Genomic DNA, 72089 nt, shown 5'->3' with positions numbered 1-72089 from the left:
TCTGGAGCTTTGGTATAATCCCCATGGTCCTTACGGAGTCCCCAGCATCCTCTAGGACGTAAGAGAAAATAAGATTTTAAACCTACGGGTAAATCTTTTTCTCCTAGTCCGTAGAGGATGCTGGGCGCCTGTACCAGTGCGGACATATTTCTGCAAGACTTCTATATAGTTATTGCTTACATAAGGGTTATGTTACAGTTTTGATCAGTCTCGGACTGATGCTGTTTTGTTTCATACTGTTAACAGGTTAGTATATTCCAGGTTATACGGTGTGGATGGTGTGGGCTGGTTTGTATCTTGCCCTTAGATTAACAAAATCCTTTCCTCGTACTGTCCGTCTCCTCTGGGCACAGTTTCTCTAACTGAGGTCTGGAGGAGGGGCATAGAGGGAGGAGCCAGTGCACACCCATTCTAAAGTTCTTTATAGTGCCCATGTCTCCTGCAGAGCCCGTCTATACCCCATGGTCCTTACGGAGTACCCAGCATCCTCTACGGACTAGGAGAAAAAGATTTACCGGTAGGTTTAAAATCTTATTTTATTGTACACCGTCTGCACATTCCAGACCAGTCTGGTGCATGTTCTCAGGAGCAGTCCATCCAACCGATTGCACTGCAAATTATCCATACAACACAGTTCTGATGTTCCACTACTAGCATGTTTCCATGTAGTCTTTGATCGTAAACTAAACCGCTTTACATGCTGAAAAATAAAACATAGAAAAGAAATATGCCTGCGCTCAGTTTTAACCATATTGTACATTGTTCCAGTTTTGTGGCAGTATTAATGCCATATATTTGTGTACAAAACAGAGAGACTTTTGCTGTTGCCATTAACAATAATATACTGCAAATCTGTGTGCATTTAGCAAATAAAATAGGATTTTGTCATATTTTGATCAAAACATTTACGCTTGCAGCCCAACGTCAAAGGACCCCAGTTTTCTGCAAATTAGGGTCCCTTGACATTGGGCTGCATGCTTAAATGTTTTGCTCAAAATATGACAAAATCCTATTTTATTTGCTATAGACACACAAATATTATTGTTCATGCCGAAAACAAACGTTTCTCTCACTCTATTTTGTATACTAGAGAATTGCCTGTCCTGTATGAAATACTAAGAAATAGTGATATTACCAACAAGTGCTTCCCCACTTTATTACACATATTCAAGTCCTAATTTACACTTAATTGGTTGGATTGTTTTGACTATCTGACATCTTCCCAGGATCATGCAGCTCCAACAGGCCGTGACTCCAATGGTCATCAATCGCTACTTGTTTGGCAGTAGTCTTCCAACTGGATTTGCAAGAATTACGGCTCCCCAAGACGCCATACCTGAGCAAGAAGAATACCATGATAAAGATATTTACATTTCTCACGTTGTGGTTACTGAACATGGAAATGGGTAGCTACTTTCTATGAGACATTGTATGAGTCTGTGGTCAGGTCACAGGCTTCCAAGTAAAATCAAGCTATCATCAATATATATATATATATATATATAAATGCGAAGGCCTTCACTCACTGACTGACTGACTCACCACTAATTCTCTTACTTCCAGATATGTTAGGAAGCTGAAATTTAACATAGACATGCTTCAGGTGGGAAATAGGAAAACTACATAATTATTACCTACATCATTTTAATAAACCTCTCCTAAGGGGATGAAAAGGGGGTTGACATAATGACGTCATTATCGATGCATGGCTTGCGTTGCGTGAACAATAATGCCCAAACAGACAATTGGATCAAAATTTGGATTGCACCGCCAGTGTGTAGAATTTAATAAACTACAAAAATGGTCCTGTCACTTTTTCCCATATCTGCTATGGGTGCTCCTCGGCAGGGATGTAGCTAGAACTTTGTGGGCCCCATAGCAACATTTTAAAGGGGCCCCCGTCCCAATGCTTCTAGAGAGACACTTCTCTGCAGCAGTTGTTAAGTTTATACCCTGTAATAGTGCCCTAGTTCATTTTCTGAACCATAGTAGAGCCTTATTTAATGTTATGCCCCATAGTAGTGTCCTAGTTTCTTTTATGAATCGCAGTAGTGCTTAAGTTTACCCTGTCACATTTCAGAGCTGCCAGTACACATTATGCCGCAGAGTACCCCCAATTCACATTATGATATATAGTGCTCCCCGTTCATATTGTCCCTCATTACAGTGCCCCGGTTCATATTATATAAGATTAAAATGCCCTCCAGTTCTTTTTATACCACACTACAATGAGCAGGTCCAGGGGCATACCTAGATATATTGTAGGCCCCAAGAAAAAAGTTTGATAGGACCCCTACGTACCACTCAATGGTGAAAAATGTATATAACACGTAACTTTGACAGAGAAGCTGGGCCCCTCTCAGCTCTGGGCCCCATAGCAGCTGCACTATCTGCTCCTCGGGTAACGCCAAGAACCATGGATTAATACATACTTACATTAAGATGTCTCAAATTTACATCTCTATAGATTTACCAGATTTTTAACACTCATTTATAGTTACAGCCATGAAAATCAGAAACTCCAGTGCGAAGAACGGGTAGAACAGCTAGTTTACTGTATAAAATCCACTAAAACATAGGGGCATATTTCTTGCTACTTGTCAAAGCTAAAACAAATAACCCCACTGCTCCTTGGCCAAAACACAAGACAAATATACAAAGACCAGGGACGTGCAGTCAGGGGAGGCAGCGCCTCCCCTGTCGTTAATGATTAAAATAATACATATTATATTAATCATTTTATTGTGTAAAAGGAAAAAAGTTTGAAATGTGTTTCAGAGGCCCCGCTCTCAGTGTCTCCCGATATCAATGTAAAAGTCCTGGAAGCAGGGAACAGGGCCCAGCATCGGGCAGTAAAAGCCCATTAAAAAAAGCCCTGTAAGCGGCACCTAATAGAAGTGTCTCTTTGACAGGAGCGTGCTTTCAGCTCATATGAAAGCACGTCACTGTGGCTGATTGGGAGGTGGGCAGGGCCAAGCTGTGCTTGGCAGGTGGGGCGGATTGGCCTGGCGGGATGCCAGAACGGTCTTCACTCTGCCAGTCCCGTTGTCTCATCTGGGGCTGCCCGTAACCAAACCACCCCCCTTCCCGGACTGACTGCCATGAGCATTAGCCACTCTGCCAAGTTTACACCGGTGGCGGCTTAAGAGATCCAGCGACAGGCCCAAATCCCGCTCCCGCCCTCCCCCCCCCCCCCCCGCCCTCCCCCCACCACTGGCTTTACAGGAAGAGCAGGGCTGCAGCGAAAATGTCATGTTCCCTTCCCAGGGCCAACCGACTCACACTGGGAGCTTGGACAGACAGCGCCAACGTGCTCAGGGGAATGTCGGTGGGCTGAAGCCCACAAACTATGGCTGTCACCAGTGATGAGGAGGGCACTGCTGCGGGCAGCCAGGCATGGAACATGAAGAGCCTTATCATGTACAGCTGGTGTGGCCCCACACCCAACCCCATTGCAGGCTGCGTCCACCCCCGTGTCCAAGCTCCCCTGGACTGCACAGAGAAGAGACTGGTGTGAGCTACCGGAAGAATGGGACCCATCACTTCCACTTAGGCGGTCTGTCCGTCCTGTGTAAGCCTGCTGTCAGCATGGAGGGAGCAACAGTGGCTGGGACACAGGAGCTGCCTAAGAGGAGGTGAGATCCTTTTTCAGCTTATTCTAACTTTGCCGAGTCTCTTCCACTCCCATACTGACCACTTCTACCCATCACTACTCCCATCCTGCCCCCCCTTCCCACCATTACTCCCATCCTGCCCTCCCTTCTATAAACTCTCTGTCTGGCCCCCTACTCTGCACTCCTGTTACTCCAATCCTGTCCCCCACTTTCCACTACTATTTTCATCCTCCTCCCCACTGCTACTACTCTTAGTCTGACCCCTGATCCCCACTACTACTCCCAGCCTGTCCCCTGCTCTCCAGCACTACTACTCCCAGTCTGCTTCTCCTCCCTCTCTCTCTCCAGTCTCCCCCTATTCCTCCTCTCTCTCTGCCCTCTCCCTCTATTCCTCTCACTCTCCTGTTTTCTCGCTATTCCTCCTCTTTCCCGTATACCCCATTTCTCCTCTCTCTCTTTCTCTCTGCCATCTCCCTCTATTCCTTTGCTCTCTTCCTTCTCCCCCTATTCTGTCTTTCTCTTTCTTCTCCCCCATTCTTCCTCTCTCCCTCTGTGTTGTCTCCCCTCTATTCCTCCTCTCTGCCATCTCCCCCTATTCCTCCTCTCTCTTGTCTACCCCTATTCCTCCCATATCCATATTTCTCCTCTCTCCCATCTCCCCATATTTCTACTCTCTCTCCTATCTCCCCATATTGCACCTCTTTATCTCCCATAAATTTGTAAAAATTTACAATATATTAGCTGCCTGCTCATCACAAGTTTGATGAGCAGGCAGGCTGCGGGCATTGGCGGCGGCATCAGACTGAGATGCAGATTAGCGGCTGGGGCCGGGCGGTTGATGGCGGCAATTTTGTAGGCCATTGGCAGGGGTGGTGCCCATTAGCGATGGCAGTAGCGGGCATTGGCCTGGCAGTGGTAGGATACATCGGCGGGACTCGACGGACATTATGGCTGCAGTGCCTCACTGCACGCCACTGACCAAGACATATTGGGATTCCCATTTTCTCTAACGTCCTAGTGGATGCTGGGGACTCCGAAAGGACCATGGGGAATAGCGGCTCCGCAGGAGACTGGGCACAAAAGTAAAAAGCTTTAGGACTACCTGGTGTGCACTGGCTCCTCCCCCTATGACCCTCCTCCAAGCCTCAGTTAGATTTTTGTGCCCGAACGAGACGGGTGCAGGCTAAGGGGCTCTCCTGAGCTGCTTAGTGTAAAAGTTTAAAGTAGGTTTTTTATTTTCAGTGAGACCTGCTGGCAACAGGCTCACTGCACCGAGGGACTAAGGGGAGAAGAAGCGAACTCACCTGCGTGCAGAGTGGATTGGGCTTCTTAGGCTACTGGACATTAGCTCCAGAGGGACGATCACAGGCCCAGCCATGGATGGGTCCCAGAGCCGCGCCGCCGGCCCCCTTACAGAGCCAGAAGACTGAAGAGGTCTGGAAAATCGGCGGCAGAAGACGTCCTGTCTTCAATAAGGTAGCGCACAGCACCGCAGCTGTGCGCCATTGCTCTCAGCACACTTCACACTCCGGTCACTGAGGGTGCAGGGCGCTGGGGGGGGCGCCCTGAGACGCAATAAAACACCTTTTTTGGCAAAAAAAATACATCACATATAGCTCCTGGGCTATATGGATGCATTTAACCCCTGCCAATTTTTCCATATAAAAGCGGGAGAAAGGCCGCCGAGAAGGGGGGCGGAGCCTATCTCCTCAGCACACTGGCGCCATTTTTTCCTCACAGCTCCGTTGGAGGAAGGCTCCCTGACTCTCCCCTGCAGTCCTGCACTACAGAAACAGGGTAAAACAAGAGAGGGGGGCACTAAATTGGCATATAAATATATACAGCAGCTATATTAGGGAAAAACACTTATATAAGGTTATCCCTGTATATATATAGCGCTCTGGTGTGTGCTGGCAAACTCTCCCTCTGTCTCCCCAAAGGGCTAGTGGGGTCCTGTCCTCTATCAGAGCATTCCCTGTGTGTGTGCTGTGTGTCGGTACGTTGTGTCGACATGTATGAGGAGGAAAATGGTGTGGAGGCGGAGCAATTGCCTGTGTTAGTGATGTCACCCCCTAGGGAGTCGACACCTGACTGGATGGTCTTATGGAAAGAATTACGTGATAATGTCAGCACTTTACAAAAGACTGTTGACGACATGAGACAGCCGGCAAATCAGTTAATACCTGTACAGGCGTCTCAAACACCGTCAGGGGCTCTAAAGCGCCCGTTACCTCAGGTTGATACAGACACGGACACTGACTCCAGTGTCGACGGTGAGGATGTGTGATGAAGCGTGGGTTTCCCCCAATAAAAAACTGCTAATTTCTAAAAAATTATTGGCATTATACCCTTTCCCGCCAGAGGTTAGGGCGCGTTGGGAAACACCCCCTAGGGTAGATAAGGCGCTCACACGCTTATCAAAACAAGTGGCGTTACCGTCTCCTGATACGGCCGCCCTCAAGGAACCAGCTGATAGGAAGCTGGAAAATATCCTAAAAAGTATATACACACATACTGGTATTATACTGCGACCAGCAATCGCCTCAGCCTGGATGTGCAGTGCTGGGGTGGCTTGGTCGGATTCCCTGACTGAAAATATTGATACCCTGGACAGGGACAATATATTATTGACTATAGAGCATTTAAAGGATGCATTTCTATATATGCGAGATGCACAGAGAGATATTTGCACTCTGGCATCAAGAGTAAGTGCGATGTCCATTTCTGCCAGAAGAGGATTATGGACGCGACAGTGGTCAGGGGATGCGGATTCCAAACGGCATATGGAAGTATTGCCGTATAAAGGGGAGGAGTTATTTGGGGTCGGTCTATCGGACCTGGTGGCCACGGCAACGGCTGGGAAATCCACCTTTTTACCCCAAGTCACCTCGCAGCAGAAAAAGATACCGTCTTTTCAGGCTCAGTCCTTTCGTCCCCATAAGGGCAAGTGGGCAAAAGGCCACTCATATCTGCCCCGGGGCAGAGGAAGGGGAAAAAGACTGCAGCAGACAGCCTCTTCCCACGAACAGAAGCCCTCCCCCGCTTCTGCCAAGTCCTCAGCATGACGCTGGGGCCTTACAAGCGGACTCAGGCACGGTGGGGGCCCGTCTCAAGAATTTCAGCGCGCAGTGGGCTCACTCGCAAGTGGACCCCTGGATCCTGCAGGTAGTATCTCAAGGGTACAAATTGGAATTCGAGACGTCTCCCCCTCGCCGGTTCCTGAAGTCTGCTTTACCAACGTCTCCCCCCGACAGGGAGGCGGTATTGGAAGCCATTCACAAGCTGTATTCCCAGCAAGTGATAATCAAGGTACCCCTCCTACAACAGGGAAAGGGGTATTATTCCACGCTGTTTATGGTACCGAAGCCGGACGGCTCGGTGAGACCCATTTTAAATCTGAAATCCTTGAACACTTACATAAAAAGGTTCAAGTTCAAGATGGAGTCACTCAGAGCAGTGATAGCGAACCTGGAAGAAGGGGACTATATGGTGTCTCTGGACATCAAGGATGCTTACCTCCATGTCCCAATTTGCCCTTCTCACCAAGGGTACCTCAGGTTTGTGGTACAGAACTGTCACTATCAGTTTCAGACGCTGCCGTTTGGATTGTCCACGGCACCCCGGGTCTTTACCAAGGTAATGGCCGAAATGATGATTCTTCTTCGAAGAAAAGGCGTCTTAATTATCCCTTACTTGGACGATCTCCTGATAAGGGCAAGGTCCAGAGAACAGTTAGAGGTCGGAGTAGCACTATCTCAAGTAGTACTACGACAGCACGGATGGATTCTAAATATTCCAAAATCGCAGCTGATTCCGACGACACGTCTGCTGTTCCTGGGAATGATTCTGGACGCAGTACAGAAAAAGGTGTTTCTCCCGGAAGAGAAAGCCAGGGAGTTATCCGACCTAGTCAGGAACCTCCTAAGACCAGGCCAAGTGTCAGTACATCAATGCACAAGGGTCCTGGGAAAGATGGTGGCTTCTTACGAAGCGATTCCATTCGGCAGATTCCACGCAAGAACGTTTCAGTGGGATCTGCTGGACAAATGGTCCGGATCGCATCTTCAAATGCATCAGCGGATAACCCTGTCTCCAAGGACAAGGGTGTCTCTCCTGTGGTGGTTACAGAGTGCTCATCTCCTAGAGGGCCGCAGATTCGGCATTCAGGATTGGGTCCTGGTGACCACGGATGCCAGCCTGAGAGGCTGGGGAGCAGTCACACAGGGAAGAAATTTCCAGGGCTTGTGGTCAAGCATGGAAACGTCACTTCACATAAATATCCTGGAACTAAGGGCCATTTACAATGCCCTAAGTCAGGCAAGACCTCTGCTTCAGGGTCAGCCGGTGTTGATCCAGTCGGACAACATCACGGCAGTCGCCCACGTAAACAGACAGGGCGGCACAAGAAGCAGGAGGGCAATGACGGAAGTGGCAAGGATTCTTCGCTGGGCGGAAAATCATGTGATAGCACTGTCAGCAGTGTTCATTCCGGGAGTGGACAACTGGGAAGCAGACTTCCTCAGCAGACACGATCTTCACCCGGGGGAGTGGGGACTTCACCCAGAAGTCTTCCACATGATTGTGAACCGTTGGGAAAAACCAAAGGTGGACATGATGGCGTCCCGCCTCAACAAAAAACTGGACAGATATTGCGCCAGGTCAAGGGACCCTCAGGCAATAGCTGTGGACGCTCTGGTAACACCGTGGGTGTACCAGTCAGTGTATGTGTTCCCTCCTCTTCCTCTCATACCAAAAGTACTGAGAATCATAAGAAGGAGAGGAGTAAAGACTATACTCGTGGCTCCGGATTGGCCAAGAAGGACTTGGTACCCGGAAATTCAAGAGATGCTCACGGAAGACCCGTGGCCTCTACCTCTAAGAAAGGACCTGCTCCAGCAGGGACCATGTCTGTTCCAAGACTTACCGCGGCTGCGTTTGACGGCATGGCGGTTGAACGCCGGATCCTGAAGGAAAAAGGCATTCCGGATGAAGTCATCCCTACCCTGATCAAAGCCAGGAAGGATGTAACCGTACAACATTATCACCGTATTTGGCGTAAATATGTTGCGTGGTGCGAGGCCAGGAAGGCCCCTACAGAGGAATTTCAACTGGGTCGATTCCTGCATTTCCTGCAAACAGGGCTGTCTATGGGCCTCAAATTAGGGTCCATTAAGGTTCAAATTTCGGCCCTGTCAATATTCTTCCAAAAAGAACTAGCTTCTGTTCCTGAAGTTCAGACGTTTGTCAAGGGAGTACTGCATATACAGCCTCCTTTTGTGCCTCCAGTGGCACCTTGGGATCTCAATGTAGTTTTGGGATTCCTAAAATCACATTGGTTTGAACCACTCACCACTGTGGACTTAAAATATCTCACATGGAAAGTGGTAATGCTGTTAGCCCTGGCTTCAGCCAGGCGTGTCTCAGAATTGGCGGCTTTATCCTATAAAAGCCCTTACCTAATTTTTCATACGGACAGGGCAGAATTGAGGACTCGTCCTCAATTTCTCCCTAAGGTGGTTTCAGCATTTCACTTAAACCAGCATATTGTGGTGCCTGCGGCTACTAGAGACTTGGAGGATTCCAAGTTGCTGGACGTAGTCAGGGCCCTGAAAATATATGTTTCCAGGACGGCTGGAGTCAGAAAATCTGACTCGCTGTTTATCCTGTATGCACCCAACAAGCTGGGTGCTTCTGCTTCTAAGCAGACGATTGCTCGTTGGATTTGTAGTACAATTCAGCTTGCACATTCTGTGGCAGGCCTGCCACAGCCAAAATCTGTAAAAGCCCATTCCACACGGAAAGTGGGCTCATCTTGGGCGGCTGCCCGAGGGGTCTCGGCTTTACAACTTTGCCGAGCAGCTACTTGGTCAGGGGCAAACACGTTTGCTAAATTCTACAAATTTGATACCCTGGCTGAGGAGGACCTGGAGTTCTCTCATTCGGTGCTGCAGAGTCATCCGCACTCTCCCGCCCGTTTGGGAGCTTTGGTATAATCCCCATGGTCCTTTCGGAGTCCCCAGCATCCACTAGGACGTTAGAGAAAATAAGAATTTACTTACCGATAATTCTATTTCTCATAGTCCGTAGTGGATGCTGGGCGCCCATCCCAAGTGCGGATTGTCTGCATTACTTGTACATAGTTATTGTTACAAAAATCGGGTTATTGTTGTTGTGAGCCATCTTTTCAGAGGCTCCTTCTGTTATCATGCTGTTAACTGGGTTCAGATCACAAGTTGTACGGTGTGATTGGTGTGGCTGGTATGAGTCTTACCCGGGATTCAAAATCCTTCCTTATTGTGTACGCTCGTCCGGGCACAGTATCCTAACTGAGGCTTGGAGGAGGGTCATAGGGGGAGGAGCCAGTGCACACCAGGTAGTCCTAAAGCTTTTTACTTTTGTGCCCAGTCTCCTGCGGAGCCGCTATTCCCCATGGTCCTTTCGGAGTCCCCAGCATCCACTACGGACTATGAGAAATAGAATTATCGGTAAGTAAATTCTTATTTTACATTCTTCTGACAAAAGTATTTGACCGCACCTGTTAGTTACTGAATTCAGGTGTTTCAATCAGACTCGTTGCCACAGATGTATAAAATCAAGCACCTAGCCATGCAGTCTCTATTTGCAAACATTTGTGATACAAAATGGGTCGTTCAGAAGAGCTCAGAGACTTCAAGAGTGGTACTGTGATAGGAGGCCACCTTTGCAATAAGACAGTTCATTAAATTTTATCCCTGCTGGATACTCCACGGTCAACTGTGATATTATTAGAAAGTGGAAGCAAGGAGAGGAGTCAACGACTGCTGAGGCGCATGGTGCGTAAAAGTCGCCAACACTCCTGATTCCATAGCTAAAGAGTTCCGAATTTCCACAGGTATTCATGTAAGTGCAAAAACTGTGCAGTGGGAGCTTAATGGAATGGGTTTCCATGGCCGAGCAGCTGCATGCAAGTTTCACATCACCAAGTCCAATATCAGATGGAGGGGTGTAAAGCACACCGATACTCGACTGTTGAGCAGTAGAAACGTGTTCTGTTGAGTGACAAATCACGCTTCTCTGTTCAGCAGTCAGATAGGTTTGGTGGATACCGGGAGAATGTTACTTGTCTGACTGCATTATGCCAACTGTGTGGTGGAGGAGGGATAATGGTATGGGGCTGTTTTTCAGTGTTTGTGCTAGGCCCCTTATCTCCAGTGAAGGTAATCTTACTCTAATGTTTGGTGATGATTGATAGATATATATTCCAGTTCAAATATGATCACAGGATAAGACTTTCTCTGTATGGAACTTCTGATCACAGGATAAGACTTTCTCTGTATGGAACTTCTCAACACCGATTGGTTCAGAGTAAGTGCTTATGAATTCCACATTCCTCACAAGTTTTGATAATCTTAAAGGCAAGCAGAGATAGCGATGGAAAACGAGTGACAAATTCATTCACACAAAGCACTCACATTTTAGTCATAAAAAAAACAGCATATAAACCACATACCCTATGTGGTATCCCCATGGAAGCAGCTCGCTTAACCACACAACACGCCTACCCAGGGGCAGATCGGGACTCCGGGACACTCCACCAGTTGGCCGGGTCCCCTACTAACCTCAGTGGCCGTTCTCCCCCCATGCTTGGCCGATTCATATCTGCAGCTACCACAATCTGAGCTTCTGCACGTTTGCAGAAACTCATTCACGTCGGAGCTGCAGCAATGAATTCTGTAGCAAATGACCAGCGGCAGTCAGGCATCCCACGTATTGGGGCTGGTCTGTCATTGCTATAGAGTGGCTGGCCCCTCCCCAGGGACAAGCCAACCTACTACACACTCACAGTGGGCTGCACACATCAGCCCTCCTCCTCTGCTCACCATTCTGACTGATAGACAAGAGGTAGGTATGATTCTGTACTGCAACCCTCCTGTGCAGCCTGTGTATAATACTTTAGTCTCCTCAGGATGACGAATTTCCGCCCGCTACAAATGACTTCCACCAACCGTCGGAGACTGCCACCGACCACCAACCATCAGTGACTTCCGCCAACTGCGGGACACTGCCAACCATTGGGAACTTCTGCCAACCGCGGGAGACTACCACCGGCCATGAAAACCAGAAGTACCATTGCCGAGCACTTCCGGTGTACGGGGGCATGGCAATTCAAACATTTAAAAGGGGAATTTCTGTTGCGGGGTACACTGGGCACCACAAGGATTAACATTGGGGTTTAGAGTAGGATCTTGATCCGAGGCACCAACAGGCTCAAAGCTTTGACCTTCCTCCCAAGATGCATAGCGCCGCCTCCTATATTACCCCGTCTCCATGTACAGGAGCTCAGTTTGTAAGTTGGGGCTATGCAGTAAGCAGGCAATCAACAGGAGGGCTGCTCTTGCAGCCCATTTTATAAGCTAATTTCAGAAGAATAGAAGAAATTTGAAAACTTCAAAGGCTGCAGCTTTAATGAATGTCAGTCAGACATCTTTTACTGCAGCTCCATCACTCCCCCAGTGGCGCTGTACACTCCCACGTCCTGGTTGCAGGGTAACTACAGCGGAGGCTCCGGTGTACTTCTAGTCAGTCACACACACTCGCCGCTGGCCTCCGGGATCGCGTGGCCGCAGGTACAAAGGGAGGTAAGGGGTCTCTTTGGCCCGCTGTAAATCGGGATTCGGCGTGGCCGTGGACACTGTAAAGGGCATCCGCTCCACTAGCTATCGGGACACAGGGCACAGGTAGGGGTATTTCTCTATAAAACCCTGTTTTTATTACAGCCCGCAGTGCCCGGTGGGAAAGCCAGCAGGGGGATAAGGCCTGACCTGTAGCCCCTCCCCCAGCCCCAGGGCGCCATTTGGGTAAATGTTCCCGCCCTGGAGCTGCATATCTCTCCCTCACTCCCTGTCAGCCGCCATCACACGGAGCTGCGCTGTTCCTGGGACTGCTTGGGAAAATCCTCCTCTGTAAAGCCGCCTGCTCGCCAGCGCTGTGCATTTTACAGGACACTTAAGTATTCTGCCTGTCAAGGGACAGTGTTAGTTAAGAAAAAGTGCATACATTCAGGGTTGTGTGGTACAACCACCCTGTGATATACATCCAGTATCTACTGTGTTTTGTTATATCTACTATTTACATATATAGCTATACTGAGTATTACTTTGTATTGCTAGTCCAGTGCAGTTTTATGGTGTATAATTTCTGCATGGTACACTTGTGACTATATATGTGTGTGTGCATGTAGCTGCTGCGTGGCTGCCATCTCGGGTATTTCACTCAGCTTGCTACTCCTATATTCTGTAACCTGAGGGGGCTAAGTGCGTCAGGTTTGTTAACTGATATAGGTATTTCACAAGATATACTTGCTGTGTATTTTTCTTTGTGATTTATAGTCACTATATATCTCTTGGATTCCCGGTTTGTGCTGACAGGAAAGTCACACTACAATGGGAGTTCTTGCTAAGGTATATCGCTGCTAAGATTGTACTAGGTTGCCTGATATTGTGCTTATCATTATGTCAGCTATACGAAGCAACGGAACTAGGGCTTCTCCCACATTGCGTGGTGGTGATGCTGCAGTCACTTTTGAGAATAACATGGCAGCAGAGAGTTCAGGTTCAGGGGGTTCCTTAAGCCCCAGTGGGTCTGTAGCACTGGGGGTAACTAATGACCCACCTTGGGCTACCTTCTCCACGTTGTTGAATACGCTGGTAACTAAACTTATGCCCCCCGTGGGACCTCCCAGGCCACTGCAGCAATTTATGGTCCCTACAGTCAATCCACCATGGGCGGATCAAATCTCAACACAGTTACAGCACTTGAACCGATCGCTGACTAAAAATAAGTCTCACTCTCACCCACCTAAGACTAAGACGTCTTCTAAACGGGCCACTACATCCTCACAATCCACCGCTGTCCCGGACACATCCTCTGGGGAGGATGGTGCATATACTGACCCCACAGACACTGACTCAGATGCTTCTGATGGGGAAGGGAAGTCACTGGTGGATGTCCGTGATTTGATTGAGGCTATCAGGCTCATTCTTCAGGTCTCTGATGAACCTGAGCCTGCGGCTGTCTGGACAGATTTAAACGTAAGAAGGTGGTTAATCAAGTTTTACCTCATTCTCAACACCTGGCTGACATATGTCAGGACTCCTGGGAAAATCCGGGAACGAAATTTACACCGCATAAGAGACTGTTGGCTCACTATCCTCTCTCTGCGGAGCTATGTAAAAATTGGGAAACTCCTTCGCATGTAGATTCCCATGTGGCACGCATGGTAGTATCCTCAGCTCTGCCAGTAACTACTGTCACCTCTCTGAAGGAACCGACAGATAGACATGTGGAGGGTTGTTTGAAAGCGATTTACACCCTAACGGGGGCTATGCATAGTCCAACCATTGCAGTGACTTGGGCTGCTGAAGATCTTGAAGCATGGGCTCAGGAGCTGGAGGCGGAGCTGCCTTCCAACACTTCTGATCATGCTAGGAAATGTCTCTCATATATTGCCACGGCTTCTCTGTACCTTAAGGAGGCGGCTTCAGATGCCGGGGTGCTAGCAGCCAAGGCTGCCACTACGTCCATCTTGGCTCGCCGAATCCTTTGGTTGAGATCCTGGTCGGTGGATATGGATTCTAAGAAAAGCCTGGAGGTGCTTCCTTTTAAAGGAGACATTCTTTTTGGCGAAGTCCTAAATAAGATTGTGGCTGATCTGGCTACTGCTAAAACAGCTTGCCTACCTAGTACGGCTCATTCCGCACAGAAGGCTAAAAGTACTTTCCCTCGGCCCTTTCGTCCTTCAGGTAAAGCAAAAGGTCAGGCGTACCCGAGGCAAGCTCGTGCTTCCAAACCTGCCAAGCCCAAACTGAAGTGGGCCTGGGCTGCCCTTCAGCCTGCTTCCAAAACTGACAAGCCTGCCGCATGACGGGGCAGGCCTCCCTCTGGGGGATCCCAGGGTGGGGGGCCAACTTCTAGGTTTTGCCCAGGAATGGTTGGAGACCACTCCAGATGCCTGGGTAAGGGAAGTCGTCACTCGAGGTTACGTCGTACCCTTCAAGAACCGTCCCCCTCATCGATTTTGCCTGACAGATGTCCCTTTGGACCCGATGAAGGCAACCACTCTTCATTCGGTGGTACATTCCCTCCTGACCACGGGAGTGGTAGTACGGGTGCCTCTGGCTCAGCGAGGCAAAGGGTTCTATTCACCACTGTTTCTAGTCCCGAAACCGAACGGGTCCTTGTGGCCCATTCTCAATCTCAAGTCCTTGAACAAATTTGTGAGGGTCTCCAAGTTTCGTATGGAAACTTTTTGCTCTATTGTTCTGGCCTTGGAGCCTGGGGACTATATGGTCTCCCTGGACATACAGGATGCCTACCTGCATATTCCTATTGCAGTGTCTCATCAGCAGTACCTGAGGTTTGCGGTGGGCAACCTTGATTACCAATTTCGGGCGTCACTCTTTGGTTTGACAATGGTTCCCAGAGTTTTCACCAAAGTAATGGCGGTCATGACGGCTACACTCCGATTTGTTGATCCTGGCAAATTCCCCAGAAATTCTCCTTTGTCATCTAGATCTGACTGTCCAGGTCATGACAGCCCACGGATGGCTTGTCGACTGAAAAAAAATCTTCCCTGGTTCCTGCTCGGAGCATGGTACACCTGGGAGCGTTATTGGACACTCATCACCAGCAGTTGTTCTTGTCTCAGGAGTAGGTCCTGAAACTTCAGGACAGGATTCGATGCTTCCTATCTCGTCCGCAAGTATCGATTCATTCGGCAATGCAAGTGCTAGGTCTCATGGTGTCGGCATTCGACATGGTGAAGTATGCTCAATTCCATTCACGCTCTCTGCAGAAGTTAATACTGACCAAGTGGGACGGCCTGCCTCACCGGATCAGATCTCACATGATTTCCTTGTCTCTGGAAGTCCGCCTGTCACTGAGCTGGTGGCTTCAGGACCATCAATTGAGCAGGGGCCGTCCCTTCTGGATCTCCAACTGGGTCATGCTGATGACGGGTGCCAGTCTGAGAGGTTGGGGGACGGTGTTGGAACAACACTCCCTTCAGGGTCGGTGGACTGAGGAGGAGTCTCTACTCCCGATAAATATTCTGGAACTGCGGGCAGTGTTCAATGCATTGACAATGTCCCAGAATTTGATACAGAACAGACCTGTGCAAGTACAATCGGACAACGCCACCACGGTGCCATACATCAATCATCAAGGCGGCACTTGAAGCCGCATGGCAATGAGGGAAGTATCAAGGATTCTTCAGTGTGCAGAACGCCATCTGCCGGCAAAATATCCACAGTGTTCATTCCGGGGGTCCTAAACTGGGAAGCGGACTTTCTCAGTCGTCAGGACGTACATGCTGGAGAATGGAGCCTCCATCCAGAGGTGTTTCAACTTCTTGTGGACAAGTGGGGCCTTCCAGATGTGTACCTGATGGCGTCTCGACACAATCACAAGGTTCCGGTCTTCGGAGCAAGGACAAGGGATCCTCGAGCAGCTTTCGTGGGCGCTCTGGCAATTCCATGGAACTTTCGGCTGCCGTACGTGTTCCCTCCGGTGTCACTCCTGCCCAGAGTAATACGGAAGTTCAAGCAAGAAGGAGGTAACCTACTTCTGGTAGCTCCAGCGTGGCCCAGGCGGCACTGGTTCTCCGCTCTGCAGGGCCTCTCGTTGGATCGTCCCCTTCTACTTCCACAATGACAAGACCTCCTCGTTCAGGGCCCTTGTGTTTACCAGGACTTGGCCGTCTGGCTTTGACGGCGTGGCTCTTGAAGGTTCCGTCTTGAGGGCCAAGGGTTTATCTGAGGCGGTTGTTCAAACTATGTTGAAGGCCCGTAAGCCGGCTTCTGCTCGGATTTACCATAGGGTCTGAATGCTTACTTTACTTGGTGTGTGTCTCATAATCATGACGTTTTCAAGTTTAGTATGGCCAAACTGTTGGCCTTCCTACAACAGGGCCTGGACTTAGGCCTTCGTCTGGCCTCCCTCAAGGTTCACATTTCTGCCTTGTCGGTTTGGTTTCAGAGAAAGATTGCTGCCCTACCTGATGTTTATACATTCACTCAGGGCGTGTTGCGGATTCAACCTCCTTACGTACCACCTGTGGCCCCTTGGGATCTGTCGGTGGTTCTGGAGGCCTTGCAAGAGTCTCCGTTTGAGCCTCTTGCGTCTGCGGACCTTAAGTGGCTTTCCCTTAAGGTTTTATTTTTGCTGGCTATCACTTCAGCTAGAAGGGTCTCGGACTTGGGTGCCTTATCCTGTACGTCCACCTATCTGATTTTTCACCGTGACCGGGCGGTTCTTAGATCGCGTCCGGGTTATTTACCCAAGGTGGTGTCTTCCTAGCACCTTGACCATGAGATTGTGGTTCCGGCCTTTAATTCTCCTGAGTTGTCATCTAAAGAGCGGTCTTTGGATGTGGTACGGGCTCTCCGTATCTGTGTGAAGAGAACCTCCTCCATTAGGAAATCTGATTCTCTTTTTGTACTGTTTGGTTTTCACAAACGTGGCTGGCCTGCTCACAAGCAGACCTTGGCTAGATGGATTAGAATGGTGATTGCACATGCTTATGTGCAGGCTGGACTTCCAGCCCCTGCTACCATTAAAGCCCATTCTACTCGGTCTGTAGGACCTTCGTGGGCGGCCCGCCATGGTGCGACCCTTGAACAATTGTGCAAGGCGGCTACGTGGTCCTCAGTGAACACGTTCATAAGGTTCTATGCCTTCGATACTTCCGCCTCCCAGGATGCTTCCTTTGGACGCCGGGTTCTTGTGCCTGCTACAGTGCGTCCCCTCCCATAAGGAACTGCTTTAGGACATCCCCGATGTTAATCCTTGTGGAGCCCAGTATACCCCGCAGCAGAAAATGAGATTTAAGGTAAGAACTTACTGTTGTTAAATCTCTTTCTGCGAGGTACACTGGGCTCCACAAGGTGCCCACCCTGACGCACTTAGCTTCTTTGGTTTGGTATGGCATTAGCCGCTGACAACCTCTCCTGTGGGGAGCGTGTGGTGTATGTGGCTACTAACGATTCTCGTCTCTGGTCCCTGCTACTGCATTGGGCAGGTTAATGAAACTGAGTTCCTGTGCACGGAGGCGGGGTGATATAGGAGGCGGCGCTATGCATCTTGGGAAGAAGGTCAATGCTTTGATCCTGTTGGTGCCTCGGATCAAGATCCTACTATACACCCCAATGTTAATCCTTGTGGAACACAGTGTACCTCGCAGAAAGAGATTTAACAATGGTAAGTTCTTACCATAAATCTCGTTTTTGTACATCATAGTCACCAAGCCTTGACAAAGGGCCCAAGTAGGCTCATAACGAGTTGGCGTGACTACCAGTGACTGCCTGGTTTTAAGCTTTGGGGCCGAGTGGTCTGTATATTCTGGACAGCACACTGCATACCACCTGTGGCTCCATCCCTAGGAATCGGGTAAGATCATCTCTGGTCTCAATACTTCTGCATTCCGCACTGGGGTGTGCCGCAAGTCAGGAGAGCATGTATTCACGGCATGCCCCCATTTCCCTGGAGATGTACGCTTCGGTGCTGGGGGGGAACGACGAGGGCAGCCAAGTCAGAGGCTATGCTGTGCGCTGCCTTCCCGACTCTCTGTGGAGCCACAAGACCAATTGCATTGCGATGGTTCGCAACCCAGAGGCGTCACTCTCCTCTAAAACACCCGGTGTGGCCAATTGCCCTTCTGGCATATGCCAGAAGTGCCAGATGGACAGTCCAGCCCTGACCCACATTACTCTGTCTTAGGGACGACATTGCATTGCGATGGTTCGTAACCCAGAGGTGTCACTCTCCTTTAAAACACCCGGTGTGGCCGGGCGCGACACGTGGGGTGGCTTTGCAAGATGGGGGTGTGGCTTCATTAGATGGGCATGGCTTTTCAGGACAGCGGCATGGCTAAGCATCCCGACCCCGTTTTTGTCACCTCGGGGGTTCGGGAGATGCAGCCTGGCCCCCGGAGACTGGCGTTTCTTCAGTGCCGGCTTCTACATGCCGTTGACAGGAGCCCGGTTGCTGCACGTAACATTACTGTGCAGCACCCGGCTCCTGTAACTGAGCAGGAGCCGGCACTTTGGTGTCACCCCCTCAGCAAGTGACACCCCCCACTCCCCCTTGACGCCGTTGTCGCAACCTTCAATGTTTTTGTTGTGTTGGCAGTGGTTTTACCACCATTTGATGGTGGCGTTCCGATGTTTGCCACCATCAAATGGTAAACATTTGATGGTGTTGTGATGGTCACGCTCCCAGTGCCATCCCTGGCTGGCCATGCTGCAGAGGTTTGGGCATACAGTACAAACAGGTTTTTTTTTTTTTATTTAATTTTTTACACATTTGCAAATCACATGAAAAGGGTTTTTTTTCTATCAAATTCTTTTGATGGTCAGTTACCATCACATCAAAAGATTCGATGGCGGAAGCCCAGCTATCATTTGATGGAGGGCTTCCGATGTCCATCGCTACTATGACTCGCTGGCGCTGCTGTCTGGCAGGGAAATAAAGAGGGCACCGCAGTAATGCAACCCGGGACACCGCCGGGCTGTCGGCACTGTACTGACGTCACGTCTCAGGAGAGGATTTCCCGCCCCACAGCTTCTGACCCAATCACAGCCTCTGATTTCTCTATCTTTCTCATTTGCTAACGATGCAGCTGTCAGCCACTTGGGGTCGAAGGTCAGAGCGAATCCAAGATGGCGCACTAGCGAGGAGGAGGTGAGAGCGGGCCCGGTGTATAGGCATAGATAGATGTACGTACCGCCGCTGCAGCAGGTGGCTGCTACATGGAGAAGGAGCGCACAGCGACAGTGTCCGCGTACACAGCTATGATGTGGCCAGCTTACACCCAGTCCCACTTATTCAGCGGCAGCGACGTGTTCCCCGCCCTCTGGGCACCACTGGCATATATGGCGCACAGAGCATGGTCAGCGGATGGGCGCCGGGCTCTGTGATACCTGCTCTGTGCACTGCTCAAGGAATGGGGAGACCCATAGAGCCCTGTTCGCGCTCCCTCACATAGTAACACAAGCACCAATGCCCCAGGGGCAGCTCTCTACCATCCCAGTGCTGGCCTGTGTTTTATAGATGAGATAGGGACAGTGTATAAGATCAGTGAATGCTTTGGGCCACGTAACAACAACATTAATAGCCACACTCAGCGATGTCTCGTCTGACTGGTGATAGGAGCTGCAGATGTTTAATGGCTGTAGCTGTTTTAAAGTCCAGGCATACAAAAATAGCAATCTGCTAGTCTTACAGGAGCTGTAATTGGATTTAAATAAAATGAGGTTCTGTAGGTAGCACCATCAAATCAACCTGACATCTGTTGCATGGCTCTCCTGTTGCTTAGGTGGCTTCTTCCCATTTTCTCTAACGTCCTAGAGGATGCTGGGGACTCCGTAAGGACCATGGGGATAGACGGGCTCTGCAGGAGACATGGGCACTTTAAGAAAGAATTTAGTTCCTGGTGTGCACTGGCTCCTCCCTCTATGCCCCTTCTCCAGACCTCAGTTTGATACTGTGCCCAGAGGAGCTGGGTGCTTTTCAGTGAGCTCTCCTGAGTTTACTGATAGAAAGTATTTTGTTAGGTTTTTTATTTTCAGGGAGCTCTGCTGGCAACAGACTACCTGCATCGAGGGACTGAGGGGGGAGAAGCAGCCCTACCCTCTGAAGCTAGGACCTGCTTCTTAGGCTACTGAACACCATTAGCTCCAGAGGGATTGGTACGCAGGATCTCACCCTCGCCGTCCGTCCCAGAGCCGCGCCGCCGCCCCCCTCGCAGAGCCGGAAGATAGAAGCCGGGTGAGTATGAGAAGAAAAGAAGACTTCACAGGCGGCAGAAGACTTCATGATCTTCACTAGAGGTAACGCACAGCACTGCAGCTGTGCGCCATTGCTCCACACCTCACGTACTCCGGTCACTGTAAGGGTGCAGGGCGCAGGGGGGGGCGCCCTGGGCAGCATTTGGGACCTCATGTTGGCAAAAGTACACATATATACAGCTGGGCACTGTATATATGTATGAGCCCCCGCCAAAATTACTGTATAAGCGGGACAGAAGCCCGCCGTCGAGGGGGCGGGGCTTCTCCCTCAGCACTCACCAGCGCCATTTTTTCTCCACAGCTCCGCTGAGAGGAAGCTCCCCAGACTCACCCCTGCTGATACACGGTAGAAGAGGGTTGAAAAGAGAGGGGGGGGGGGGGGGGGGGCACATAATTAGGCGCAAAAACTATACATACAGCAGCTACTGGGTTAACATTAAGTTACTGTGTTATTCCTGGGATATTATAGTGCAGGGGTGTGTGCTGGCATACTCTCCCTCTGTCTCTCCAAAGGGCCTTGTGGGGGAACTGTCTTCAGAAAGGACATTCCCTGTGTGTGGTGTGTCGGCACGCTTGTGTCGACATGTCTGATGAGGAAGGCTATGTGGGAGAGGAGCGGGAGCAAATGAATGTGGTGTCTCCGCCGACACCTGATTGGATGGATATGTGGAAGGTTTTAAATGATAATGTTAATTCCTTGCATAAAAGATTTGACAAAGCTGATGCATTGGGACAGTCAGGGTCTCAACCCGTGCTTGACCCTCTGTCGCAGGGACCGTCAGGGTCTCATAAGCGCCCACTATCCCAAATTGTTGACACAGATACCGACATGGATTCTGACTCGTGTCGATTACGATGATGCAAAGTTACAGCCAAAATTGGCTAAATCCCTTCGATATATGATTATAGCAATAAAGGATGTTTTGCACATCACAGAGGAAACCCCTGTCCCTGACACGAGGGTGTATACGTATAAGGGAAAGAAGCCTGAGGTAACTTTTCCCCCCTCACACGAACTGAATAAGTTATGTGAAAAAGCTTGGGAATCTCCAGATAAGAAAATGCAGATTTCCAAACGGATTCTTATGGCGTATCCTTTCCCGCCAACGGATAGGCTACGATGGGAATCCTACCCTAGGGTGGACAAAGCTTTAACACGCTTATCCAAAAAGGTAGCCCTGCTGTCCCAGGATACGGCTACCCTCAAAGATGCTGCTGACCGCAAACAGGAGGTTACCCTGAAGTCCATTTATACACATTCAGGTACCTTACTAAGACCGGCAATTGCGTCGGCCTGGGTGTGTAGTGCTGTAGGGGCATGGACGGATACCTTATCTGAGGAATTGGATACCCTAGATAAGTATACTGTATTATTGACCCTGGGGCATATAAAAGACGCTGTCCTATATATGAGAGATGCTCAAAGAGACATTAGTCTACTGGGTTCTAGAATAAACGCTATGTCGATTTCTGCCAGAAGGGTCCTGTGGACTCGGCAATGGACAGGTGATGCCGACTCAAAAAGGCATATGGAGGTTTTACCTTACAGGGGTGAGGAATTGTTCGGGGAAGGTCTCTCGGACCTGGTCTCCACAGCTACAGCTGGAAAGTCAAATTTTTTGCCTTATGTTCCCTCACAGCCTAAGAGAGCACCGCATTATCAAATGCAGTCCTTTCGTTCACAAAGAAACAAGAAAGTCCGAGGTGCGCCCTTTCTTGCCAGAGGTAGGGGCAGAGGAAAGAAGCTGCACAACACAGCTAGTTCCCAGGAACAGAAGTCCTCACCGGCCTCTGCAAAATCCACCGCATGACGCTGGGGCTTCACTGGCGGAGTCGGGCCCGGTGGGGGCCCATCTTCGGAATTTCAGCCACATGTGGGTTCACTCCCAGGTGGATCCTTGGGCAATAGAAATTGTGTCTCAGGGTTACAAGCTGGAATTCGAAAAGTATTTCAAATCGGCCCTACCATCTTCCCCCCCAAGAGAGGGAAATAGTGTTAAACACAATACAAAAATTGTATCTTCAGCAGGTGGTGGTCAAGGTTCCCCTCCTTCAACAGGGAAGGGGTTATTATTCGACCATGTTTGTAGTCCCGAAACCGGACGGTTCGGTCAGACCCATATTGAATTTAAAATCTCTGAACCTATATTTGAAAAGGTTCAAGATGGAATCGCTAAGAGCGGTCATCGCAAGCCTGGAAGGGGGGGATTTTATGGTGTCACTGGACATAAAGGATGCGTACCTTCATGTCCCCATTTATCCACCTCATCAGGCGTACCTAAGATTTGCGGTACAGGATTGTCATTACCAATTTCAGACGTTGCCGTTTGGTCTCTCAACGGCCCCGAGGATTTTCACCAAGGTAATGGCGGAAATGATGGTGCTCCTGTGGAAGCAAGGTGTCACAATTATCCCGTACTTGGACGATCTCCTCATAAAAGCGAGATCAAGAGAGCAGTTGCTGAACAGCGTATCTCTTTCACTGAAAGTGTTAAAGCAACACGGCTGGATTCTCAATATTCCAAAGTCGCAGTTGGTTCCTACGACTCGTCTACCCTTCTTGGGCATGATTCTGGACCCGGACCAGAAGAGGGTTTATCTCCCGATAGAGAAGGCTCAGGAACTCGTGACTCTGGTCAAGAACCTATTGAAACCAAAACAGGTGTCAGTGCATCATTGAACTCGAGTCCTGGGAAAGATGGTGGCGTCATACGAGGCCATTCCCTTCGGCAGGTTCCATGCGATGACTTTCCAATGGGACCTACTGGACAAGTGGTCCGGGTCACATCTTCAGATGCATTGGTTGATCACCCTGTCCCCCAGGGCCAGGGTGTCACTACTGTGGTGGCTGCAGAGTGCTCACCTTCTCGAGGGCCTGCAGATTCGGCATTCAGGACTGGATCCTGGTGACCACGGACGCAAGCCTCCGAGGTTGAGGAGCAGTCACACAGGGAAGAAATTTCCAGGGTCTTTGGTCAAGTCAAGAGACTTGTCTTCACATCAACATCCTCGAGCTAAGGGCCATATACAACGCCCTACGTCAAGTGGAGACCTTACTTCGCGACCAACCAGTTCTAATCCAGTCAGACAACATCACCGCAGTGGCTCATGTAAACCGCCAAGGCGGCACAAGGAGCAGAGTGGCAATGGCGGAAGCCACCAGAATTCTTTGCTGGGCGGAGAATCATGTAAGCGCACTGTCAGCAGTGTTCATTCCGGGAGTGGACAACTGGGAAGCAGACTTCCTCAGCAGACACGACCTACACCCGGGAGAGTGGGGACTTCATCCAGAAGTCTTCGCACAGATTGTGAGTCGGTAGGAACTGCCACAGATAGACATGATGGTGTCCCGCCTCAACAAAAAGCTACAGAGGTATTGCGCCAGGTCAAGAGACCCTCAGGCAGTAGCGGTAGACGCCCTAGTGACACTGTGGGTGTTCCGGTCAGTCTATGTATTTCCTCCTCTCCCCCTCATACCAAAGGTGTTGAGGATAATAAGAAGAAAAGGAGTGAGAACAATCCTCATTGTTCCAGATTGGCCAAGACTGACCTGGTATCCCTGGCACCTTGGGATCTCAACGTGGTGTTAAGTTTCCTAAAGTCACACTGGTTTGAACCACTTAAAACGGTGGAGTTGAAATATCTCACGCGGAAGGTGGTCATGTTATTAGCCTTGGCTTCGGCTAGGCGAGTGTCTGAATTAGCGGCTTTGTCACATAAAAGCCCCTATTTGGTTTTCCATTTGGATAGAGCAGAATTGCGGACCCGTACGCAATTTCTGCCAAAAGTGGTTTCATCTTTTCATATGAACCAACCTATTGTGGTGCCTGTGGCTACACGTGACTTGGAGGATTCCGAGTTACTTGATGTGGTCAGGGCTTTGAAAATTTATGTAGCCAGAACGGCTAGAGTCAGGAAAACTGAAGCGCTGTTTGTCCTGTATGCATCCAACAAGATTGGTGCCCCTGCTTCAAAGCAAACTATTGCTCGCTGGATTTGTAACACGATTCAGCAAGCGCATTCTACGGCTGGTTTGCCGTTACCAAAATCGGTCAAGGCCATTCCACTAGGAAGGTGGGCTCTTCTTGGGCGGCTGCCCGGGGGGGTCTCGGCACTACAGCTGTGTCGAGCTGCTACTTGGTCGGGTTCAAACACTTTTGCAAAATTCTACAAGTTTGATACCCTGGCTGAGGAGGACCTCATGTTTGCTCAATCGGTCCTGCAGAGTCATCCGCACTCTCCCGCCCGTTTGGGAGCTTTGGTATAATCCCCATGGTCCTTACGGAGTCCCCAGCATCCTCTAGGACGTTAGAGAAAATAAGATTTTACTTAACGGTAAATCTATTTCTCGTAGTCCGTAGAGGATGCTGGGCGCCCGTCCCAAGTGCGGACTTCTTCTGCAATACTTGTATATAGTTATTGCTTCAATAAGGGTTATGTTATAGTTGCATCGGTCTTGAACTGATGATATGTTGTTTTCATACTGTTGACTGGGTAGTTATCACAAGTTATACGGTGTGATTGGTATGAATCTTGCCCTTGGATTAACAAAATCCTTTCCTCGTACTGTCCATCTCCTCTGGGCACAACAAAAAAAGAAGAACACCTACACTCAAGTAGTCCCCCTGGCGCCAGTATAATTAGTTTTATTCAATTACCAACATGTATATGTCCCAAATCCGCATGCAGCTCACCATACACAGAGGGACTTCCCAACCCCCTTCAAATGGACAAGAAAACTAAAACAAAAGAAATACAGATAGCGCTTGCAGATTTATTATTATAATAAATTTATTAACTATTATCTCAATGATAATTCTCCACTAGTACTATTATAGTACCAAGGATATAGATTAGTAAAAAATCTTTCCCTTGCCTTGACAACAAATTTTCATATATAAAAAAAAAACTAAAACCACATTGACATCAATTAATAATATATAAGAAAATGCTCTGCTCCACAAATTGGTTTAGCTAGCCCTCTTAGTACAGAAAGAGATACAATAGTTTCAATGAGTCCAAGTGTTTCACTTAATTGCTACAAAGCTGTAACAGCTGAGTCCATTGTCTGGTTACTTAGTTTCATTTAGTTTACTGCTGTTTCCTTTCTTTGGTGATGGTAATCTTGAAATAGATGTTATAACATTAGATAATGTATGATATATATAATAGGGCTTGCTTTCAATCACACATAATACGTATAGTATTTAGCAGCTTTTTTTGTCCACTTTAAATGACGCTGATCAGGTTAACAGCAATTTCATCATGAAGCAGTAGGATTAATGAATATAGTCACAGTTTTTATAAGACATGGCCATGTTAAGTTTTAATTACCACTCCGCCTCAGGTTTCCGTCTTTGTAGTCCTCCCGGCTCTGGTACTAATTTACCGTTCCAAACTAGCCTTATCCGGAGATACGTCCAAAGTCCTCCTGATGCTCGGCGTGAGTGGTAGAGTAGGTTGACACTGGCAGGTACAAATACAGAGACGCGTTTCACTACCTCCTGGCATCGGCAGCTTCCTCAGTCTGATACTTTGCATCTGCCGCCCTGTTCCTTTTTATCCTCGCGATTTCTCCGGTGCACCGACGCGTCCTACATGCGTTCCACACCTCGTTCTCATATTACTCACATTAGTGTTTCTGAGCTTGATATTGCCCAGCTGTGTGTGACTTAATCAGATCTCGGCCCATCAATGACAGCTATTCATACTCCTTCAGTATCACACAGCTGATTTCTCAGGTATTTTGACACGTAATAATTGTATAGAGCCCCAGCAGGTTCAGCGGGCTCAAAGCTCATTGATAATATATGTACATTATAATATACAGCAACCCTTTATCTATGAGCAGAGCAACATTTAGCTAAAATTGGTAACATATGTACATTATGATATACAGCAACCCTTTATCTAGGAACAGAGCAACATTTAGCTAAAATTACATTTAAAAAAACACAATCCTTTACTATGAGACATATACACGCCATATTCTATATGGCTCATATTGCATCCTATTTTTATAACATAAATTCCAAATTCATACATCATATTACCTGTCTAGATATATAGATAAATATGCAGATCAAATCAAAACCTGCATATATCCACATATTTAGACTATTATTTTATTATTTGGGATGGTGATGCACTTTCGATAGACACTTTTTTTCAGAAGATAAATCGGAATGAATATGGTTTGAAGTTCACATGCAATCAAAGTAAAACAAGGTTGAGTTTTTTGGATATTGCACTATCGGTAAAGGCGGGGCAAATTCTAACGGAGACTTACATTAAACCGGTAGATCAGAGTAGATATCTAAATTATAGAAGCTCTCATGCTAAAGTATGGAAAGTTAATATCCCAAAAGGGCAGCTAATTAGGATTAAACGTAATTGCTCCAATCAGGAGTCCTTCGAGAGACAAGCTGATCTTCTGTGTGGGTCCTTTTTGGAGCAGGGTTACCCAAAAGAAATTCTACAGAAGGCCCTTAGGGAAGTAGAAATGTTGGGGAGAGAGGATTTGCTTGCTATGGATCTACAGCATACATCAAAAAAAGGAAAGAAGGAAGATAGATCATCTCTGTTTATAACAAAATATAATAATTATTCATCTGACATAAAAAAGATAATTAAAAAGAACTCAGAACTTTTGAAGCTAGATGCAGTATTAAGTAAGACCGTGGATCTTAATGGAAAGGTGGTGTTTAGGAAATCAGACAATCAAAAACAAAGGTTAACAAGGAGTCATTTCAACCCAAAGAAGAACGAGGGGGGACAGACAGGAAGGAATTGGATACCTATAAGACCGATAGGCTTTCATAAATGTGGCACTGATAAATGCACTACTTGTTCACACACAAATAGGAAAATAACTGAATTTAGTTCAAATAAAAATGGAGAAAAATTTCAGATAAAAAGCTTTATAAACTGCAGATCAAAATTTGTTATATATGTTGTGCAGTGTGGTTGTGGGAAACAATACGTGGGACGCACGACACGTATGCTCCATACGAGATTTATGGAGCACTGGAGGAATATAAACAAGAATGTTAGAACACATCCCCTCTCCAACCACATTGCACAATGTAGTGTATGTGTATCTAGCAATGTCAAAATAATAGGTATTGAACAAGTGAAGAGTACTGCACGAGGGGGGGGATAGGTTCAATACACTTTGTCGAAGGGAGGCTTACTGGATTTTCAGATTGGGGACCATGTGTCCTGATGGTCTGAACGACACGGTTGAATTGAATCATATCAGTTAAACCGTGGGTAATTGGAGTATGGTGGTCTGTGGGAACTCTTGTAAAGTTGGTAGGTTAAGGGATTAGTATTGTGACGGAAGATGTGCTGTCCAATTGATTAATTAATTTTACTGGTTGATATTTATTCTCATAGCAAAAATCTGGATGTGACCATTCAATGGGTTAAAAGTAAAATAAGGGATAGGTTAGATAGAAAAAATTAAAATAATAATAATTATAAAAAATATACACTTCTCTATATAGGATTCTGGATTCAACAGGTTAATGTAGTCAATAGATTGAAATTAACCACTGCCCCTTTTTAGATAGTCTAAATATGTGGATATATGCAGGTTTTGATTTGATCTGCATATTTATCTATATATCTAGACAGGTAATATGATGTAATATGATAACGAGGTGTGGAACGCATGTAGGACGCGTCGGTGCACCGGAGAAATCGCGAGGATAAAAAGGAACAGGGCGGCAGATGCAAAGTATCAGACTGAGGAAGGAAGCTGCCGATGCCAGGAGGTAGTGAAACGCGTCTCTGTATTTGTACCTGCCAGTGTCAACCTACTCTACCACTCACGCCGAGCATCAGGAGGACTTTGGACGTATCTCCGGATAAGGCTAGTTTGGAACGGTAAATTAGTACCAGAGCCGGGAGGACTACAAAGACGGAAACCTGAGGCGGAGTGGTAATTAAAACTTAACATGGCCATGTCTTATAAAAACTGTGACTATATTCATTAATCCTACTGCTTCATGATGAAATTGCTGTTAACCTGATCAGCGTCATTTAAAGTGGACAAAAAAAGCTGCTAAATACTATACGTATTATGTGTGATTGAAAGCAAGCCCTATTATATATATCATACATTATCTAATGTTATAACATCTATTTCAAGATTACCATCACCAAAGAAAGGAAACGGCAGTAAACTAAATGAAACTAAGTAACCAGACAATGGACTCAGCTGTTACAGCTTTGTAGCAATTAAGTGAAACACTTGGACTCATTGAAACTATTGTATCTCTTTCTGTACTAAGAGGGCTAGCTAAACCAATTTGTGGAGCAGAGCATTTTCTTATATATTATTAATTGATGTCAATGTGGTTTTAGTTTTTTTTTTTTTTTATATATGAAAATTTGTTGTCAAGGCAAGGGAAAGATTTTTTACTAATCTATATCCTTGGTACTATAATAGTACTAGTGGAGAATTATCATTGAGATAATAGTTAATTAATACATTTATTATAATAATAAATCTGCAAGCGCTATCTGTATTTCTTTTGTTTTAGTTTTCTTGTCCATTTGAAGGGGGTTGGGAAGTCCCTCTGTGTATGGTGAGCTGCATGCGGATTTGGGACATATACATGTTGGTAATTGAATAAAACTAATTATACTGGCGCCAGGGGGACTACTTGAGTGTAGGTGTTCTTCTTTTTTTGTTGTTTATAAGTATATTCTCACCCCAAGCAGCCTATTTCTATTATATACATCTTCTTAAAAATGACATCATTAAAATGTCTGACCGACAGGATGGAGAGGAGAAATATGTATCTTAAAGGGGCAGGTTATAAACCGAAAGATAACATGAGAGATAAGGAAGAAATAAATATGCATGGGTTGTTTAACAAACTGGAGAATCTATGCACTGCTGAAACCAGGCACTGGTGGGATCAAATTACTCTCCAAAAATATTTAGATGGGGATATAATCCCGAGAGGGTTGAGAATTTTGAAAAATTCCACATTTGGAGAGGACCAAAAATTTACCAGTGACTGGAATCAGATTTTGGATATATGCTCCAAAAATCTTATGAAATTGCTGATAAAGTATAGAGAAGAAAAAGTGCAAAACTTACAAACTGAAATAGAACAAACACAAAACTTGTTGAAAGAATTTGGAATTTATGTTATAAAAATAGGATGCAATATGAGCCATATAGAATATGGCGTGTATATGTCTCATAGTAAAGGATTGTGTTTTTTTAAATGTAATTTTAGCTAAATGTTGCTCTGTTCCTAGATAAAGGGTTGCTGTATATCATAATGTACATATGTTACCAATTTTAGCTAAATGTTGCTTTGCTCATAGATAAAGGGTTGCTGTATATTATAATGTACATATATTATCAATGAGCTTTGAGCCCGCTGAACCTGCTGGGGCTCTATACAATTATTACGTGTCAAAATACCTGAGAAATCAGCTGTGTGATACTGAAGGAGTATGAATAGCTGTCATTGATGGGCCGAGATCTGATTAAGTCACACACAGCTGGGCAATATCAAGCTCAGAAACACTAATGTGAGTAATATGAGAACGAGGTGTGGAACGCATGTAGGACGCGTCGGTGCACCGGAGAAATCGCGAGGATAAAAAGGAACAGGGCGGCAGATGCAAAGTATCAGACTGAGGAAGCTGCCGATGCCAGGAGGTAGTGAAACGCGTCTCTGTATTTGTACCTGCCAGTGTCAACCTACTCTACCACTCACGCCGAGCATCAGGAGGACTTTGGACGTATCTCCGGATAAGGCTAGTTTGGAACGGTAAATTAGTACCAGAGCCGGGAGGACTACAAAGACGGAAACCTGAGGCGGAGTGGTAATTAAAACTTAACATGGCCATGTCTTATAAAAACTGTGACTATATTCATTAATCCTACTGCTTCATGATGAAATTGCTGTTAACCTGATCAGCGTCATTTAAAGTGGACAAAAAAAGCTCCTCTGGGCACAGTTTTTCTAACTGAGGTCTGGAGGAGGGGCATAGAGGGAGGAGCCAGTGCACACCAGGAACTAAATTCTTTCTTGAAAGTGCCCATGTCTCCTGCGGAGCCCGTCTATCCCCATGGTCCTTACGGAGTCCCCAGCATCCTCTACGGACTACGAGAAATAGATTTACCGGTAAGTAAAATCTTATTTATTCCATCCCCTTCCCATAAGAGGTGGTAGAGGCTAAGGGGGCATTTATCAATGCTTGTATATTGAATGCAATCTGGGCAGTATTTTACCACCCAGGATTGCATTGCAATATGTGATCCTCTTGGCTGGATGATTGCATCATCCAGCACCCGCAGGGCGATGTACTGTGAAGCCTGCCGGGTGTCCTTCGCATGTGCGGTCACTTCCAGGGGAACCGGTAGCCACGGGGCCCATTGCATCCCCTATGGGGGTAGGGATGGCCATCGGAGCGTTATCCATTGATGGATAACCTTGATAGTGTTAAACCATCTGTAAGGTAAACATCAATGCTTTTACCCGTTTTACTGTAGAAAGAAATGTGGGTCAGTCAGATCCATGGGAGGGGTGGCCTTGTGGGTGTCAGGGGGTGGGGCTAAGATCAGTGCCCTGACACTGATGCAAAAAAAAAAAAGGAAAATCTGTATAACTGAACCGATGGCGGGAAACAGTCTGGTTCTCCCCCATTGATGGTAAAAGTATTTGACATTAGTCATAGACCATTGATGATTTTGAATCATTGATAGTCGATTGCCATCCCTATATGGGGGCTATTGGCAGCAATGGAAGGATTGCAGCATCTTACATTCAGGAGATATTTAGTATTTGTATAGTCGCAAATATACTTGGGCCCTTATGACAGATTAGGAATCTAAATTAGGAATATTTATTTATTACCAGTTATTTATATAGTGCACACATAATCCACAGCGCTTTACAGAGAATATTTTGGCCATTCATATCCGTCCCTGCCCTAGTGGAGTTTAAAATCTATATTCCCTATAACATGTACACGCACACATTCATACTAGGGTTAATTTTGTTGGGACCCAATTAACCTACCTGTATATTTTTGGATTGTGGGAATAAACCCATGCAAGTATGGGGAGAATATACAAACTCCACACAGTTAGGGCCATGGTGGGAATTGAACCCATGACCTCAGTGCTGTGAGGCAGTAATGCTAACCATTACACCGTCCGTACTGCCTAAATATCCTTACAAAGAACTAGGGATCAAAAAGGGTTGAAATTACCTAAAGCATGGGTCTTCAACATGTGACTCGCCAACTGCTGTGGAACTACACATCCCAGCATGTCCTGCCACAGTTTTGCTATTAAGTCATGCTAAAACTGAGGCAGTGCATGCTGGGATGTGTAGTTCCACAGCAGCTGGAGGGCTGCAGGTTGAGGACCCATGACCTAAAGTAGGTGTGGGGAACCTGCGGCCCTCCACTGTTGTTGAACTACACATCCCAGCATGCCCTGCAACAGTTTTAGCATGGCCAAATAGTAAAACTGTAGCAGGGCATGCTGGTATGTGTAGTTCAACAACAGCTGGAGGTCCAAATGTTCCCCACCCCTGACCTAAAGGCTAAAGAAAGAAAAAAAGGGGGCAGACTAAATGGGCCATGTGGTCCTGATCTCCTGTAAAATTCTATGTTCCATACGTCGCACAAATAAGTAGGGATCAGAGGTATGTCTCAAGCATTAAAAAGCAATTGAATTGTGCACAGACTGTCTCTTTCCCAGTCACTGCCTTGGATTGACAAATATGTTACGTTACTAGCAACATGCGCAGCCATCATGTCCTGTGCACTGTGCAAAAGGGATGCAGCAACTGTTCCACTAGCAAGTCACTCAGCTGATGTCCGGGTTATTGTGGAAAATGCTAGGTGGTGGTCCAGAATATCCCATGTACGCTTGATTGGGTTCAGCTATGATTGTTGAGAACGCCATGGGTAACCTTGGTGTCCAGCTTAACAAAACATTGTGCAATCACTCGTGTTCTGTTGTTTGGATCATTGGCATCCTGGAAGACACATCTCCAGTCGGGGGAAAAAATGCTGAAACATGATAGTTGAGTATAGTAGTAATTACTAATGACCTTGCTTTCTAAGAGCTTGCCGGCGCCCAGACAAGGAGCCCCGCCATAGACCTTAATCAGCATTTGCTAATGTCAGCCTAAGGCTGCAGGAGCTGGACGAAGCTTGAACAAGAAGCCCCGTCAGAGCCTCCGCATTCTAACGGATGTAAGAGCGGGCTCTTTTGCACCTGTGGGTTAACAGGGCGGTCAGTGCATGCTGCTGCCCCGCCATGTGTGGGGGTGATATTGTACAAACTTCCCAGCCGCGGTTAGCATGCTGCCGCTGAGTGCCCGCACTGGCCGCCCATCACCACTACAGCTCCCAGTTATCGCCGCTGGGTGCCCCCGATGGCATCCATCACGCTCCCCTATTGCTGCCCGTGGACAGCTTCTGCAGCTTCCGCTGGCTGCCCGTACTGGGGGAAACACCGCTTTACAATAGATGTGAAGCACCGGGATCTCAGAGAGATCGCGCTGCTTCTACACACTTCGGGGAGGGGGAGACGATACCCGGAGGCTCCCTGCAGGGCTGCACCGCGCCTCACAGACACTCAGTGTGTCTTGTTAATACAGTCACAAAGTCCGAGTTGTCTGTTGACGATTCCCCTCACATAAGGGGAAAGGGGCCATGAATATATAAGGTTCTAAAGCATAGGTCTGCAAACTCAGTCCTCATTACCCCCACACAGTGCATGTTTTGCAGGTACCCCAGCAGGTGAACAGATGTATTAATTACTCAGACACATTTTTAAAGGTCCACAGGTGGAGTAAATTATTTCATTTGTGATTCTGTGAGGAGACCTGCAAAACATGCACTGTGTAGGGTAATGAGGACTGAGTTTGCAGACCTATGTTCTAAAGCCTTGAAGGCAGGAATTTGGGGTTGCTTTATGTAGATATATATATTTTATTGCAAATATATTTATAAAAAAAATAAAGCACATAGCGGACGCCATTTTCGAAACTTCCTGTTTCTTCCAACAGGAAAGTCCTAAAACACTCGGCCACTGGAGGGGGCAGGGGTGTTAGTAGGAATTTCAGTGAAGCACATATTTAACAGAAATTAGTGTGCACCAGAGGTGTATTTCTAGATTATACACACTTCAGTTAACTTTTACTGAGTCGTACGGACTTGTGTTTCATTGTATTACTGTCTGTCTGTGTGCATGCTAAAAGCTAATACAAATTCAAAGAAACAGCTTGCAATGACTGGTAGTGTGTTATGTGATGATTCTTCCACTTACATAGTGTGTCTTGTTAATTCTGGTCCAAATACGGACTTCGGCCCTGATCCCCCTTGAGCGATGATGGCAGGTGTGAGGCTGATTTAAAGTCACAGTAGTCCGCTGCACGAAGGACCGTGAGGCGGCTAGGTCTGATGCAAGGTTAATACTGTCTAACAGCCGGCGTGGGCTCAGGATATTTGTAGAACTTCACAGTAAGTCTTTTCCTAAAAGTAGTCATCATTTGTCTCATGCTTTACCGGTTTCCTCTATTACATTCTGATAATTCAATGCCAGATCTTTTATTTTAGGAAGAAGAGGAGTAAGGTAAAGAGGCCAGGAGTCAGATAGTGAGGATACTGATAGCCCCAGCATTGATGATCTCATCAGGGCAGTACGCCAAGTGCTCCTGAGTCAGAGGAGCCTCTGTCGAAAGCTTCTCTTAATAACCAGTTAACAAAATCATGGCAAAATTTAGATAAACGGTTTTCTATGCCAAAGTGATTTCTTTTAATGACCCTTTCCCACAGCTTATGATAACTAAATGGGAAACTCCGCTGACAGTGGATTCTTCAGTTTTAAAACTTTCCAAGAATTTAACTGTTCCAGTCCCAGCTGCAATGAAGCGTAAAGAACCGTCTGAGTGCAAGCTGGAGGCCATGCTGAAGTACAGCAACGGGCTCATTGCGGCCTGAAGGATTCTATGGTTGCTTCCTTGGCCGGCCGAGGCCAAGTTGAAACGCAGAATAGCAGCGTTGCCTTATACTGGCGTTATGTTATTTGGTCCTAAACTGGACATGTGGATTTATCAGGCTGCTGGAGGAAAGTCTGTTTTCCTACCGTTGGCCGCATCAGTTCCTAAAAGGAAATACGCTGGACCAGCATTCAAATCTTTTAGACCACTAACAGTCATCAAGACACTCAGCCAGCTGACAAACCAGTGGCATGACGGGCTTCCAGCCCATCTCGGATCTTCAGTTGTGGGAGCACGACTTCAAACACTTGACGTGGTTTCAGACATCCACAGATTAGTGGATCCACAATTTAGTGTTCAAAGGTTACAAGATAGAGTTCGATTGTCTGCCACCAATGCTGTTTTTCAAGACAGGTCTGCCTGTGTCAACAAGAAGGCAGTTCTGCAGACCGCTGTTCAGTCTCTCATAGATTCAGCAGTTTTACTTCAGGGATTTTATCTAAAGGGGCTCAATCAGTATGTCATTTACTACAGATTCAAGATGGAATCGCTGCAGTCGGTTATTGCAGGACTACAACCACAGGAATTCATGATTTCACTAGATCTCAAGGATGTGTACTTAAGGTTTGCTCTACAGCATAACCATCATCAATTCAAGGCACTACCGTTTGGCCTCTCATCAGCGTCTTGGGTATTCACGGAAGTGATGTCTATGATGATAGCTCATCTCCGGTCTCTGGGAGTGATAATAGTTCCGTATTTAGACGACCTTCTCATCAAGGGTTTGTCTCAACAAACACTCCTTTAAAGTGCATTACTAACATACAATGTACTTGTTCAGCACGGTTGGATTGTCAACTTCAAAAAAATCAAGCCTAGTCCCGTCTCAGCAAATCCAATTTCTAGGAATGATTCTGGATATGGTGGATAAACAAATTTACCTGCCACAGGAAAAAGCACAAAGTATTCGTCATCTAGTGCGTCACCATGGATAGTCTCGGTGCACTTGTGCATTCGACTATTGGGAAAGATGGTGGCATCTTTCAAAGCACTTCAGTTTAGAAGATTTCACTCCCGTCCTTTAAAACTGGATCTTCTCGCACAGTGGTCAGGCTCTCATCTACAAATTCATCAGATCGTGCAGTTGTCTCCAATTCTTGTGGCTCCACATACAAAATCTCACCACAGGCAAAAGGTTTGCAGTCTGGAAATGGATAATTCTGATGACGGACGCAAGTCTCAGAGGTTGGGGAGCAGTGGTCCTACATTGTCAGCTTCAGGTCTATGGTCAGACGAAAGCAATTACTGCCAATAAATGTCCTGGAACTCGGGGCAATTTTCAACGCTCTGTGACAGGCAGTTCACATACTCCAGTCTCAGACTGTTCAAGTTCAGTCAGACAATGCGACAGCAGTCATATACATCAACAAACAAGGAGGGAGGGACTCGAAGTCACATGACCACGCAAGAAGTTGCTCGAATCCTACATTGAGCCGAGCATCACTAAGTGATATTGTCGGCAGTCTTCATTCCAGGAGTGGACAACTGGAAAGCAGATTATCTGTCATCAGGATTTTCAACCAGGAGAATGGGCTTTACTTCCAGAAGTGTTCCAGATGTTAGTCCTTCGGTGGGGTTACACACAAGTGGATCTAATGGCATCTCGCCAAAATCATCAGACAGCCAAGTATATTTCCAGAACAAGAGATCCAAAGGCAGTGACAGTGGATGTGCTCACAATAGCGTGGTCGTACAGCCTCGTGTATTTATTTCCACCATTTCCGCTGCTACCTCGGGTGCTGAAGCGGATCAAACGAGAGTCCACGACAGTCATACTAGTGGCGCCTCATTGGCCTCGTACAGCTTGGTACTTGGATCTCCGCAGTTCACTCGCAGACGATCCGTGGCCGATTCCGTTACATCCAGACCTTCTACAACAAGGTCTGTTTCTTTACCCCGATTTAGTGCGGCTGCATTTGACGAGGTGGCTGTTGAAACCGCTCTCAAGACAAAAGGGCATTACAGAGTCGGTTTTATTAACCATGTTGCGTGCTAGAAAGCCAGTTACAGCAGCTCATTATCACAGTATTTCACGAGCTTATATTGGTTGGTGTGAAGCTCGGAAGTTTCTGACATTTTCTTTCAAGGTATCCCGTCTTTTGCTATTTTTACAGACTGGGTTAGGTGTAGGACTACGTTTAACGACACTAAAGGTGCAGGTTTCTGCTTTGTCAATTTTCTTTCAGTACCGTTTGGCTCTTTTGCCAACAGTGCATACATTCCTGCAAGGTGTTCAACCTCCGTTTATACCACCTACAGTTCCATGGGACTTGAATTTAATCATAGACTTTTTCCAGTCCTCAATTTTTGAACCCTTACATCAAGTGGATGTTAAGTTTCTAACGTGGGAAACCAGTTTTTCTATTAGCCATAGCTTCGGCAAGGCGTGTTTCAGAATTGGGTGCGTTGTCATGCAAGCCACCGTATCTGGTGTTTCTTGATAACAGTGTGGAACTCAGACGAATCACGCTTTTCTACCAAAGATGGTATCCTCTTTTCATGTAAATCAACCAATCGTAGTTCCTGTTTCTCAGGACGTTCAGGAACTCCAGCTTCTTTGGTTGTAGTTCGTGCGCTTTGCATTTATGTTGCCCAAACATCCAACAAATACATTGTTTGTTCTCTATGATGCAGTCAAGGTAGGGGCCTGGCAGAGCATCACTAGGGATGAAACCCAGCGTCTGGTGATGTCTATACGTTCCAGACTTCAGGCTGCAATTGACTACAAAGGATTTGCAACAAAGTATTAAAAAGGTGAAAATTTGGTTTAGGATTGTTTAGTTTCTCCCATAACTTTTAGTCCCTTAAAAAGTGGGAGGCACATATAGAAACCATTGTAATTCCTACACCGTTCACCTGATTTGGATGTAAATACCCTCAAATGAAAGCTGAAAGTTTGCAGTTAAAGCACATATTGTTTGTTTCATTTCACATCCATTGTGGTGATGTATAGAGCCCAAAATATGAGCATTGTGTCGATGTCACAATATTTATGGACCTGACTGTATATATGTAGTATTACTAGTCCAGTGCAGTTTTATTATTATGTGATAATTTCTGCATTGTACATGTGACTGTGTGTGCCTATAGCTGCTGTGTGGTTTCCATTCTGTGCATCTCACACACATTGTGATCACTGTATTCTGTACCCTGGGGGGCTAAGTGCATCAGGGTCTCATATACCATAGTGTTCCACAGGATATACTGTTTTTGTTTTTTCACTGTGTGTGTTGTCACTTCATACCGATTTAATCCTCTGTGTTCTGCATTTGTGGTCATATAATACGGGTTATTTACTGGTATTGTGTTTGTCTGGCTATATTGTACTGTTACGTACTAAGGCTACATTACCAATAATGTCTGTTACCAGGGCAGGAAATCTGTGGATGCTCCTGCTTCATGCAGTGCTGACGCCACGGATTTACCTGAGGAAAAGATTTCAGCTGAGAGTTCCGGTACTGGGTGTTCTGCACCTCCCAGTCAACCTGCAGCACCAGTGGCTAATCAAGACCCACCTTGGGCTGCTTTTTCAAATAATGCTTACTATGCTTGTAACACGACTTACGCCCCCTGTGGGACCTCCTGTGCCATTACAGCCACATATTGTCCCTGTAGTTAATCCACCATGGGTGGATACTCTGTCATCCCACTTACAGCAATTAAATCAGTCCGTGGTTAAACAAAAGCCTAACCCTCGCCCTACTGGGATCAAAGGGTCATGTAAGCGGGCTATTTCTTCCTCACAATCCACTCATGTTTCGGATACTTCATCCTATGAGGATGGGGAATATACTGATCCATCAGATACTGATACAGCTGCTCCTGATGAGGAATCTGCGACACAAGGTTGATGTTCCTGACCTAGTGGAGGCTATCAAGCTGATTCTTCAGATTGATGACAAGATTGACCCTCCAGATACGTCTAAGAAACCTGAAAAGTTAAAACGTCAGAAGGTTACTAAATTAGTCTTGCCACATTCTTACCACTTAATTGACATATGTCAGGAATCCTGGGAGTCTCCATGAAAGAAATTTTCCCTGTCTAAAAAGATGCTTGCTCGTTATCCTATCTCTGCAGAGTTAAGTAACAAGTGAGAAACCCCACCACCAGTGGACTCACATGCAGCCCGTCTTGTGGTATCATCTACTCTGCCTGTCACCCCCCGTCACCTCTCTGAAGGAACTGACGGATAAGCGTGTGGAGGGCTGCTTGAAGTCTATTTACACTCTTGCTGGTGCTGTACATAGACCCACTATGGCAGCCTCTTGGGCTGCAAAAGGTATTGAAGCCTGGGTTCAAGCAGTTGAGGCAGAGCTACCTCTGAATTTTTCTGACAATGTCTATCATATATTACCACAGCCTCCCATTACATTCAGGAGGCGGCCTCTGATGCAGGTGTTATGGCGGCCAAAGCATCTACTACGTCCGTCCTGGCTCGCCGGATTCTGTGGTTACAGTCCTGGTCGGTGGACCTGGACTAAGAAGACCTTGGAGGTGCTCCCCTTTAAGGGAGATATACTGTTTGGGGAAGATCTGAACAAGATTGTGACTGACTTGGTGTCGGCCAAGACTGCGTGTCTCCCAAGTACTAATCCTTCGGCTCCGAAGGCTAAGAGTACCACTTTTTGTTCCTTTCGACCTCCAGGTAAAGCAGAGGGTCAGGCGTACCCGAGACAAGCTCGCACTTGCAAAACCTCCAAGCCCAAACCTAAACGTTCTTGGGCCGCCCGTCAGCCTGCTGCCTGACGGTGCGGGCCTCCCCCTGGGGGATCCCAGGGTGGGAGGCCGACTTCTGCAGTTCGCCCAGTTATGGTCAAAGACTACTTCAGACGCCTGGGTGCAGGAAGTTGTCTCACAGATACGCCATGTCTTTCAAGAAACGTCCCCCTCACCAGTTTTGCTCGACGGTTATCCCTTCGGGTCCAATAAAAGAAAAAACTACATTTGGTTGTACAATCCCTCCTGGATACGGGAGTGATAGTGCCGGTGCATCTGTCTCAGAGAGGCGGGGGATACTATTCGACGCTGTTTCTATTTCCAAAGCCGAATGGATCCTCCCTGGCCCATTCTCAACCTCCAATCTTTGAACAAGTTTGTGAAGGTATCCAAATTCCGTATGGAAACTCTTTGCTTTATTGTTCTGGTTTTGGAGCCCAAGGATTATATGGTATCCCTGGACATACAGGATGCTTACCTACACATACCTATTGCATGTCGCATCAGCAGTATCTGTGGTTTGCTATTGGCAACCTACATTATCAATTCCAAGCCTTGCCTTCTGGACTGACCACAGCTCATCGGATCTTCCCCAAGGTCATGGCAACCATGACGGCCATTCTCCGTCATCAAGGTGTCAGGATCCTGCCGTATCTGGACGACTTGCTGATCCTGGCGAACTCCCCAGAGGTTCTCACCTGTCATCTGGAACTGACGGTCCAATTCCTACAAGCCCATGGTTGGCTCATCGATTGGAAGAAATCCTCGCTGGTCCCTGCTCAGAGCATGGTGCACCTGGGGGCATTACTGGATACATACAACCAACATTTTTTCTGGTCTCCAGAGAAGGTCCTGAAACTTCAGGACAGGATGCAATGCTTCCTCTCTCAAGAGTGTCGATACACTCGGCAATGCAAGTACTAGGCCTCATGGTGTCTGCTTTCGACATGGTAGAGTATGCTCAATTTCATTCCCGCCCTCTACAGAGGTTAATCCTTTCCAAGTGAGATGGCCTGCCTCACTGGATAAGGTCTCAAATGATCTCCTTGAATCTGGAGGTCCGTCTGTCACTGATCTGGTGGCTGCAGGACCAACAATTGAGCAGGGGTCGTCCCTTCTGGATCTCCAACTAGGTCCTCCTAACGACGGATGCCAGTCTGCGGGGTTGGGGCGTGGTGTTGGAGCAACACTCTCTTCAGGGTCGGTGGACCAGGGAGGAATCTCCTCGCAATAAATATTCTGGAATTGCGGGCAGTGAAAAATGCGCTGAAATTTGCCCTGCCTCTGGTACAGAACAGGCCTGTTCAAGTACAGTCAGACAATGCCACCACAGTGGCGTACATAAATCATCAAGGCGGCACTCGAAGCCGCATGGAAATGATGGAAGTGTCAAAAATCTTTCAATGGGCGGAAGCATCTGGCAGCCATATCGGCAGTGTTCATTCCAGGAGTCCTCAACTGGGAAGCGGACTTCCTCATTCGTCAGGACGTACACGCAGGAGAGTGGAGTCTTCATCCGGAAGTCTTTCAACTCTTAGTAGACAAGTGGGGCCTACCAGATGTAGACCTGATGGCGTATTGACACAATCACAAGGTTCCAGTCTTCGGAGCAAGGACAAGGAATCCCCAAGCAGCGTTCGTGGACGCACTGGCAATTCCATGGAACTTTTGGCTGCCATAAGTGTGCCCTCCAGTGTCACTCCTGCCCAGGGTACTACGGAAGTTAAAGTAAGAAGGAGGAATACTACTTCTAGTCGCTCCAGCGTGGCCCAGACGGCATTGGTTCTCAGACCTGCATGGTCTCTCTATAGAGCGTCCTCTTCTTTCTCAATGCCCAGACCTCGTTCAGGGCCCTTGTGTCTACCCGGACCTGGCTAGACTGGCTTTGACAGCGTGGCTCTTGAAGCTTCACTCCTGAGGGCCAAAGGTAAACCGGCTTCGGCTCGGATTTATTATAGGGTCTTGGAATTCTTATTTCAACTGGTGTGCTAATAAGAATTACGATGCATACAAGTTCAGCACTGCCAGACCTTTGGCTTTTCTGCATCAAGGCCTGGACTTAGGCCTTCGTTTGGCCTTCCTCAAGGTTTATATATCTGCCTTGTCGGAGTAGTTTCAGAGAAAAATTGTGTCTCTTCCTGACGTTCATTCTTTCACTCAGGGTGTTTTACAGATTCAGCTTCCCTATGTCCCTCCCGTGGCTCCGTGGGATCTGTCTGTTGAGTTAAATGCCCTACAAGAGTCTCCATTTGAACCTCTTGAGTCTGTGGACCTTAAATGCCTTACGCTTAAGGTCGAGTTTCTGCTGGCTCTTGCCTCTGCTAAGAAGGTGTTGGACTTAGGCGCTTTGTCCTGTCGTCCACCCTTTCTGATTTTTCACCATGACCAGGCTGTTCTTGGAACTCGCCCTGTTTATCTACCTAAGGTGGTGTCCTCTTTCCACCTTAACCAAGAGATTTGGTTCCGGCCTTTTTCTCTCCTGGTTTGTCCTCCCAAAGATCGGTCTTTGGATGTGGTACGGCTCTCCGTATATATGTGGAGAGGACTGCCTCCATCAGGAGGTCAGACTCTCTTTGTCCTTTTTTGGTTTTCACAAACGTGGCTGGCCTGCGAATAGGCAATCTTTGGCCAGATGTATTAGAATGGTGATTGCCAAGCTTATGTGCAGGCTGGGCTCCCAGCTCCTGCTGCTATCAAGGCCCATTCTACTCTGTCTGTTGGACCTTCTTGGGCGGCCCGCCGTGGCGCGTCTGCTGAACAATTGTGCAAGGAGGCTATGTGGTCCTCAGTGAACACGTTCATCAGGTTCTATGCCTTTGATACTTCCGCCTCCCAGGATGCTTCCTTTTGGACGCCGGGTTCTTGTGCCCGCTACAGTGCGTCCCCTCCCATGAGGAACTGCTTTAGGACATCCCCGATGTTATTCCCTTGGGAATACCAGTGTACCCTGCTGCAGAAAAGGAGATTTATGATAAGACTTACCATTGTTAAATCTTTCTGCGAGGTACACTGGATTCCACAGGGTGCCCACCCTGACGCACTTAGCTTCTTTGGGTTTGTATGGCATTAGCCGCTGGTGCCTTCTCCTGTCGTGAGAATGTGGTTCTATGTGGCTAACATCTAATGTCTCTTTTACCTGCTATTGCAGCAGTGGCCAACCCGTGGCTTTCGAGCCGCATGCGGCTCTTTCTATCTCCACATGCGGCTCGTAAGCTCCCAGGGCGCCTCGCGCTGCCCTAGTCTGCAGTGCCCGGCATCGGCCCGTGAGCCAATCGGAGCTCGCGGACCGGCAGCTATCAGGAGTCTTAGCTGCCGGTCCGCGAACTCTGGCTCTTGGACCGGCGCCTAATTAGAGAGAATCAACGCCGCCGGAGAATGGAGAATGAGGAGCAGGAGAGTCGCATGCTGCGCTCTCCTCCCCTCACAAGCAGCAGCGCTGCGATGAGCAGCATTTGGGTGGGCGCAGTGTGGGGACATGTGTATCTTACACTGGGGGCATATCTGGCACTGGGGGGACGTGTTTCTGGCACTGGGGGCATATCTGGCACCGGGGGGGATGTGTATCTGGCTCTGGGGGCATATCTGGCACTGGAGAGACGTGTAGCTGGCAGTGGGGGCATATCTGGCACTGGGGGAGGGACATGTGTATCTGGCACTGTGGGCATATCTGGCACTGGGGGGACATGTGCATCTTACACTGGGGCATATCTGGAACTGGGAAGATGTGTATCTGGCAGTGGGGGGGCATATCTGGCACTGGGGAGATGTGTATCTGGCAGTGGGGGCATATCTGGCACTGTGGGGCATATATGTATCTGGCACTGTGGAGGAATATATGTATCTGGCACTGTGGGGACATATATGTATTTGGTACTGTAGAGGCACCCATTTTTTGGTGTTTTTTATATGTTTGTGGCACTTACAGGGGCTTTATTTGTATGTGGCACTGTACAACATGACTAAAAATGGGGTTGTGACACAAGGTCATACTCCTACAAACGTCAAACCGAAAGGTGTGCGCATAAAAATGGGATGTGGCTTTGTGACAACTATGCCACGCCCCCATTTTTGATTGCGCACCTTCGGAGCACGCATGATATGGCTCTTTGCCACTGACTGGTTGGCCACCCCTGTGCTACTGCATTGGTCTGGTTAATGAAACTGAGCTCCAGTGCTTGGAGGCGGGGGCTATAGAGGAGGTGGTGCAGTGCATCCTGGGAACAGTCAAAGCTTTAGCCTGTTGGTGCCTCGGATCAACAGCCAACTCTATACCCCGATGTTATTCCCTGTGGAATCCAGTGTACATCGCAGAAAGAGATTTAACAATGGGAAGTCTTACCATAAATCTCCTTTCTCTAACGTCCTAAGTGGATGCTGGGGACTCCGTAAGGACCATGGGGAATAGCGGCTCCGCAGGAGACTGGGCACATCTAAAGAAAGCTTTAGGACTAACTGGTGTGCACTGGCTCCTCCCCCCATGACCCTCCCCCAAGCCTCAGTTAGATTTCTGTGCCCGACGAGAAGGGTGCACACTAGGGGCTCTCCTGAGCTTCTTAGTGAAAGTTTTAGTTTAGGTTTGTTATTTTCAGTGAGACCTGCTGGCAACAGGCTCACTGCATCGAGGGACTAAGGGGAGAAGAAGCGAACTCACCTGCGTGCAGAGTGGATTGGGCTTCTTGGCTACTGGACATTAGCTCCAGAGGGACGATCACAGGTCCAGCCTGGATGGGTCCCGGAGCCGCGCCGCCGGCCCCCTTACAGAGCCAGAAGAGCGAAGAGGTCCGGAAAAATCGGCGGCAGAAGACGTTCCTGTCTTCAATAAGGTAGCGCACAGCACTGCAGCTGTGCGCCATTGCTCTCAGCACACTTCATACTCCGGTCACTGAGGGTGCAGGGCGCTGGGGGGGGGCGCCCTGAGACGCAATAAAACATGACAGAAATACCTTACATGGCAAAAAATACATCACATATAGCTCCTGGGCTATATGGATGCATTTAACCCCTGCCAGAATATACAAAAAACCGGGAGATAGGCTCCGCCCCCTTTACGGCGGCCTTATCTCCTCAGCACACTGGCGCTATTTTCCCTCACAGCTCAGTTGGAGGGAAGCTCCCTGCTCTTCCCTGCAGTCACTACACTACAGAAAAAAGAGAGGGGGGCACTAATTAGGCGCAGTATTAAAACATACAGCAGCTATAAGGGGAAAAACACTTATATAAGGTTATCCCTGTATATATATAGCGCTCTGGTGTGTGCTGGCATACTCTCCCTCTGTCTCCCCAAAGGGCTAGTGGGGTCCTGTCCTCTATCAGAGCATTCCCTGTGTGTGTGCTGTGTGTCGGTACGTTTGTGTCGACATGTAAGGAGAAAAATGATGTGGAGACGGAGCAGAGTGTCTGTAACAGTGATGTCACCCCCTAGGGGGTCGACACCTGAGTGGATGTACTGTTGAAAATTACGTGACAGTGTCAGCTCTATATAAAAAAAAAACAGTGGTTGACATAAGACAGCCGGCTACTCAGCTTGTGCCTGTCCAGACGTCTCATAGGCCGTCAGGGGCTCTAAAGCGGCCGTTACCTCAGATGGCAGATACAGACGCCGACACGGATACTGACTCCTGTGTCGACGGTGAAGAGACAACCGTGATTTCCAGTAGGGCCACACGTTACATGATTGAGACAATGGAAAATGTTTTTATACATTTCCGATAATACGAGTACCACCAAAAAGGGGTATTATGTTCGGTGAGGGAAAAACTACCTGTAGTTTTCCTGAATCTGAGAAATAAAATGAGGTGTGTGATGATGCGTGGGTTTCCCCCCGATAACAAATTTCTTAAAAAGTATTGGCTGCATACCCTTTCCCGCCAGAGGTTAGGGTGCGTTGGGAAACACCCCCTAGGGGGGATAAGGCGCTCACACGCTTGTAAGAACAAGGGCTCTACCCTCTCATGAGATGGCCGCCCTTAAGGATCCTGCTGATAGAAAGCAGGAGGGTATCCAAAAAGGTATTTACACACATACTGGTGTTATACTGCGACCAGCTATCGCCTCAGCCTGGAGGTGCAGTGCTGGGTTGGCATGGTCGGATTCCCTGACTGGAAATATTGATATCCTAGATAAGGATAGTATATTATTGCCTATAGAGCATTTAAAAGATGCATTTCTATATATGCATGATGCACAGCGGAATAATTGCCGACTGGCATCAAGTGTAAGTGCGTTGTCCAAGTCTACCAGTAAAATGGTCAGGTGATGCGGATTCCAAACGGCATTTGGAAGTATTGCCTTTGAAAGAGGACATTTGGGGTCGGTCTTTTAGACCTGGTGGCCACGGCAACAGCTGGGAAATCCACGTTTGTACCCCAGGTCGCCTCTCAAAATAAGACGCCGTATTATCAGGCGCAGTCCTTTTTTGGCAAGCGGACAAAAGGTTCCTCTTTTCTGCTCGTGACAGAGGGAGAGGAAAAAGGCTGTAGAGATCAGCCAGTTCCCAGGAACAGAAACCCTTTCCCGCCTCTGCCAAGCCCTCAGTATGACGCTAGGGCTTTACAAGCTCAGGCACGGTGGGGGCCCGTTCTCAATGAATTTCAGTGCGCAGTGGGCTCACTCGCAAGTAGACCCCTGGATCCTTCAGGTAATATCTCAGGGGTACATATTGGAATTCGAGACGTCTCCCCCTCGCCGTTTCCAAAAGTCGGCTTTACCGACGTCTCCCTCTGACAGGGAGGCAGTTTTGGAAGCCATTCACAAGCTGTATTCCCAGCAGGTGATAATCGAGGTACCCCTCCTGCAACAGGGAACGGGGTATTATTCCACACTATTGTGGTACCGAAGCCAGACGGCTCGGTGAGACCGATTCTAAAATCTTTGAACACTTACATACAGAGGTTCAAATTCAAGATTGAGTCACTCAGAGCAGTGATTGCGAACCTGGAAGAAGGGGACTACATGATGTCTCGGGACATCAAGGATGCTTACCTTCATGTCAAAATTTACCCTTCTCACCAAGGGTACCTCAGGTTATGGTACAGAACTGTCACTATCAGTTCAGACGCTGCCGTAGGGATGGTCCACGGCACCCCGGGTCTTTACCAAGGTAATGGACGAAATGATATCCCTTCGAAGGAAGGGAATTTTAGTTATCCCTTACTTGGACGATTCCCTGATACGGGTAAGATCCAGGGAACAGTTGGAGGTCGGTGTAGCACTATCTCAGGTAGTGTTGCGGCAGCACGATTGGATTCTCAATATTCCAAAATCGCAGCTGGTTCCGACGACTTGTCTTCTGTTTCCTAGGGATGATCCTGGACACAGTCCAGAAAAAAGGTGTTTCTCCCGGAAGAGAAAGCCAGGGAGTTATCCGAGCTAATCAGGAACCTCCTAAAACCGAACCAAGTCTCAGTGCATCAATGCACAAGGGTTCTGGGTAAAAATGGTGGCTTCCTACGAAGCAATCCCATTCGTTAGATTCCACGCAAGAACTTTCCAGTGGAACCTACTGGACAAATGGTCCGGGTCGCATTTTCAGATGCATCAGCGGATAACCCTGTCACCAAGGACAAGGGTATCCATCCTGTAGTGGTTGCAGAGTGCTCATCTTCTAGAGGGCCGCAGATTCGGCATTCAGGACTGGGTCCTGGTGACCACGGATGCCAGCCTGCGAGGCTGGGGAGCAGTCACACATGGAAGGAATATCCAGGGCTTAGGGTCAAGCCTGGATACATCACTTCACATAAATATCCTGAAGCTAAGGGCCATTTACAATGCTCTAAGCTTAGCGAGACCTCTGCTTCAAGGTCAGCCGGTGTTGATCCAGTCGGACAACATCATGGCAGTCACCCACGTAAACAGACAGGGTGGCACAAGAAGCAGGAGGGCAATGGCAGAAGCTGCAAGGATTCTTCGCTGGGCGGAAAATCATGTGATAGCACTGTCAACAGTATTCATTCCGGGAGTGGACAACTGGGAAGCAGACTTCCTCAGCACGACCTCCACCCGGGAGAGTGGGGACTTCACCCAGAAGTCGTCCACATGATTAAAAAACTCAACAGGTATTGCGCCAGGTCAAGAGACCCTCAGGCAATAGTTGTAGACGCTCTGGTAACACCGTGGGTGTACCAGTCAGTGTATGTGTTCCCTCCTCTGCCTCTCATACCCAAGGTACTGAGATTGATAAGATGGAGAGGAGAAAGCACTATATTCGTGGCTCCGGATTGGCCAAGAAGGACTTGGTAACCGGAACTTCAAGAGAGGCTCACGGAGGATCCGTGGCCTCTACCTCTAAGAAGGGACCTGCTCCAGCAAGGACCCTGTCTGTTCCAAGACTCACCGCGGCTGCGTTTGAGGGCATGGCGGTTGAACACCGGATCCTGAAGGAAAAAAGGCATTCCGGATGAAGTCATCCCTATCCTGATCAAAAGCCAGGAAGGATGTAACCGCAAAAACATTATCACCGCAATTGGCGAAAATATGTTGCGTAGTGTGAGGCCAGTAAGGCCCGACGGAGGAAATTCAACTGGGTCGATTCCTACATTTCCTGCAAACAGGAGAGTCTATGGGCCTGAAATTGGGGTCCATTAAGGTTCAGATTTCGGCCCTGTCAATTTTCTTCCAAAAAAAAAAAAAAGAACTAGCTTCAGTCCCTGAAGTTTAGACGTTTGTAAAAGGGGTACTGCATATACAGCCTCCTTTTGTGCCTCCAGTGGCAATTTGGGATCTCAATGTAGTTTGGGTTCCAAAAGTCACATTGGTTTGAACCACTTAAATCTGTGGAGTTAAAATATCTCACATGGAAAGTGGTCATGCTGTTGGCCCTGGCCTGGGCCAGGCGCGTGTCAGAATTGGCGGCTTTATCCTGTAAAAGCCCTTATCTGATTTTCCATTCGGACAGGAGGAATTGAGTACTCGTCCTCAGTTTCTCCCTAAGGTGGTTCCAGCGTTTTCACCTGAACCAACCTATTGTGGTGCCTGCGGCTACTAGGGACTTGGAGGAATCCAAGTTGCTGGATGTTGTCAGGGCCCTGAAAATATGTTTCCAGGACGGCTGGAGTCAGGAAATCTGACTCGCTGTTATCCTGTATGCACCCAACATGCTGGGTGCTCCTGCTTCTAAGCAGACTATTGCTCGTTGGATTTGTAGTACAATTCAGCTTGCACATTCTGTGGCAGGCCTGCCACAGCTAAAATCTGTAAAAGCCCGTTCCACAAGGAAAGTAGGCTCATCTTGGGCGGCTGCCCGAGGGGTCTCGGCTTTACAACTTTGCCGAGCAGCTACTTGGTCAGGGGCAAACATGTTTGCTAAATTCTACAAATTTGATACCCTGGCTGAGGAGGACCTGGAGTTCTCTCATTCGGTGCTGCAGAGTCATCCGCACTCTCCCGCCCGTTTGGGAGCTTTGGTATAATCCCCATGGTCCTTACGGAGTCCCCAGCATCCACTTAGGACGTTAGAGAAAATAAGAATTTACTTACCGATAATTCTATTTCTCATAGTCCGTAGTGGATGCTGGGCGCCCATCCCAAGTGCGGATTGTCTGCAATACTTGTACATAGTTATTGTTACAAAAATCGGGTTATTATTGTTGGGAGCCATCTTTTCAGAGGCTCCTCTGTTATCATACTGTTAACTGGGTTCAGATCACAAGTTATACGGTGTGATTGGTGTGGCTGGTATGAGTCTTACCCAGGATTCAAAATCCTTCCTTATTGTGTACGCTCGTCCGGGCACAGTATCCTAACTGAGGCTTGGGGGAGGGTCATGGGGGGAGGAGCCAGTGCACACCAGTTAGTCCTAAAGCTTTCTTTAGATGTGCCCAGTCTCCTGCGGAGCCGCTATTCCCCATGGTCCTTACGGAGTCCCCAGCATCCACTACGGACTATGAGAAATAGAATTATCGGTAAGTAAATTCTTATTTCTCTGACGTCCTAGTGGATGCTGGGAACTCCGTAAGGACCATGGGGAATAGCGGCTCCGCAGGAGACTGGGCACATCTAAAGAAAGCTTTAGGATCACCTGGTGTGCACTGGCTCCTCCCCCTATGACCCTCCTCCAAGCCTCAGTTAGATTTCTGTGCCCGACGAGAAGGGTGCACACTAGGGGCTCTCCTGAGCTCTTTGTGAAAGTTTTAGTTTAGGTTTATTATTTTCAGTGAGACCTGCTGGCAACAGGCTCACTGCATCGAGGGACTAAGGGGAGAAGAAGCGAACTCACCTGCGTGCAGAGTGGATTGGGCTTCTTAGGCTACTGGACATTAGCTCCAGAGGGACGATCACAGGTTCAGCCTGGATGGGTCACCGGAGCCGCGCCGCCGTCCCCCTTACAGAGCCAGAAGAGCGAAGAGGTCCGGAAAAATCGGCGGCAGAAGACGATCCTGTCTTCAGATAAGGTAGCGCACAGCACCGCAGCTGTGCGCCATTGCTCTCAGCACACTTCACACTCCGGTCACTGAGGGTGCAGGGCGCTGGGGGGGGGGCAGCGCCCTGAGACGCAATAAATCGATAAAAAAACCTTATATGGCTAAAATAAATGCATCACATATAACTCCTGGGCTATATGGATGCATTTAACCCCTGCCAAAACATACAGAAAAAGGATGATAAGGACGCCGAGAAAGGGGCGGAGCCTATCTCCTCGGCACACTGGCGCCATTTTCCCTCACAGCTCAGTTGGAGGGAAGCTCCCTGGCTCTCCCCTGCAGTCACTACACTACAGAAAGGGGTTAAAAAAGAGAGGGGGGCACAAATTAGGCGCAGTATATAACAACACAGCAGCTATAAAGGGAAAAACACTTATATAAGGTTATCCCTGTATATATATAGCGCTCTGGTGTGTGCTGGCAAACTCTCCCTCTGTCTCCCCAAAGGGCTAGTGGGGTCCTGTCCTCTATCAGAGCATTCCCAGTGTGTGTGCTGTGTGTCGGTACGTTGGTGTCGACATGTATGAGGAGAAAAATGATAAGGAGACGGAGTAGAGTGTCTGAAATTGTGTTGTCACCCCCTAGGGGGTCGACACCTGAGTGGATGTACTGTTGAAATTGCGTGACAGTGTCAGCTTTGTATAAAAGACAGTGGTTGACATGAGACAGCCGGCTACTCAGCTTGTGCATGTCCAGACGTCTCATACAGGGGCCCTAAAGCGCCCGTTACCTCAGATACAGATGCCGACAGGGGTACTGACTCCTGTGTCGACGGTGAAGAGACAACCGTGATTTCCAATAGAGCCACACATTGCATGATTGAGGCAATGGAAAAAGTTTACACTTTTCTGATAATATGAATACCACCAAAAAAAAGGGGTATTATGTTTGGTGAGGAAAAACTTCCTGTAGTTTTCCTGAATCTGAGAAATAAAATGAGGTGTGTGATGATGCGTGGGTTTCCCCCCGATAACAATTGATATTTTCTAAAAAGTTATTGGCAGTATACCTTTTCCCGCCAGAGGTTAGGGTGCGTTGGGAAACACCCCCTAGGGTGGATAAAGCGCTCACACGCTTGTAAAAACAAGGGCTCTACCCTCTCCTGAGATGGCCGCCCTTAAGGATCCTGCTGATAGAAAGCAGGAGCGTATCCTAAAATGTATTTACACACATACTGGTGTTATACTGCGACCAGCAATCGCCTCAGCCTGGATGTGCAGTGCTGGGTTGGCGTGGTCGGATTCCCTGACTGGAAATATGATATCCTAGATAAGGACAGTATATTATTGCCTATAGAGCAATTAAAAGATGCATTTCTATATATGCAGGATGCACAGCGGAATATTTGCCGACTGGCATCAAGTATAAGTGCGTTGTCCAATTATTCCAGTAAAGTGGTCAGGTGATGCGGATTCCAAACGGCATTTGGAAGTATTGCCTTAAAAGAGGGGATGTACCCCAGGTCGCCTCTCAAAATAAGACTCCGTATTATCAGGCGCAGTCCTGGTTGGCAAGCGGACAAAAGGGTTCCTCTTTTCTGCTCGTGACAGAGGGAGAGGAAAATGGCTGCAGAGATCAGCCAGTTCCAAGGAACAGAAACCCTTTTCCGCCGCTGCCAAGCCCTCAGTATGACGCTAGGGCTTTACAAATTCAGGCACGGTGGGGTCCCGTTCTCAATGAATTTCAGTGCGCAGTGGGCTCACTCGCAAGTAGACCCCTGGATCCTTCAGATAATATTTCAGGGGTACAAATTGGAATTCGAGACGTATTCCCCTCGCCGTTTCCAAAAGTCTGTTTTACCGACGTCTCCCGCTGACAGGGAGGCAGTTTTGGAAGCCATTCACAAGCTGTATTCCCAGCAGGTGATAATCAAGGTACCCCTCCTGCAACAGGGAACGGGGTATTATTCCACACTATTGTGGTACCGAAGCCAGACGGCTCGGTGAGACCGATTTTAAAATCTAAAATCTTTGAACACTTGCATACAGAGGTTCAAATTCAAAATTGAGTCACTCAGAGCAGTGATTGCAAACCTGGAAGAAGGGGACTACATGATGTCTCGGGACATCAAGGAGGCTTACCTTCATGTCAAAATTTACCCTTCTCACCAAGGGTATTTCAGGTTATGGTACAGAACTGTATCAGTTCGGACGCTGCCGTAGGGATGGTCCACGGCACCCCGGGTCTTTACTGAAGTAATGACCGAAATGATGATATTCCTTCGAAGGAAGGGAATTTTAGTTATCCTTTACTTGGACGATTCCCTGATAAGGGTAAGATCCAGGGAACAGTTGGAGATCGGTGTAGCACTATATCAGGTAGTGTTGCGGCAGCACGATTGGATTTTCAATATTCCAAAAATCGCAGCTGGTTCCGACGACTTGTCTTCTGTTCCTAGGGATGATTCTGGACATAGTCCAGAAAGAAGGTGCTTCTCCCGGAGGAGAAAGCCAGGGAGTTATCCGAGCTAGTCAGGAACCTCCTAAAACCGAACCAAGTCTCAGTGCATCAATGCACAAGGGTTCTGGGTAAAAATGGTGGCTTCCTACGAAGCAATCCCATTCGGCAGATTCCACGCACAGTGGAACCTTCTGGACAAATGGTCCGGGTCGCATCTTCAGATGCTTCAGCGGATAACCCTGTCACCAGGGACAAGGGTATCCCTCCTGTGGTGGTTGCAGAGTGCTCATCTTCTAGAGGGCCGCAGATTCGGCATTCGGGACGGGGTCCTGGTGGCCACGGATGCCAGCCTGCGAGGCTGGGGAGCAGTCACACAGGGAAGGAATTTCCAGGGCTTATGGTCAAGCCTGGAGACATCTCTTCATAAAAAACATTCTGGAACTAAGGGCCATTTACAATGCCCTAAGTCAAGCGAAACCCCTGCTTCAGGGTCAGGCGGTATTGATCCAATCGGACAACATCACGTCAGTCGCCCACGTAAACAAAAATTGTTTAATAAGTATACACAACCCTCCACACCCCTATGTATGTACCGGTGTGTATACCCTTGAGCGCTGGTGACTACCAGAAAAATGGAGATTAAATAACAGTGCGGACTGCTGCTCCTAATTACAGGATAATTGCAATCCTTACAAAGACCAAAAAAGCACAATAACTACAGGGATGTGACCCCCTGTAGAAAATCAGGAGCGCTATCCGAACTGATTAAAGAGACAATGTAAACTTGCACATTTAGAAAAATGACAATTTAAAAATTAAAAATAAAAATTTATTAAAATGTATTTATTATCTGCAATCTTGCAACATAAATTGCATTCAATCAACATATGTTATGCATGTTATCAGAAATAAACAATTCATATACAACTACTGACAAAGCTATGATACACTAAAAATAGTGAGGCTTGGACTTTGATGTTTCTATAATTCACAGTGTCCACTCATTAGATCATAAACAATGGCGTTTCCAACACTAAAAGTGTTCAGAGATCCTTAGTTCTTTTAGTGTTCCAATTGAACATGTGTGCACACATATAATGAAAAAATGGATAATTACCATCCAACTTGTGGCATTAGGTTCACCTCCAAGGTTTTTTGTTTTGCAATGACAGTCCCAACTTCAAAGACTCCCTCTGCTGGTGCTTATCCGTCTGTTTGCAGAATATCTGGAGAAAAAATATATCATTGGGACATATCCACAGTGCTCAGGCTCCCTCTACTGGTGGTTAGCCGCAATTGCAGATGCACTGGGTGATGACTGTACCACACGACGGTGTTTAGGTCGGTGAATGGAGAGTGAAACATCCAGGACGTTTCACTCTCCATTCACCGACCTAAACACCGTCGTGTGGTACAGTCATCACCCAGTGCATCTGCAATTGCGGCTAACCACCAGTAGAGGGAGCCTGAGCACTGTGGATATGTCCCAATGATATATTTTTTCTCCAGATATTCTGCAAACAGACGGATAAGCACCAGCAGAGGGAGTCTTTGAAGTTGGGACTGTCATTACAAAACAAAAAACCTTGGAGGTGAACCTAATGCCACAAGTTGGATGGTAATTATCCATTTTTTCATTATATGTGTGCACACATGTTCAATTGGAACACTAAAAGAACTAAGGATCTCTGAACACTTTTAGTGTTGGAAACGCCATTGTTTATGATCTAATGAGTGGACACTGTGAATTATAGAAACATCAAAGTCCAAGCCTCACTATTTTTAGTGTATCATAGCTTTGTCAGTAGTTGTATATGAATTGTTTATTTCTGATAACATATGTTGATTGAATGCAATTTATGTTGCAAGATTGCAGATAATAAATACATTTTAATAAATTTTTATTTTTAATTTTTAAATTGTCATTTTTCTAAATGTGCAAGTTTACATTGTCTCTTTAATCAGTGCGGATAGCGCTCCTGATTTTCTACAGGGGGTCACATCCCTGTAGTTATTGTGCTTTTTTGGCCCACGTAAACAGACAGGGCGGCACGAGAAGCAGGAGGGCAATGGCAGAAGCTGCAAGGATTTTCGCTGGGCGGAAAATCATGTGATAGCACTGTCAGCAGTGTTCTTCCGGGAGTGGACAACAGGGAAGCAGACTTCCTCAGCAGACACGACCTTCACCCGGGAGAGTGGGGACTTCACCCAGAAGTCTTCCACCTGATTGTAAACCGTTGGGAAAAACAAAAGGTGGACATAATGGCGTCCCGTCTAAACAAAAAACTAGACAGATATTGCGCCAGGTCAAGGGACCCTCAGGCAATAGCGGTGGACGCTCTGGTAACACCGTGGGTGTACCAGTCAGTGTATGGGTTCCCTCCTCTGCCCCTCATACCAAAAGTACTGAGAATCATAAGAAGGAGAGGAGTAAGAACTATACTCGTGGTTCCGGATTGGCCAAGAAGGACTTGGTATCCGGAACTTCAAGAGATGCTCACGGACGAACCGTGGCCTCTACCTCTAAGAAAGGACCTGCTCCAGCAAGGGCCTTGTCTGTTCCAAGACTTACCGCGGCTGCGTTTGACGGCATGGCGGTTGAACGCCGGATCCTGAAGATCCCTACCCTGGTCAAGGCCAGGAAAGACGTAACCGCAAAACATTATCACCGCATTTGGCGAAAATATGTTGCGTGGGGTGAGGCCAAGAAGGCCCCTACAGAGGAATTTCAACTGGGTCGTTTCCTCCATTTCCTGCAAACAGGACTGTCTATGGGCCTAAAATTAGGGTCCATTAAGGTTCAAATTTCGGCCCTGTCGATTTTCTTCCAAAAAGAACTGGCTTCAGTGCCTGAAGTTCAGACATTTGTAAAAGGGGTACTGCATATACAGTCTCCTTTTTGTGCCTCCAGTGGCACCTTGGGGATCTCAATGTTGTGTTGAGTTTTCCTAAAGTCACATTGGTTTGAACCACTCACCACTGTGGACTTAAAATATCTCACATGGAAGTGACGAGTTAGCCCTGGTTTCAGCCAGGCGGGTGTCAGAATTGGCGGCTTTATCATATAAAAGCCCTTACTTAATAGTTCATTCTGAAAGGACAGAATTGAGGACTCGTCCTCAAATTTTCTACCTAAGGTGGTTTCTGCATTTCACATGAACCAACCTATTGTGGTACCTGCGGCTACTAAGGACTTGGAGGATTCCAAGTTGCTTGACGTGGTCAGGACCCTGAAAATACATGTTTCCAGGACGGCTGGAGTCAGAAAATCTGACTCGCTGTTTATCCTGTATGCACCCAACAAACTGGGTGCTTCTGCTTCTAAGCAGACGATTGCTCGTTGGATTTGTAGTACAATTCAGCTTGCACATTCTGTGGCAGGCCTGCCACAGCCAAAAATCTTAAAATGCCCACTCCACAAGGAAGGTGGGCTCATCTTGGGCAGCTGCCCGAGGGGTCTCGGCTTTACAACTTTGCCGAGCAGTTACTTGGTCAGGAGCAAATACGTTTGTAAAATTCTACAAATTTGATATCTTGACTGAGGAGGACCTGGAGTTCTCTCATTCGGTGCTGCAGAGTCATCCGCACTCTCCCGCCCGTTTGGGAGCTTTGGTATAATCCCCATGGTCCTTACGGAGTTCCCAGCATCCACTAGGACGTCGGAGAAAATAAGAATTTACTTACCGATAATTCTATTTCTCGTAGTCCGTAGTGGATGCTGGGCGCCCATCCCAAGTGCGGATTGTCTGCAGTACTGGTACATAATTATTGTTACCAAAAAAATTCGGGTTATTGTTGTAGTGAGCCATCTTTTCTAGAGGCTCCTCTATTATCATGCTGTTAACTGGGTTCAGATCACAAGTTGTACAGTGTGATTGGTGTGGCTGGTATGAGTCTTACCCGGGATTCAAAATCCTTCCTTATTGTGTACGCTCGTCCGGGCACAGTATCCTAACTGAGGCTTGGAGGAGGGTCATAGGGGGAGGAGCCAGTGCACACCAGGTGATCCTAAAGCTTTCTTTAGATGTGCCCAGTCTCCTGCGGAGCCGCTATTCCCCATGGTCCTTACGGAGTTCCCAGCATCCACTACGGACTACGAGAAATAGAATTATCGGTAAGTAAATTCTTATTTTTTTAATGGAAAACTTTCAAATTAGAAAAAAATATATATATAATTTTTTAAATAAAATAATGTTGGTTTAGTGTTTAAATATGTTCTTGACCTACTTCAATTGTAAAAATGACAATTTTCTAAACTTTTTTTTTTGGGGGGGGGGGGGGGTGGAATATCCGGTTAAATGGGTAAACCTTTTCATGAAGAACTACCTCTCGGACTACTCATGCTCTTCACCACAACGCTCTCTACCTTATAAATACAACCTCCCAAACAAACCAATATTGGTGGGACTGTCTCGGACCATCCACAGACAAGTCATTCTTTCTGTTTTGCAGTAGGTTGTGAGGTATTTCCATGAAAACACCATTATGTATAGGGACTGCAGTAGATATATCCAATACCTGTTGCGATCCCTCCATTCTTGCATTCAGCCGCAACTTCCATAGGTTTCTAAGGGAGAGGTGATTCCTCTAGATTTGAAGCATCACATTCTAGAGATTGGTCCCCCGCAGCTACCACCATCTGAAGATGGCTGTAGTCTATGGGCTACACATCGCATACTCATCCGGCAGAGGGTTCTCGCAGGACCCTGACTGCCAATGGCTGCCGTGCATGTGTGGTCAGGTTATCCGCGCATGCAGTAATCCCTGACAGCACTCAGAGCACATCGCAGCGACAGACTTCTTTTGGTGCCCCTGTCTCTGTAGGTGCTACATCATGCTGTAAGAACCGCATATTGCAATGCGGTTCTGGATGCTAATATTGCGTCCAGATCACAATGCATACACATTTCATGATGAATGGATCCCATACTGTTTTTATGTGGAAAAACTTTGAAGGGGAGCACTGCACAAACTATGACACAGTCAAGAACCCATTGTAAATGGAGATGCAGTAGGCTAGGGCAGCAGTGGCCAACCCGTGGCTCTCCAGCCGCATGCGGCTCTTTCTATCTCCACATGCGGCTCGTAAGCTCCCGCGGCGCCTCGCGCTGCCCTAGTCTGCAGTGCCCGGCGCCGGCCGTGAGCCAATCGGAGCTGGCGGACAGGCAGCTATCAGGAGTCTTAGCTGCTGGTCCGCGAACTCTGGCTCATGGACCGGCGCCTAATTAGAGAGAATCAACGCCGCCGGAGAATGGAGAATGAGGAGCAGGAGAGTCGCATGCTGCGCTCTCCTCCCCTCACAAGCAGCAGTGCTGCGATGAGCAGCATTTGGGGGGGCGCAGTGTGGGGATATGTGTATCTTACACTGGGGGCATATCTGGCACTGGGGGACATGTGTTTCTGGCACTGGGGGCATATCTGGCACTGGGGGAGGGACGTGTATCTGGCACTGTGGGCATATCTGGCACTGGGGGGACATGTGCATCTTACACTGGGGCATATCTGGAACTGGGAAGATGTGTCTCTGGCAGTGGGGGGCATATCTGGCACTGGGGAGATGTGTATCTGGCAGTGGGGGTATATCTGGCACTGTGGGGCATATATGTATCTGGCACTGTGGGGACATATATGTATCTGGCACTGTGGGGACATATATGTATCTGGCACTGTGGGGACATATATGTATCTGGCATTATGGGGACATATATGTGTCTGGCATTGTGGGGGCATATATGTATTTGGTACTGTAGATGCATCCATTTTTTGGTGTTTTTATATGTATGTGGCACTGTACAACATGACTAAAAATGGGGTTGTGACACAAGGTCATACTCCTACAAACGTCAAACCGAAAGGTGTGCGCATAAAAAGGGGATGTGGCTGTGTGACAACTATGCCACGCCCCCATTTTTGATTGTGCGCCTTCGGCGCACGCATGATATGGCTCTTTGCCACTGATTGGTTGGCCACCCCTGGGCTAGGGCAACTGTAGTCGATTATCTGTTGTGGAATTCAAGTTCCAGAGTGAACCGTGAGCCAAAGATCTTAGTATATCTTGGGATTTGTAGTTCTCCTGCGCTGGAGAAGCGCATATTGCCCACTTGCATGCATGTGAGGAGTGTTGGTGTTATTCCTGTCAGAGAAAGCATGTGGTCCATGTGTGCTGTGTCTTATGACCCAAATATCTAATACCTGCAGAAAAGAGTATAACCAGTCTGGTAGGACACTGATGTTTATTTACAGTTGCTCTGATTCTTCAACTTTTAAGCTAGGTACACACTAGACTACTTGCAGACAATGCAATGTCATCATTGATTTCCCCTGAACTCGCGGACAAACGATGTAGTGCATACACACCGTGTAATCTTACAAAAGTTACCACCATTGGCCACATCCAGTAGTATGCTGTTTACGATAGCCTCAGATTGAGCTGCATGTTTAAAAGATCTGGAGATGCGATGAATGGCGCCGCAGGAATGCGCTTAGTGTGTACACACTGGACGATTTGTCGTTCCGATCCGTCGGAATCTGCCAAATTGTTAAAAATATCGTTCTGTGTGTACGCAGATTAAGATATCGTACTGTTCTTGACTTTAGTGCCTACAATGTATTGACTGTATCTATTGGACAGTTTCATTGTATATCCATTTTTGTTCCTCAGGTGATGCATCTATATGACCCAATTTCTTTTTGAAACCTGTCCTCATGATTTCCTCCCAGCCACTGGGGGTCAGTCCCCAGCTCAGGTATTGTAGTTATATTATAATATTTTAGTTCTAGGGATCATGTATCATATTTGGGGTATTTTCAACTGCAAGGGTAGGGTACTACTAGATTGCAGTAAAGATCTTATTTAGGGGGCCATGCCTTCAATGTGTCGTTATGATTCCATTGGAGCTCTGCCAACAGCATCCTACCTCGTCCAACTTTCTGCACCTAAATCCCACATTTTTTGTTGGCAGCCACATAATAGGTGCATGATTATAAAGTGTCCGAAATAAGGCTATCGTATGAACGGATATCTGCACATTGCCCATATATTGCGCTAGAACAATGCAATTTGGTATCGTTCTTAATTGAGTTGACCCCTTAGTGTGCTTAAAGGTGAAACTATCAAATTAGCAGACAAATTGTTTTACTTTAAATCTTAAATTGTGGGATTATAGTTATTTAGGATCATTTCCCCCAAAACTGAAAAATATCATTTGTTGTATCATACGGCATACTTGGCCAGTCCCCAAAAGTCTTGTGGGCACCTTCACTACACTGCCCTTTCTTACACCTACTTACTGGCAGCGTGCTGTTGGTGTACAAAACGTAGCTGACAGGAGTTAATGAGCAGGGCCGGTACATTGGTCTCCAGGAAAGTAGCCATTTGTGACTGTGTTTTACTTAGACTATTCCTCATCAAATGAAGTTTTCTGTTTTGGGTGAGATTAGCCTTCAAATACAATACACAATATAGTTATATTAGCCAATTTTATATTAGCCAAAGAAAGTGTAGAAAATGTCTTACATTCAGTATTTGTTTGTTATACAGTTATGTGCTAAAAGGAATTTTTTCAGACATTGGAAATACTAAACTCAAGTAATCTTTATTTACTGAATTATAAATAGCTACATGGATACCAGGCACTTTTGTTGAATTAGGATTATATTACACTGTTGTATAAAAAAAAGTTATCATGCTCAAAGGGGGAGATTCAAATGTTTGAAAAGTCAGTTGGGTGTCTTTGTTCCTATCTAATAGACAGGGAAAAACAGACACCCAATCGACTTTTCAAACATTTGAATCTCCCCCAAAGACTACTCCATATTATTAACCACTTTCTTTGTAACCTGTTTTTCCCATCACAGCCCACAGGAGCTCTCCCTTCAGATCAAGTCATTCTTAAGTGGCTCCGATCCCCAGCACGGACAGAAACTGAGCCCTCGTGACCATGCTCGCTGCTCCTTGTTACTGCTACGCTGCCTTCCTCCTGCACGCCATGCTGTACTGGAACATCTGCGCTCTGTTTTTCATGACGGTGTCTCTTCTTTCTTAAGTGAAAGAAGTTCTCAAGACTCCCTTCCACAGTCCTCATCCTCTCAACGTCGAGGGCCACCTCCCCCATCCACTCTTGGTCTGGCTGAAGTGACGCAGGAAGTGCAGAAGGTTTTAGAGGAGTTTATTAGGCTGAATCCCAGGGCTTGGGCACCTCTAATTTCTGCCTGGTCTATTGAGCTTATGGGACAGTTGAGCAGCAAGCATGCAAACAGACAGGGCATGCCGCACTCTACAAGCCTTAATGAACTGTTGCAACTATGGATGTCCTGTGGAGCTACACGTGTTCTTATGGACATCTATACTCATTGCCTGTCTACTATGATTGACAGCTGCCCAGATGCTTGTGTGGATGCTTTACTAGATACCTCAGTACAACACTCTCCACACTTTGACTGGGTGGTAGCTCACATTGGGAATTCTTTTCCAAGTACCATAATTAGCCGAGTGCTATCTTGTGGCCTGAAGGATTTCTGTGCACACAACTCACCTGCTGAGACTCCTGAGAAGCGAGTGCCAAAGCTAGGCTCAGTAGTGGGCATTCTAGGACATTTAAGTTCACGCCATGGAAACAGCATTCGTCAAGAGATCCTTAGGATGTTTCATGAAAGCTTGCGGCCTGGGAGCAAGCAGCAGAGAGCAACACTGCCTTATCTCTTACAACTTGCTGCTCTCTCGCCATCCTTGTTGGGAACTGTTTGCCAAGACTTGGTGGATTCTTTGAAGCCCTCCACATTAGCCCAACTGCAACAGCACTGCTCTACGCTTCCTAGAGAGGAACTGGACAACATGCTGAACTTGTGTGTGCATCTGGCATGCCAGACTTCCACAGGTGCCCCAAGACTCCTGCGTTTTCTTCTGGATACAGCAATGCCTGCCTCTGTCATAACCACACCAGGGCTGGCAGTGCATGACTCTGTGAGGGAAGCCTGTGACCGCATTGTGAGGCTTATGCTACTCAATTTTCAGAAACAAGTATATGGACGGACAGGGGTAAGAGGTCCATCTGACGCCCAGCCACGAGCTGTGCCCTTCTTGGATGCCATGAGAGGAAATCTGAGAGAGATGTGTGCCGAAATGCTGCGTTTAGAAAGGAAACGCCACCTATGGCTTCATCAACTTCTGGGCTTGTTGTGTATATATAGTAGCCCCTCGTGTGCCCCAGAAGCACTGTGTCTGTTACTCACCATGGCTCAGAGTTCTGAGGAGCTTGGCCTAGCAGTCCAGCTTCATGCTGTCCTCTCTTCCTCTATGCAAGGTTTAGCTCAAGCTGCTGTAACCCGCTGTGTAGATCAGATTCATGCAGGCTCCCTTACAGATAAGAGAGCACTTCAGCTTCTGCAGAATTTGGCACTAGTGGTTCAGAGTGAAGAAGGGGGTATGGGGAGGGAAGTAGGGGTGGCACTATCTGAGCACTTATCTGATTTTGGTCATCTGCTTCTACACAACAATCCTGGAGTGTGTGAGGCTGCCTGTCTACTACTGTGCTGCTGTCCCTTGCCACCTTCTTTACCTCCAGCCCAGCTCCATCTCCTTATCCGCTCATCCTCTTACCTCCTGTTTCGTTCAATGCACATACGCAGCAGTACGGGAATAAGCAATGCCTCCTGGCTACTCTTGCAGCTCTGCAAAGTATCTCCTGCTGGTAGGAAAGCAGTCCTGCACCAGCTAGTGGAAGGGGCTCTGCATCAAGGAAATGCGGGACTATTTGGAGGGCAAGGCTCCATCGCTGTGGCTGAAAAACTAGAGGGAGTGGCTGCTTCGCTTCTGGAAAATAACAGTCATCTTGGCTCTACTGTAGACTTTTCAGGAAGTGTGTGGTCTGTTTTTCATGCAGGAGTGATTGGATCAGGGTTAAAGCCAGAGGAGAAAAGTACACAGAGCGGGCAGGAAGAATGTGCAGAAAACACTCAAAGTCTGCTTTCTCTATTATGCGGCTGCTGTGCCAAAAAGGAGGATGGAGATGAACAGCTGGCTACATTAGACCCTGAGGCAGCCAAGACACTGGCAGTAACAATAACTGAATGTGCATGCCCTGATGTGACCAACAGTGAGTTGGCGTGGCCTCCCGAGGAGCATGCACGTACCACAGTGCAAAGAGACTTACTCATCTACATGTGCTTCCGTAAAAATCCTTTACTTTTCCAACTCCTCCATCTTGTAGCACAGGGCCGCCCTGCCCTCTGCTATTGTTCAGTGCTGCTCAGAGGTCTTCTTGCTACACTGTTGGCGCAATGGGAGGCATCCCGTGAGTTGTCCTCCATAGATTCACCATGGCACCTGATGGCTTCATGTGAGTTAGTGTCATGTATGGGAGAGGGACAGTTGCTTCCACCAGCCCTCACAAACATGCATGAGATGCTCCCCCTCCTTGCACCATATGAGGTCCGCTTGCTTCTCCTAAGTGTCTGGGACTTTGTTCGAGAAAATGGTCCTTTCCCCCAAAGATTTGTGTTTCAGACAGAAAGAGGGACATTTAGCAGAGATTTCACACGAGAGGGTGACCCTGCCAAATACATGGGTATTGTCCACAGTGTGTTACATCGCAACATTGACCGCCTTGGGCTGCTGTCTGGCAGGTTCCAATTATGACCACCTTGGGCTGTTCTCTAGGAGGTTAACGTTTTGCTGTAGCACATGAACAGCTGTGTTTACTTTTCCATTGGAAATATGAATATATGTCCTGTTTCTGTATGATTTGAACAAAAAATTTAAAAAAATCAATCGCGTAATAAAACTTTATGTTCCATAGAAAAGCAAAATGATTAAAAAAAACAAGGTTACTCAGAGCTGGATGCAGTTGCAGTAGTGACTTTTGCAGCTACTCATGCTATTTAGATGCCCTTCAGCTGTGGCATGATACTGTCAATATGAATACATAGATGTACCATCGACCATTGCACCTGCCAAGTGACAATGGTCGCTGGTGTCAATGCAGCTGCCTCTTTAAACAGAGTTACTGACACTGATACGCCCGCAGCTGATAGCCACCCCTCCAGTTACTATCCAGAAACACCCATTGAAATTGCATTATCTCCCAGCTGTAACACGCAGTGCATCCTGTATGCGTTCGCAGAGGAAAATCATTAGAGGCAACAGACTCCTAATCACCCCTGCAATATTGTCTCATAAGGGAGATAGAACAGACCTATGTTAGTGCATGTTTGCCTTAGATGTTCTGCTGTTACGTATGTTATATAAATGAGAGTTTATGGTAAATATTTCTATTGCACTCACACTTGTGCTGTTACAGTGCCTTAGTACAGCTGTGTCATTAGTTCTCCTAGATACAGCTCATCTGTTTCATATAAAGCTAACATGAAAGTAAAATTATTACCGTTAAATGGTTAAAAAAATAAAATAAAGAAAAATTCAAATAAATATAGCCAAAGTCCTATTTTTTTTTTTTTTTTTACACATTGTAGGAAAGTAGTAGCAGTTAGGGTAAATCAGTAAATGTCAGGATACATTGAAGCATTCGGGAATAATTTTGGGACAGCATTGAAAGTACAAAGGAAACAGATCACACTCACCGAAGGGCTTCGGACTGTGGCCGCTGCAGCGATCCAGTCTGAATTAGGCCCTTAGTTGCAGATATAGGGCTAATGTAGCGCATACACTTGTGAGATATGGCATACAATCCTTCGATTTCTACCTCATCTGTGAGAGAAATCGAAGGATTGTATGCACATTTAAGGCACCATGCGACGCGATGCGCAGGCACTCCGCTCGAATATCACATCTCATGATAGTATGTGCTGCACTTAATATTTATCGCATCACAGTGCGATTGCATGTGTTTTTATAAACACATGCAATATATCGCACGGCGATGAGCGATAGGCACCTGCCGGGGGCAGCCAGAAGCCGCTCCCACTCGGCAGTGACGTTCCCATCACGTGATTACCATGTGATCTATCGCATGGTAATCACTTTGGCAGTTCAGGCGCGATTTCATCGCTCCTGAACTGCCTGTGCGATGTCGCGGGGCATCGCACAAGTGTATGGGCACCATAAACCTAGGTACACACTATACAGTTATGTGGCAGATTATCTGCCAGATCTAGCTGGTTGGAATGGAAGTCTGGTAATGGATGAGAGCAAATGACAATCGACTATTTGCTCCCCAAGCACTGCAAAACTGACAAAAAAAGTTCATCCAAGTTGGTTAAATTTGCGTTTAACCAGTTTGTCTGAATGACAGGTTTTGTTTGTTTTCCAGTGTTTGGGAGCATATTGTCGATTGTGATATGTTCTCATCCATTACCAGATTTTCATTACAATCGGGCAGATTATCTGACAGATTATTGTATATTGTGTACCTATCTTAAGCCCCCAGGCCGAACGGCAAGGCGTCTGCATCACTGGGGGTCCCTAACACTATGTCTGGGGCGCAGGACCCCATCATGCTGGCGCAGGTTGGCCACCCCAGGGCAGCACACGTGAAAATAAAGAAATTAGTAAGGGTTAATTAAGAAGCACATACTGTAGGTGCTATGTAAGTGATAGGTGTGATTAAAATAATACAAAAATATAAAATGTGATTAGGAAAGACATCAGTGTTAATAAAGTGTTGGTGTGCTGACCTAAAGCAGCCCAGCCATGCAAGCACAGGGTCCACTGCACCCCAAATAATAATTACCTGGGTCAGCTAGCCCAGTGTACGGCCACATGATAATGGCTCTATACAGTATATGCCAATTATAAAGTGCAAAGGCATATGCTGTGGTATATAAGAAACTTAATAATAAATGTGCCACAGTCCCAAACATCAAGGAGTGTCTTATTTTCCCAATGCTCACCCTAGTTCTCATAAGGGTTTATCTGCATATTTACCTATCGTTTTCCTGTAGCTGGAATTGGTAACACTTATGGTTTGTGTAGCATTATTTACAGATAGCGTATATATAGTATAATGCAGTATTAAGTTGCTAGTACAGTGTGCCTCACCTGTTCTGGTCATCTGAGCATGTCTGTTTCATTCAGGAGCATCAGATCACTCAATATGTGTTATGGTGCCCATACACTTGTGAGATAATCGGTGCTAACCTTCGATTTCGACCGCATCTGTAAGAGAAATCGAAGGATTGTATGCACATTTTAGGTACCTTTCAACGCAATGCGCGGGCGTGCCGGTCGAATCTCACGTCTCAAGATAGTATGCGCTGCACTTAATATTTATCGAATCGCAGTGCGTTTACATGTGTGTTTAAAAACACATGCTATATATCACACTGCGATAGGCACCCGCCGGGAGCAGCCAGAGGCCGCTCCCACTGGCGGTGATGTGCCCATGACGTGATTACCATGCGATCTATCGCATGGTAATCACTTTGGCAGTTCAGGTACGATTTTATCGCACCTGAACTGCCGGTGTGATGCCCCGCGATGTCGCGGGGCATCGCACAAGTGTATGGGCACCATTACATGGACAACAGTGTGCTATGGGCTATCTGATGGTTCTTGGTGATGCTCATGCAATTACCCTTGCCCAGCAGTCTTTTAGCCTCCTGTAGCAAAAGACTTTGCCTATAGCAGACACCTTTCCAGGGCATATTAGGTCCGCCCTATACTCAGATGCCCCCAGGTTTTATGTATAGTCAAGGCGGCTATTGGAGACTGGGCAAGAGTAGGTTGCTGTACGGTGACATGTACACAGAACCCTGGCTAGGTACCGCTGCACGATTTGCGGACAGAGAAAGATAACCTAATGCACGCGAGTGCAAAAATGCACAGGGTGGAATATAAAATTAACACAATAACTATGTACAAGCAACAATGCACAGGTTGTTATCAGGAGCAAGACTAAATACTAATGATTTGTAATGCAACAATGCACAGGATGGATATAATAAAGAAATGTAGACAAGACATTGCCTGTGTGGAAATTCCACACCAAAACCTGAGTTCACGGCTAGCTGGATCAGATCAGGAATCAATCAGGCAAGGTCTCCGAACACGGGTGTTACAGAGGCTGACAGGTTCTCACAAATGCAGGAACTATCGCCAGCGTTTTGGGAGTGTACTGGGGAAGAATATAAATGGTGCTGCACCAATCACTACAAGAACCTTATTTAATAACTAAGTACAGCTGCCCTGCTGCATGTAGAAAGAATTTTGGCAACGGGGAACACCTTCTGCTTCCGGCATCCCCGTTGCCAAGGAGTGCGGCGGCCCCCAGCATCAGCCTGTTAGGCGCTGGGCGAGGACCAGGAGACCTTGCATGCGGCGTCCACCTGTTGCTAGGTGCCGGGCGGGGGTCAGCGGGAGGTGGTGTGTCCCGGCTCCTAAGCAACGCCTTGGACGCGTGCCTCCTGTCGCTAACAATATGCTTCTCTCTGCCATAGATAAGGCACAGCGCTCCCACTCCTCTGCCATAAAGAAGGGCACAGTGTGCCCATTCCTCTGCCATAGAACAGGCACAGCGTGCCCATTCCTCTGCCATAGAACAGGCACAGCATGCCCACTCTGCCATAAAGAAGGCACAGCGCACCCACTACTCTGCCATGGAGCAGGCACAGCATGCCCATTCCTCTGCCATATAACAGGCATAGCGTGCCCACTCCTCTCGCAAAGGACAAACACCAAAACAGTCTACTGATATCCTACAGTACAGGCACAAGCGAGGCCTGTATTTTTCAGCATTCGCTCCTAGCCCACATTTTGTCCCCTCTGCGAGTAATGCCAGAGAACTGGAAAAGAGTGAATGTAGTCCTACTACACAAAAGTGGAAGCAAGAAAGAGACTAGAAACTACTGATCAATGAGGGTAATTCAGAGTTGATCGCAGCAGCAAATTTGTTAGCATTTGGGCAAAACCATGTGTACTGCAGGTGGGGCAGTTATAACATTTGCAGAGAGAGTTAGATTGGGGTGGGTTATTTTGTTTCTGTGCAGGGTAAATACTGGCTGCTTTATTTGTTCACTGCAATTTAGATTTCAGTTTGAACACACCCCACCCAAATCTAACTCTCTCTGCACATGTTATATCTGCCCCCCACCACCCCCTGCAGTGCACATGGTTTTGCCCAACTGCTAACAAATTTGCTGCCGCGATCAACTCTGAATTATCCCCATTGAGCGTTACATCAGTGGTAGGGAAATTGATGGAAACACTCTTTTCTCTGACGTCCTAAGTGGATGCTGGGACTCCGTAAGGACCATGGGGAATAGCGGCTCCGCAGGAGACTGGGCACAACGAAAAGAAAGCTTTAGTCTACTGGTGTGCACTGGCTCCTCCCACTATGACCCTCCTCCAGACTTCAGTTAGAATCTTGTGCCCGGCTGAGCTGGATGCACACTAGGGGCTCTCCTGAGCTCCTAGAAAGAAAGTATATTTTAGGTTTTTTATTTTACAGTGAGATCTGCTGGCAACAGACTCACTGCAACGAGGGACTAAGGGGAGAAGAAGCGAACCTACCTAACTGGTGGTAGCTTGGGCTTCTTAGGCTACTGGACACCATTAGCTCCAGAGGGATCGACCACAGGACCCGACCTCGCTATTCGGTCCCGGAGCCGCGCCGCCGGCCCCCTTACAGAGCCAGAAGCAAGAAGTGTTCCTGAAAATTGGCGGCAGAAGACTTCTGTCTTCAACAAGGTAGCGCACAGCACTGCAGCTGTGCGCCATTGCTCCTCATGCACACCTCACACTCCGGTCACTGATGGGTGCAGGGCGCTGGGGGGGGGGCGCCCTGAGGGCAATATAAAACACCTTGGCTGGCAAATCTACACCATATATAGTCAGGAAGGCTATATAGGTGTGAAAATACCCCTGCCAGAATTCCAGAAAAAGCGGGAGAAGTCCGCCGGAAAAGGGGCGGGGCCATCTCCCTCAGCACACTGGCGCCATTTTTCCCTCACAGCTCCGCTGGAAGGACGCTCCCTGGCTCTCCCCTGTCAACCTACATAAGGGTAAAAAAGAGAGGGGGGGCACTAAATTTAGGCGCAGTATATATAATATAAGCAGCTATAAGGGAAAAACACTCATTTATAGTGGGATCCCTGTGTTATATAGCGCTCTGGTGTGTGCTGGCATACTCTCTCTCTGTCTCCCCAAAGGGCTTTGTGGGGTCCTGTCCTCTGTCAGAGCATTCCCTGTGTGTATGCGGTGTGTCGGTACGACTGTATCGACATGTTTGATGAGGAGGCTTATGTGGAGGCGGAGCAGATGCCGATAAATGTGATGTCACCCCCTGCGGGGTCGACACCTGAGTGGATGGTGCTGTGGAAGGAATTACGCGACAGTGTCGACTCCTTGCATAAAAGGTTTGACGACATACCAAATGTGGGACAGCCGGCTTCTCAGCCTGTGCCTGCCCAGGCGTCTCAAAAGCCATCAGGGGCTCTAAAACGCCCGCTACCTTAGATGGCAGACACAGATGTCGACACAGATGCTGACTCCAGTGTCGACGACGATGAGACTAATGTAACTTCCAGTAGGGCCACACGTTACATGATTGAGGCAATGAAAAATGTTTTGCACATTTCTGATGTTACCCCCGGTACCACAAAAAAGGGTATTATGTTTGGAGAGAAAAAACTACCAGTAGCTTTTCCTCCATCTGAAGAGTTAAATGAAGTGTGTGAAGAAGCGTGGGCTTCCCCTGATAAGAAACTGGTAATTTCTAAGAGGTTACTAATGGCGTACCCTTTCCCGCCAGAGGATAGGTCACGTTGGGAAACATCCCCTAGGGTGGATAAAGCGCTCACACGCTTGTCAAAGAAGGTGGCACTACCGTCTCCGGATACGGCCGCCCTGAAGGAATCTGCTGATAGAAAGCAGGAGGCTATCCTGAAGTCTATATATACACACACAGGTGTTATACTGAGACCAGCTATTGCTTCAGCATGGATGTGCAGTGCTGCAGCTGCGTGGTCAGATTCCCTGTCGGAAAATATTGATATCCCTAGACAGGGACACTATATTGCTAACCGTAGAGCATATTAAAGACGCACTTTTATACATGAGGGATGCACAGAGGGATATTTGCCGGCTGGCATCTAAAATAAGTGCAATGTCCATTTCTGCCAGGAGAGGGTTATGGACTCTGCAGTGGACAGGAGATGCAGATTCTAAAAGGCACATGGAAGTTCTGCCTTATAAGGGTGAGGAGTTGTTCGGGGATGGTCTCTCGGACCTCGTTTCCACAGCAACAGCTGGGAAGTCAGCATTTTTACCCCATGTTCCCTCACAGCCAAAGAAAGCACCGTATTATCAGGTACAGTCCTTTCGGCCCAATAGGGGCAAGCGGGTTAAGGGCGCGTCCTTTCTGCGCAGAGGTAGAGGGAAAAAGCTGCAGCATACAGCCAGTTCCCAGGAGCAAAAGTCCTCCCCCGCTTCCTCTAAGTCCACAGCATGACGCTGGGGCTCCACAGGCGGAGCCAGGTACGGTGGGGGCCCGTCTCAAATATTTCAGCAATCAGTGGGCTCGCTCACGGGTGGATCCCTGGATCTTTCAAGTAGTATCTCAGGGGTACAAGCTGGAATTCGAGACGTCTCCCCCCCCCCCCCCGCCATTTCCTCAAATCTGCCTTACCAACCACTCCCTCGGGCAGGGAGGCAGTGTTACAGGCAATTCACAAGCTGTATTCACAACAGGTGATAGTAAAGGTGCCCCTACTTCAACAAGGATGGGGTTACTATTCCACAATGTTTGTGGTACCGAAACCGGACGGTTCGGTGAGACCCATTTTAAATTTGAAATCCTTGAACACATATATAAAAAATTCAAGTTCAAGATGGAATCGCTCAGGGCGGTTATTGCAAGCCTGGACGAGGGGGATTACATGGTATCACTGGACATCAAGGATGCTTACCTGCATGTCCCCATTTACCATCCTCACCAGGAGTACCTCAGATTTGTGGTACAGGATTGTCATTACCAATTCCAGACGTTGCCGTTCGGTCTATCCACGGCTCCGAGGGTCTTTACCAAGGTAATGGCCGAAATGATGATACTCCTTCGAAAGAAGGGAGTTTTAATTATCCCGTACTTGGACGATCTCCTGATAAAGGCGAGGTCCAGGGAGCAGTTATTGGTCGGGGTAGCACTATCTCGGGAGGTGCTACAACAGCACGGCTGGATTCTAAATATTCCAAAGTCACAGCTGGTCCCTACGACACGTCTACTGTTCCTGGGGATGGTTCTGGACACAGAACAGAAAAAAGTGTTTCTCCCGGAGGAGAAGGCCAAGGAGCTGTCATCTCTAGTCAAAGGCCTCCTAAAACCAAAACAGGTGTCGGTGCATCACTGCACGCGGATCCTGGGAAAGATGGTAGCTTCCTACGAAGCAATTCCATTCGGCAGGTTCCATGCAAGAACCTTTCAGTGGGACCTGTTGGACAAGTGGTCCGGATCGCATCTTCAGATGCATCGGCTGATAACCCTGTCTCCAAGGACCAGGGTGTCTCTGCTGTGGTGGCTGCAGAGTGCTCATCTTCAAGAGGGCCGCAGATTCGGCATACAGGACTGGGTCCTGGTGACCACGGATGCCAGCCTTCGAGGCTGGGGGGCAGTCACACAGGGAAGAAATTTCCAAGGACTATGGTCAAGTCAGGAGACTTCCCTGCACATAAATATTCTGGAACTGAGGGCCATTTACAATGCCCTAAGTCAGGCAAAACCCCTGCTTCAAAACCAGCCGGTACTGATCCAGTCAGACAACATCACGGCGGTCGCCCATGTAAACCGACAGGGCGGCACGAGAAGCAGGACGGCGATGGCAGAAGCCACAAGGATTCTCCGATGGGCGGAAAATCACGTGATAGCACTGTCAGCAGTGTTCATTCCGGGAGTGGACAACTGGGAAGCAGACTTCCTCAGCAGGCACGACCTCCACCCGGGAGAGTGGGGACTTCATCCAGAAGTCTTCCAACTGATTGTAAACCATTGGGAAAGGCCGCAGGTGGACATGATGGCGTCCCGCCTAAACAAAAAGCTAGAAAAGTATTGCGCCAGGTCAAGAGACCCGCAGGCGATAGCTGTGGACGCTCTAGTGACAGCGTGGGTGTACCGGTCGGTTTATGTGTTCCCTCCTCTTCCTCTCATACCAAAGGTACTGAGGATAATAAGGAGAAGAGGAGTAAGAACTATACTCATTGTTCCGGATTGGCCAAGAAGAGCTTGGTACCCGGAACTTCAAGAAATGATCTCAGAGGACCCATGGCCTCTGCCGCTCAGACAGGACCTGCTGCTGCAGGGGCCCTGTCTGTTCCAAGACTTACCGCGGCTGCGTTTGACGGCATGGCGGTTGAACACCGGATCCTGAAGGAAAAGGGCATTCCGGAGGAAGTCATTCCTACGCTGATTAAAGCTAGGAAAGAAGTAACGGCAAACCATTATCACCGCATATGGCGAAAATATGTTGCGTGGTGTGAGGCCAGGAAGGCCCCAACGGAAGAATTTCAGCTGGGCCGTTTCCTGCACTTTCTACAGTCAGGGGTGACTATGGGCCTAAAATTGGGTTCCATTAAGGTCCAGATTTCGGCTCTATCGATTTTCTTCCAGAGAGAACTGGCTTCACTACCTGAAGTTCAAACTTTTGTTAAGGGAGTGCTGCATATTCGGCCCCCTTTTGTGCCTCCTGTGGCACCTTGGGATCTCAACGTGGTGTTGGATTTCCTAAAGTCGCATTGGTTTGAGCCACTTAAGACCGTGGAATTGAAATATCTCACGTGGAAAGTGGTCATGTTGTTGGCCTTGGCGTCGGCCAGGCGTGTATCAGAATTGGCGGCTTTGTCATGTAAAAGCCCTTATCTGATTTTCCATATGGATAGGGCAGAATTGAGGACTCGTCCCCAATTTCTCCCTAAGGTGGTATCAGCTTTTCATCTGAACCAACCTATCGTGGTGCCTGCGGCTACTAAAGACTTTGAGGCTTCCAAGTCGTTGGATGTAGTCAGGGCCCTGAAAATTTATGTTTCCAGGACAGCTGGAGTCAGAAAAACTGACTCGCTATTTATCCTGTATGCGTCCAACAAGTTGGGTGCACCTGCTTCAAAGCAGACTATTGCTCGCTGG

At 47.5% G+C, this 72089-nt stretch overlaps 1 protein-coding gene across 2 annotated transcripts; it reads left to right on the top strand.

The window, feature by feature from the left end:
- Positions 1-19105: 19105 nt before the first annotated feature.
- Positions 19106-63451, top strand: INTS5 (integrator complex subunit 5). 2 transcript variants are annotated; one of them, XM_063945023.1, is made up of 3 exons: positions 19106-19331; positions 58688-58772; positions 59884-63451. In XM_063945023.1, exons 2-3 carry the CDS (start codon positions 58732-58734, stop codon positions 62660-62662), a joined length of 2820 nt encoding a protein of 939 aa, XP_063801093.1. In that variant the 5' UTR covers positions 19106-19331; positions 58688-58731; the 3' UTR covers positions 62663-63451. The 2 variants fall into 2 exon arrangements, with proteins under 2 accessions (XP_063801093.1, XP_063801094.1); XM_063945024.1 differs by having other exon boundaries at positions 19106-19366.
- The last annotated feature ends 8638 nt before the right edge of the window (positions 63452-72089 follow it).

This window comes from Pseudophryne corroboree, chromosome 11 (assembly GCF_028390025.1).
Source record: "Pseudophryne corroboree isolate aPseCor3 chromosome 11, aPseCor3.hap2, whole genome shotgun sequence".
NCBI classification, from domain to species: domain Eukaryota; kingdom Metazoa; phylum Chordata; class Amphibia; order Anura; family Myobatrachidae; genus Pseudophryne; species Pseudophryne corroboree.
Note: the sequence above shows the minus strand (reverse complement) of the source record. Positions and strands in the feature narration are given on the sequence as shown.

Excerpts from the sequence above, each read along its gene's own strand:
- INTS5 (XM_063945023.1), top strand. The coding sequence starts at position 58,732 with ATGATTTCCTCCCAGCCACTGGGGGTCAGTCCCCAGCTCAG. Across the intron at positions 58,773-59,883 it reads GGGGTCAGTCCCCAGCTCAG|CCCACAGGAGCTCTCCCTTC; the intron begins GTATTGTAGTTA and ends TTCCCATCACAG.